Source organism: Clinocottus analis, unplaced genomic scaffold (assembly GCF_023055335.1).
Source record: "Clinocottus analis isolate CAN_PGR_092001 unplaced genomic scaffold, fCliAna1.0.p SCAF_9, whole genome shotgun sequence".
In the NCBI taxonomy this organism is placed as follows: domain Eukaryota; kingdom Metazoa; phylum Chordata; class Actinopteri; order Perciformes; family Cottidae; genus Clinocottus; species Clinocottus analis.
In genome coordinates this window covers 14686361-14756174 of record NW_027176251.1, presented here as the reverse complement: position 1 = coordinate 14756174, position 69814 = coordinate 14686361, and the positions used below count along the sequence as shown (strand labels likewise).

Below are 69814 nucleotides of genomic sequence, written 5' to 3'. Positions count from 1 at the left end.
TTTTTTTTCTTGTTTTTTTTTCTTCTATTTCACATCATTTAAACTGATGAAGAGAATACCAATAATCACAAAGTGTTTGTCATTCACTCCTTCTGCAATGAAATCCTCCACTTTGTGGATCGAGGGCGGCCCGGTGCTGCGTCCTACCTGCTGCGGTGGCGGGTATCCCATGCCCGGCTGGGGGTACCCCGGCTGTTGGTAGTCCTGGTAGGGCGGAGGGGGCGCATGGCCCATCGTGGACTTCTCACCGGCCCATTCCGGCGGAGGAGCGGTCGCAGACTTTGAGGGGTCCATGATGCAACAGCGTCGGCTGCCAAACTAAAACACGAATTTTCTTCCAAGTGCTGCAGCCACAAAGTGAATTGTTCAAGTTTCCGACTGCGATCAGGATTTATCCTTTGTGTCAAGAGACTCAGACAGACCAGGGCAAATCTGGTCAAGACTTTCAAAATAAAAGCTCAGTAGAACGTGGACTGTTTTTTGATTGGCCGAATAAAGTCAACGCGAAAACAAGATTGTGCTGACATTGTGTCATACGATGAGATGAACTCACGTGAAATAGGCCTTCTGTGTAATGTGAGCATGCACAATAAAGAGAATACAAGCAATCTAATACATTATGGGGAAATATTCAACAACACAATATGGACTTTTTCTAAAGCAATTAGCAATTAGCAATTAAGTATCACAGTTGTATATCTTAAAAGAGATGACCAAATATTCAAGATAATTTGGAATTACAGTCATTTGGTCTTAGATCCACCAGACATCACGCTTTAATGTGTAAGTTTACTTGTGGGATGGTCCAAACATGTTTTAGGTTTAGTCCCTTGTCTTTGGCTCTGGCCAGTGTCAGCACTCAACTTATATTTCTGTTTATGTCCAGTCCAAATATATGTATTTATGTTCATATTCACATCATCAACACTGTCATGCGACTTGTTATGAGGATAAACTCCCTGATTTATATATTAAGGAGGTCTTTGAAACACATCAACAGACAAAGGACACTTTTTTAATTAAAATAATAATACTAAGAAAAAAACTATTTTTCATCCTCAGCCTACCACATATATATACACACACTTAAACACACCTGCAATTATGGAGCAAACATAAAATACTGCGAGGAAGTTCACTTGAGAAACATTCAAAGTATAGCTTCAACACAGTCCATACACATGACCAATATTACGAAACATTTTAGGCTTTTATTTTTAATGCAGATTTGTCTGATTTCCGGTACAATTCTGGCCACCAGCGGCTGACGTGACAATGCCTCGCCCAAGTCATTAAATCAAGGAGGGGTCCTGGGAAAAAAATGTTGATGTGTGCGTGTGCGTGTGCATGTGTGTGTGTGTGTGTGTGTGTGTGTGTGTGTGTGTGTTTGTGTGTGTGTGTGTGTGTGTGTGTGTGTGTGCGTGCGCGCGCGTAAGCGCGTGCGTATGTCGAAACATAAATAATGCAGATGGTTGAAGAGCTAACTGAATTGTTTGATGAGTATAAATATGCCGGTGTCCACTAGAGGGAGACAAGCCATCTGCATGTAGTTTATATGCCATTTAACTGTATTCATATGTTATTTTATTGTTTTACTCTGCGGTGCTTTTACAAAGCGTTACGTGGTATATTTGATCTATTGCTTCATTTTATTTCTTTAATCCAGGCCATATTTTACTTGATATGAGAGAAGAACATGTATTTATCACATGAGGACGTATTATTTATAATTCATCCAGTTCAATTTGAAAACTGAATGTGAATACTTAAAAGATATTATGTAATTGAACTTTCTTTATTTGATTTGACAGTACAAAGGTGTTGGATGTGAGTAATAACAAGCTGGGAAACATAATGTACAAAGCATGGCCTGAGTCTGCAGCATCACACACTAGTTTACATGTGAGTAGAAACATAAATTATGCAGATGGTTGAAGAGCTAACTGAATGGTTGGATGAGGATAGTGGAATACTATAATTTATATAAATATACCAGTGTCCGCTAGAGGGAAACAGAGATCGTCTCAGACACAAACATCTCTGAAGTAGTCTGACATGTTTTGATAGAAAAACACAGGTGTAACCACCTTGAATGGTATTAATAACACCTGTGCTTTTAATGTTATACTACAAGGCATCTGCATGTAGTTTATTGTATTTATATGAACATATTAGTTTTTATTGCACTCAGGCTTACAAGCACATCCACACTGAATTATGTAATTGTGTTTATGCTTTAATGTTTTGACCAAAGATGTGTCAATTTAAGACTCTTTTTATGGAGAAATGTAATTGAATTAATTGAACTAATTTACTGTTGAAAAGATGAAAAAAGCTGCGAGTGAGATCATTGTCAAATGAATCTAAAATCACGGCATGTTTCTGCTTTTAAAAATATTTTACTTATGTAGAATAACTATTATAGCAGAGTTTAACTGACTGACTGCAATACATTTGAGTGCTTTACAGGAGCTGGAATTAAACTTAACTTGTTGACCTGTTGTCTTATATTGACATTTATTAACTGTGTATGACATCCCTGTTTGTGTACATTAAATATATATTTCAACATTTTGGGAAATAAGCTCATTTGATTTCTTGCCATGAGTTCGACAATTCTTCTTGATGACCCTTTCTTATTTGTGTTATGAATATGAAACTAGCATCAGCGGGCTAATTAAAAACAAGACTGTAGCAGATGAGCCTGGCTGGCTTTATCAGCGAGTGTTCAACGACCTGACCCAAACTCGACGTGTTTCTCTGCCTCTCACATTTAATAACAGGACAACTTTAAAGTCCCAGCAACTGCAGTTAGTCTGGGCAAGCTACTGCACAAAGCATGGCCTGTCTCCAGTCACACATTTGTTCATGTGACTGTTTTTGTTGAGCGCCATCTCATGGTGGGACCCTGCAAGTGAATAAATGGAGTTGTGCATTTTTGCTCCAGTTTAAATGACATAACTGTTCATTCAATGCTCGTTGGGCTTACACGTGGTACTTCATCATAGTATGGTACAATATCATAGTATTGTTGCACCATGGAAATACTGTGGTAATTTATGATACACCCTCGTATCTATTTATTTATTGCCAATTCTTCATCTTATGTCCATGTTTTTCATGGCTAAATAGACTGTTGGAAGAGAAACTAGACATCATTTATTTCTAAAAAAAGAATCACCTACATCATAGAAACAAACATCAACCTGTGCAGCTGACAACTTCTCACCCGTCACCAACACGCCTTTCTTTCTCTCTTCTGGCCCATGTACACCATCACCTTCCTCCTTTCTCCCCCAAGATGAGCATGCAAATGTCATGCACATGCTGACGTTTGAGAGCACGCGGATTCAGCTGACCAGTTCAGAAAATAAGGTTGCACCACTTTCGAAAAAGAAACCTTGCTACAAGCAAATATCAATTATTTTATTCATTATAACACATAATGAATCTACCCAATACAGAAGTCTGGGGTTTAAACCACCCCTCAGCAATGCCCTGAACCTACCATGACTTCTCACAAAGTTCCTGTTGCACACAATGCTTTAAGCCAAACACCTTTAAACCTCAGAGTTTAAGGTACTTATATCACTTATTTGGTCTGGTTAACAATCACCAATGTACATTTTTTCTGTAGATTTCTATATTTCTTACCGTCTATCTCCCCATCACTCTCGTCTGTCAGACCGACAGGGTATTTATTCCATCAGATATAAAATCCGTCAGTCTGACCGGCAGCATTATTTCAAACATGGACGCTTTATAACTGGGCTACTGTCAGAGTGGTGGTTGCTGGTAGCCCACTCTCATTTCTCTCTCTCACACACACACACACACACACACACACACACACACACACACAAATAAAATCCCAGAGTTCATAGTTGTTGGTTTCAACAGTTCTTTTATAGAAACATGACGCAGTCTTGCTGTAACTCTGAACAGTGCAATCCACTACTTTCCTCCATAAAGCTAAACATGGGAATTAACAGATTATCCTGAATTAACAACAGCACTCTAAACACTTGTGACTATGTGGATTTCATATATGTGACACGAAAGCATGGACAGTGGGTTAGGTTGGTCACAGTACGCGACTAATATCTACATCGATGTTTACCTAACACACACACACACAATACAGGCAATGAGACATTGACGGAAACTTGAGGAATTTTTTGGTAATACGTTTGTTAGCTGTTGCATGAGGTCACTTTCAGATCAATCAACCGTGAATGACGAAGCCTTACATTCTGAAAAGGCTTTATATTAAAGTTCTTTTGAAGACCAAACATGTTTCCAGTTGATTGAAATGAACGTGACAACTAGTGTATATAAGTGTGTGTGTGTGTGTGTGTGGGGGTGTGTGGGTGTGTGAGAAGGTGCAGGCTGCAGCTCAGTAGCTTAGTTAACAGGCAGAAAGCATCCCCCCTCACAGCCGGTTCACAAACTACTTTCTGTTGCTCTTAAACAATGTAAAAAAAAAAAACGATCTCCTTGGATGTATTAAATCCCGATGCTGCTCCTCCATTGTATCTGTAGGTCGCAGGTTCGGGAAGTCAGTGTGTGTTCTGGATGACATCTAGCATTCGCAGGAACGACCTGCAGACAAGCAGGCAGACAGAAAGGGGAGTTCCCAAATTCAGATGGTTAATTTGCTGCTTGAAAATGTGATCCGGACATGAGACACTGGGTGACACAAACAGAAGGACAATCAATAACATATTAGCAATACGTAAATTATTCACGAAAGGTGAGGCTAATATTTAACTGTGATTTGCAGTGATGATGTACACAACATAATTATCTGCACGTGAAGAGAGCAAGAGCGAGAAAGCAAGAGAGAGCGACATCTTGTATGTGGAAATTGCCAGTATGTCCCAGTGGGCCTCTGCTGAGGTGTTTATATACTGCCCCCTCCCCCATACAGTGTTTTTCCACATGGGCCACTTGTGTATTTTGTCTTAACAAGGTTAACAAAAAGCACGTCATCATGAGCACAATCATCTGGCTTGAGATCGGCTACACATTTAGGAATATCTGCATTTTCAAACTCAGGATCTTTTATGGCTGCGCCATAAACACAACACTAGAATAATCCACAGCTAACTCGTCAAGTTGGAGTTTACATCATGTCTGTTGAAAATGTCATGATTTCATTATTTTGTCCGATCCGACATTTGCGTGAAATTCTCATAATATGCACATTCATGCTTCAGAGATGACCAGAAACATGTTTTGTGAGGTCACAGTGACCTTGACCTTTGACCACAATTAGTTCATCCTTGAGTCCAAGTGGACGTCTGCGCCAAATTTGAAGAAATTCCTTCAAGCGCGGACGGACGCTCAACCAGAAAGCATAATGCCAAGACTGTCGCATTGTCATGAAGAGAGCATGGTTGCCTCACGCCACTCACTCCTCCCTTCTCTGCCAGCGAGACACCCAGAGTCCCACCACCTGTTGAACAGCGACGTCCATGGCATCCGAGTCCAGCACTACGGGACATTTCCATTCTGGGTTTGTATGTGCGTGTGACACAAGGCCGTTAACAGGGAAACAGATGGGCAGAGTAAATATAACTTTAGACCTGAGCAGGACGTCAACTGGGTGACGAAATCTTAGGAGGGATAACGACCTGTTATCTTGCTACACACGTCCTAATATGTATGCAGCATTGGTTGGTTCCTGAAGGGAGCGTGGCCAAAGCACATGTATTGCAGAAGTGGGACGACAGGTCTATCAACTTTAAAAATAATTGAATTGTGGTAATGTGAAAAGGAAAGACAATTGATTTGCTGGTTTTAGCGGTCGATGCTCTTGTCATGCGTCTGTGGTTACAAGTGATCATCCTCTGCGTTGACATTTACAGTGAGCCACAACTGAAAATTAAGTTTTATCAAAAGGATTGATGCACATTTTAGTGGAACTGAGTCGTATTAAAGAAGTAAAACATAGTCTTGGCTGCTGTTTTTCTTTTAGATTAAAAGGTACAGAGCTAAAGGGCTGGGAGGTGAACGCGCGTTACCTTGGTCGGAGAGCATCTGCTGAGCATTGCTTGCTGTCCTCCTCCTGCAAAGGGAAGAAAGGACAGAGATTAAGGGACGAGTAGACTTCTATGATCGTTGGAGCTTGTTTTTACAAGATGCATTAAATGTTAAGTGTTCCTGGTTTCCACACCGATTACACACATGTTTTAATGCTGAACTGTATGAAGGATTCACCTTTTGTCCTGGTTGAACTTGCACCTGCAGTGGCCACCTGGAGCAAGAGGAAAGAACAGTTGGCTTTCTTTACGTCTGTGCATTTGTGCGTTGTTGGAGACGGTTTACGACTGCGTCTGTGTGGATCAGGGTGTGTGCATGCTTTGCATCTTACTGAACAGGATGGTGATGCCAATGAGACAGAGGACAGCAGCGAGGATCAGGCCTCCAACACGCAGCCTGTGGTAGTCTGCAGAAAGAGGTCAGGGTTACCGTGTTGAGAAAAACTCATCCATCTGAGCTAACATACAAGCAATTTAAATAAGAAACATCTTTGTATACATGTTAAAAGTGATCTATCTACCCTTTATGTCAATCACACAGATCAGCTTGCAAAGGCCATGAACTTCTCAATGATAGTGAAAATATTACTTTAAAAAAAATAATAGATTACCAAAGGTAAAGGGGTCCTCCTCCACTGCAGAAACAGAAATAATTGGGGTCAGTTGAAAGTTGGTATGAGCAGCAGATGAAAGAGGTTATGCAGAAACATCCACATATCAGTGACGTAATAAAGTCAACAGTACAAAGATGATGAAACACATCAAATCAATACATTTCAACATAAAAGTGACTTTTTATTTCGATTTTACGACACCACATGGCACTTATGGTTACCCTATCTCGTTAGTGTAAAAATGTAGATCTGATATAATAATGTAATACAGATATATCATTTCTTGGATGAAACATATTACTCAAATATTGACAGTAGTTGGGAATGAACATCATATTAGTGTACTTACAGTTTTGTTCTTCGGCAACCACCAGGGACACGACTGCAAGTTCAGAAAGAGTCAAACTTTAATATCTCATTGTGTTGATGAGCGTGGAAATTGAGCTTCACTCATACTGATTTAGTGCAAAGGATATTGCAAAAACATTAGATTTTTGTATTCTATTTTTGTCTGCTTTTGAAGAAAGACTATTTGGACTCGTTGACAAATTAAACTGTCAGTATTGAATCAAACAGCTGTTAAAAAGCTCCTTAATCTTTCTGCATTTATTGAAAATCCAGGTCTGTTTAAAAACCTGACATAAGACTGCCTGTTTTATCTCTCTTCCTCCTTATCCAGCCCATCTTTTTATCTTCTACAACACCTGGAGGAGCGGTGGCTGTTTTCAGGACGGAAATTGTGCAGAACTTCATTTTCCATCTTTATAACAGTGTTAAGGATTTGTTTTATTTCTACACATAATCAAATCAGACGTCCGGACGGTTTAACATCTCAAGTGAAGGGTCAACCAGACAGCCAGTGACAAGATTATCTCTCTCACAACTCACCCCCTCTGTCAGACGTGTTATAGAGTGTCACTCAAATGTAAATACTTCAGCAATGTGCAGAGGAAGACTGACCTGTGTCAGAATTTCCTCCGTAAAAAGAAAATGGAACAAACAGATCCCCAGTTCAGTTTGATTTAGTCTTTTTTTCCCCTCCGTTGGTCAGTGCCAGCTTGTCTTAGCTCTTTGTGCTTAGCGGTCCAGCATCCTAGTTTCCTCGTGCACATCACTAGTGTTTAGACCTTGTTTCCTTCTCTCAGCCTTTTCCAGAGTGTTTTTGACACTTTTGGCTGTTTTGGAGAGGCAACATTAATGTGTTTGGTGACTAAAACTGAATGAATTTTTTTTTTTAAAGGACTGATTAAGTGCACAGACTTTAAAAAGACTTGTACTTACATGTCATCAACACCAAAGCACCGATCTTTGACATCTTTACGCTTGAGGTTGTTTACCTGCAGAGACGAACGCAAACACGGATCATCAACAATCAAGCAGGTAACTAGATTCATTCATACTAGTAATAGTTGTGTATACGGCTTTAAATTCTAAGTTAGTTACTGCAGCAAAAATCCTCAGTGATAAAATATGCCTTTCCTCCTGACTCATACGTGCACGTCGATGACACACATTAAATTCTAACTGTCGTGCATCGCCGGCCATTAGAGCAAGACTCCAGTCGTATCAACATGGGAGTAAACTCCATTATCTTCAGTCCCAGTGGCACAAATACTCAAATTCTAATGCGTGTGTGTGTGTGTGTGTGTGTGAGTGCATGTTAGAAAGTGGATTACAATACTCCAACCTGGCTGGAACTACTAGCCACAAGTCAACAGAGAGCTGAAGCAACATTTAGCCTGGCTGTGTTTTCTGAGGGGCACTAAAAAGGACTAAAACACACACGCAGCGCGTGCATCCGTTCCCTCCGAAGCGCACACAAAGAAATCTGATCAAATTTAGATACGGCACAAAGTGGTCGAGCCCGCTCTCTTTCACAGTCACACACACAGACAGACACTTGATCCGATGTTGATGCGCACAAAGTGCTTTAATGGAGCCTCAACAGGAGAACTAAATCACTCTGCATAATGCATGACACCGCCGCCACATTTCTCTTCTTCCCTCCTTCGAAGCTTTCCTTTGCTGAAGAACAAATCAATGAGAGTATTATTAAAGTGCACTCGCTCGAAGCTATTCTCGTCTGTAACGCTAGTTTAATTTTATCTCGAGCATTAGTGTGTCGATGGTTATCGTGGAGCGTCTTTTGGAGGTTCCACCACTCAAGGGGTCCTGCTAATTATTAAAAACTGACAAAAAGCGTCCTCCTCTTATAAACACTTCCAGTCAGAAATCTCTCTCAACAGTGAGGCAGGATGTTAAGTAATCACACTTTTATGATCCTTAATGAACAAGTACATTTACTAACAGCCGCAATGGCTTCCCACACAGCGCCTGAGGGACTCCGTGTCCGCGCTGTGAGCAGCAGCGGCGGTAACGTGTGCCGGCGGGAGACACACCTCGAGTAACGCGGCAGTGATTTTCCACTTATTGCCTTTTCCCATCCCACCTTCAAACTGCCGTTCGCACGCAGTCACGTGTGTTTAAGAAAACTTGCGCAAACGCATCCTGCCGAAGCTACTACTGAACCTGCAACAGTATGATCGGCTCAAATGGGAGCCGTATTCTTCATTACAATGGTTCTTGTAAACTTATTTTGTCTTGAACACACAAGAGACAATGGTGTTGTAGGATAAAAGACATTTTGACTTGTCGTGTAGGCTATTGAGTAGTTTCCTTGTTTTATTTCGGGGTGCCTGCTTGCTTGTTCGTGTCAATGGTTTCACACTATTTGACTGATCGACAGGTGGACCTCATGAGCCAAGATACACACTAATGTCGCAACAAAGGCAGCGAAGAAGAAGACTGCGCCATGTGTGCATGAATGCAGGATTCAAGCTTTTCAGTCTGCTGAATGCATTAAACACGTTTAGAGCCCAAGGATACGCACAATATGTTTTTTTTAATTAAAGACAACGTTTGCCCCATAAGGCCCATTCAAGCTCTATCGAAGAGACTGACAGTGTATCTGATGAGCTGAGACTACAAGATGCTACAGTTCAGGCTCCGATTTGTAGCTTAGTTTTTAAGAGTATCTTCAAGCCCACAACAACAACAACAACAGTAAAGGAGTATGTGAGTGAAACAATGTGTCTCCCTGCTGTGCTGTTGGTATTTGGAGTGTAGTAGAAAGGGAGAAAAGAGAAGAGCAGGACGAGTGCACCTCTCCTGGTGCCTCTCCACAGCAACCCTAGGCGAGGCAGGGGAATGTAGAGGATGGGAAACAGGCCAACAACCACTAGAGAAAGGTTTACCTCAGGAGAAAGCCACACAGAGAGTCGGGAGAGATGAGAGAGACAAAGACAGAAACAGGAGAGAGAAGGACAGGGACGAAGAAGACGACACGGGGGGCGAACCGAGTGAGACGGTTAGAAGGGGGAGGCAGAGGAGAGAAAGAGAAGAGTGGGAACGGGATAGTGTGAGCAACAGAGAGGCCAATATAAAACAAGTGGCGCCGCCCTGCTCCTATTTGAAGATCATATTCTAAAGCAAATGTTAGTGTAAGGCGGAGCCAGGAGGTGAGAGCTGGAGGTGTGCTTTCAAATCATTGGGGTTGAGGCCATTTAAGAAGCCAAGAGCACCCTGGTGGATAAGCATAGAGTATGTGACGTGTTCAAGTGCTCCTTCAACACTATATAAAATAATTTGAATGCCTGCGACTAACTATTTTTCATTCATCTGCAGACTAATTTTGTGATGACTGACAAACATTTTTCCCTAAAATGTGAAAAAGTAGTAAAAACGATATTTAGCGTACTAACATAAGACAAAGAAAAGCAGTTTCCACGCAGACTGGAGAGGCCGCAACCAACAGATTTGAGGCATTTTTGCTCGAAAGACAACTTAATAAATGAAAAGACTGTCAAAATAGTTGTTTCTGTCAATTGACTAACTCATTGTGTCATTTTTAATTTAGGTACAGTCTCAACTTTTACAAACCGAACTAGAATCCAATACAGTTGCAGCAACACATTTTATGAAAAGAAGGCTTCATGATCATAAAAATAGCCAAAGCATTTCTGAAGATATTATGTAAGAAGTAATCTATTTTCCATTTTGTACAACTTCCCTGTTTCCTCTTCACCAGCTCCTCCCGGTCCAGAGATAAAGAGATGTCTGTTCTGGCTCTGCTTCTCTTCAATTGGTTCTGTTTTTTTTGTTTTCAACTCCTGCTGCATCTCTTTCTCTTCCTCTCTTCGGGACTACTTTTCTACAGTTTGTCTCATGCTCTGCATCCTCTGCTTCTTTCCTCCTCCTTTACATTTCTGTGAAAAGCTGAACAAATGGCCTCTGTTTCACAGTGCTCTTCTGCTTTCTTTGCGCTGCTGTCTTCTTTCCCATCCTCTCCAGCCTCTTCAGGACTCTCCTCTACTACTTCCCGTCGCTGTCCCACCTCTTCATGACCGACTTCCCTCTCCTCTCCTCTTGTGGAGTCGTTTCCACTCATTAATCCCTTCCCTTACAAACTTCTTGGAGCACAGGCCTTCTAGGCGCTATGCCCGTCTCACACTCAGACACATCTTCTCTTCTACGCCCCACTCTTCTCTTCCCATCTGATCCAGCAGTCAGGTGGCACAATAAGCTGCAGAGGCCGCTAAAGAGTCCCAAGTCCTAAATGCAGCTACCTAGCAACATTTGATGAACTGACATTTTGCCCTTTAAACCTTCTGAAACAACCACATTTCAGCTATTGATTCTTAAAACTGCTTATCCTGTTCAGGGTCAGGGGGCGAAGGTCAAAGGCACCTGGAACATGAGGAGTATGAAACATAGATAACTCATTATGTTTTAAAAAAAATCTAAACATCTCAACCTAAGTGTGGACAAATTCATGACGCTGCTTTAACCCAGAAACCAGAAATAACAATTTGTGCTTCCTCTATTTTGTGTGCACGTGACTGCATGTGTGTTGTGATATGTGGTGTGCACAGCGTGTATGTGTGGCTTAGTCCCTGTTGCTGTTTCCACTCCCCCACGCAACCCTTTGAGAGCTGGACACCAGTGTGTTTGTGTGTTCCTGTACTGCACTACAAAGACAGCTGCCTTTTCTCACTGGCATTTTTTATTCTTAAATTAGCAGCACTGAATTCCAGTGTGCGGTATATCCTTTCATGACACACACACAGACAGACACACACACACACACACAAAAGGTCTCTGGTGTTGTCGACTAAACACAATGTGAACCTGCTTTGCAATCTGTGAGGAAATATCTGCATTTATCTGTTGAAAGTATCTTAAGTTGTTCCTCCCTTCACTTCACCAATGCACTCGCAAATGTATTATTATATGACTCAAGCGCATTATGTTTCTGTGGAATTGAATGTCTGGAAATGTGAGTGACAACCTGCATGATGTCAGAGGGGTGTCTGAATAATTAAAAGCAATACTTATTTATCTCTCGGGCTGCTGAGCTGAGTGATGACATCCAACATCTCCGGACCAAGATGGGCTTCGACAGATGGAAGTGTTTTTACTCGCGTATGTGTGAAGGGGAAAAGATACATGTGAGAGAGAAAGATAAAGACTGATGGGTGGTGCGGGGCGGTCAACTAATGAAGAAAGGGAACCAGAGACGGAGAAAATACAAACAAGATGAGTTGGGAACTAAAAGTGAGCAAGAGAGGGAGAGACAATGAGCAAGACGTATTCAAGCCTGCCTGGGGGAAGGAGAGAGGGAGGCAGGAAGACGAGGGAGAGTGCGGTCGGGGGAGCGAGGGAAGGAGGAGGGACACACAGAGACCGGCAGAGGGTACGAGGGAGTGGAGCATACTAAAGCCATGAGTCACACATGGCAACCGCAAGGCTCGCACACACACTTCACGAGGTCCGCTGGTTAGGACTCCAGGGTGAGGAGTTTCATCCTCCTTCCACAAAGCTAACATCAAACTAGCATGGGCTGGCGGCTTCTCTAACAAACTTTGTAAAGCCCTGAGTCATCCGTTGTGCTTTCAATATTGTAAAAACACTCAGAGACAGATGATTAAAGTCTTCAATTCGTGGTTATAACACAACTATGGAGGTGCAAATAACCAACATCTGGACAGGTTCTCCCAGTAGAAGTCTCTGCTGGGTTGTAAAGGAAAGGTGACACAGGGAACGCACTGAAGGTCACTGGCACAGTCACAAATCAATGTCATCTTGTTGAGGTGCTAGATTTGTGTTTGTGAGACACCGATGGGAAAGTAGAGGAAAGGTGAGGAGGAAGTATCTCGACTAAGCCTCTCTACTCAAACTGTGTCCCCCCCACAAACTCACTCCTTTTCTTTTTTTAGGAAATATGGTCACGTGCGGAGAGGTGAGGACAGCAGGCGAGATTTCTGTCCCCTGAGAGAGCAACGACAGCTCTGTCTGTCGCCACCTTCCCTCACCCTCCCTCCGTCTCCGTCTCTCAGGCCGTGACGTCTCTCATCTCTATCCGCCTCCGTTCCCTCGCTGAAGAATCGGGCTCCTCATACGAGGTGAACTAAAAAAGGTGCACGGACATCTGTCGAAAGCCAAATGCAGAAGACATTCTGCAGTTAGATAGGTGCGAGTTTATTGTGTGGATGCATCTTTGCCACCCTGTGCATTTGTTCACTGCAAACTTATTCTCACAGTATGTCGGAGTACTAAAATATCCCCAAAACACATTCGGTGCTGAAGTTCGTGTCTCATTTTTGGAAGAAACTCTGAAATCAAATCCGTTTGTTGCTTAGCAATCATATTCCTGCGATGCGTGGCAAACTATTGATTTGTATTGGCAGAAGTGTTCCTAATCCACATTTGAACACAAATGCCTCGACATAATTCATGGAGGCAAAGAAGACTAAGAGGCATCTCCTCTTGCACGGCTAAACATCAATCTTCGACATACGTATATATTAGTATTATTTATTTACTATGACGAGTCCAGTTACTGATGTGCAACATTTTAACTCCAACAAAACACCATAGAAAGCAGATCCACTTACACACACAGACAAAGTGTAGATAGCTTGACAAAAGGTATGTGAGCTTTGCAGAATGCAGAAGGTCATGGCAACAACCGCGTGCTCCAAACACAATAGATGTTACGTCAGCAGTCGTGCAGTATGGTCGCTCTACGCCTCTCGCACCACAGATTTCTCCCTGGCCACTAAAACCGGATGTTTACCCATGTACCCCGTGGTCACAGGTACACGTTCATATTGCAAAAACCACAACAACCCCCACAGCGGTTTCAACTGCGTATCTCTATCGTCTCATCATCAGTTCATTGCTCGTGGGATTCGGCCGCACGCTTTCATAAGCTGAGTCAAAAAGGATGTGGGAGCCAGCCTTGCGTTAGCGCTGAGATAGTGAGTCAAAACAAATTGATGGATGTCAGTTTGACTACGCATTAATCATTAACAGAGTTTAAGTAAATACACCACATTCTTGCAGGTTGCAGACCCTAAAACTGGGAGTGTGGTTGTTTCCATTGTACATGACTTGATTATTCCTACAAATGATAATTAGTATAGCAACATTTGACTGAATCCTGTATCTGTCCTCGTGTCACATAGTAGAAAACTGTTATCACCGGTGTTCTTATCAACTTGCCTATTCATTCATTCATTCACACACGCACACGCACACGCACACACACACACACACACACACACACACACACAGTATGTGGTCAATAAAGCATGTGGGAGTATGACAAGATTGAACAATTCCACCGCAGGAAGTCTTCATTTGTACTGTGCATTAGGAGTGAAATGCCACAAAAGTATTCAAACTGGCTTTTGAATAATGTATCTAATATTGTCTGTTTATTTGAAACGCATGAGAGCATTGATGGCTGGCATCAAGACTAAAAGACATCCAACATCTGTCTGTTTTTCTCGCATCCTGGTCGGTTAAACAAGAATTTAAGGTACCAACAGACAGGACACACTTTTTTTGTGTGTAAATAATGTCAATTGGAGCATTTAAAGCCTGCTGCGTACGCCCAAAAAATGTTGACGTGAGCATGTGCGACCAAAGCGCGTGAGGGAAGACGACCCTCGCCGTTACGCACGTTGGCGCGTGCGGTTCCATTGTCCTGGCACTGGTTGGTTCGAGTAAAAATGTCAGCCAGACAACATTACAGGCTTGTGACACATGTTGCATTGCGCATTCACATTTTTACTGAATGATAGTGCTTGTGTCTGTGAAAAAAAAGAAGAGGAAAAAAAAAAAACGTTTCTAAATGTAATTCTCGGCTCTTTGAGTTGTATGTGACTTAACAGGCCAGTTCCTAAGAAACACAGACAGAACAATGTCCATCGCAAACAAAGATGTGAAGAAGCGAGTTCAAACCTTTCTCTAAAATGAACGCTAAACTGAGACTCTTTTGGGCTGAAAGTATGCGTATACGCACATATTTGACAGTTTTACTTCATCAACATCCTCAGAAAGAAACCACTAAAGAGAACGGCGTTTAGTGAGATTTTAGTTAGTTTTTTTCTTCTTCTTTTACTTACCTCACACACGCTGTGTTGAGCAACGACACACAAAAAAACGAGGCAATTTCTCCCGAGAAGGCGGATATGTGACCCAGAACCAGAGACTTTTCTCCACTCAGTACGCCAACACCCTGCCCTCGGCTCTGTGACACTCAACAGGTTGGCTTGATTTGGGAAAAGGGGGCTGAGTTTGAAACGCTGGGAGTTTTGTCCGTTAATTCTGATCCCGGGTCGGTTTGTGTCTTCCGGCTGGCGGCTGGCTTGAGGACAAGCGGGGCGTGGAAGCTGATCCTGGGTCGGTACGACTGAGAGCCGGGAGGGAGGAGTGAAGCATTAATGTTTGCTTGTCGAGAACGAAGATGTCGAAGTTCGTCGAGTTAGTCTTAACGATAAAAACGTATTAGTTTATAACTAAAGATTACAGTACAATCATTTAGTCTTATATTTGATATAATAGTACGATAATATAATGGCTGGAAAATTCAAGATCAATAACTGCCTTTCTCGGTTTTTAAAAGTTAAAGTCATTAGAGGTCATATAGTACAAGAAGCTGACATGTATGTTATACCTGTGGACAAACAACACTGTAATATTGACAATTTGGTTCCACAAAGTGACATTTATTTTCCTTTTGGATGTGAGCACAAAAGGTTTCGAACCATCTTCCCCTCGAATCTTATCAATGTTGAAATGGATGACCACATGATTCATTTAGTCTTATCTAATCCAATCAAAGTTCATTAACAACAGGCCCTCACGGCACACGTTCCTAATAATGCACTAATAACAGCATACAACATGATGGTAGTGACTAAACTCATTTTTGAAACACTAAATATGTGGAGACGGTCATGTGTTTTCAGGGATGAACATCTTTGTGAACATAAATCCCCATATAATTTACACAGATTTCGGGCAAAATGGATACACACTTTCACACCTCGCATAAGTGGTTTGTCTTTGCACAGGTCTTTACAGATATAATCATCTGAGCAGGTGTGTTTCCTCCAACCTCCCCAAACACACACACACACACACCACGCCCAAATCTCTCCACCCCCATGCCTGTCAGCTCTTCTTCCTGGCCGGAACCGGTTTGTTAGGCACCATATCAGATTTCACTGTTGTCGTCCTCCACTTTTCTACAAGGTGCGAGACAAGGGAGGGGCGGCAGTTTGCATGGCAGTTTGGGAAAAAAGACAGAGGGACAGAGAGGAAGTAAGAGGCAAGGGCAACAAGTCAAATCGTGACAAAAACACACACATTTCAGTATATAAGAAGAATAAGAAAACATACTTGTTCTTCATGGAGCACTTGTTATCTGTGAAGGCAAAGCGGGATGTGTTACCATGCTTTATTACCACTTTGATTCTATTGTTAGCATATTTAAGATTTGAAAATCAATTGAAATGCTTTCATAGGTTCACCATACAGGCTCATTCATCTGTGCGGTTTCATAACTCACAAAGTAAAACGCTGAGTCCTCCAATAAACAACAAGCTGGCACAGATCAGGCCTCCGATTCGTAGCCTTTCATAGTCTGGCAGAAATTAAGAGGATTTATTGACAGAGCAAGAATCTAATTTCAAAACAAACATCCGATAATTAAATGCAGAATCGTCTACCATTTTAATCATGTCTTGTCTAATAGACAGATAGTTTTATTAAATATTGCTTTTTGACAATCAAATTTGCAATTTCCTCTTGTCGCCGGGCACATGTTATTTGCAATAATCAAAGTGAATACATGGAACTCTGTATTTATAATCCATATAAGGAATGAGATGCTGTTGTGCAGATTATAACAATTAGGAAATAAGAGTGTCTGTACTTACTGTAATTAAATGGATCTGCAGAGCAAACACAAGAGGAGGAACAAGAGAGGGGGGAAGAAACATCAGGGACAAGAGTCACTTTAACTCGCTTCAATGGAGGATTCAAGATGTCGAGATTTTACTCCAACAAACGATCACCATGTCTCTTTTTCTAGCATCCGTTTTGGGACGGTAACAGTAGAATTGTCCTGCATTAAGTTTAATTTCTTCCTTAACCAGTTTCTAAACAAGACGGGGTAAAAAGATAGTTTTGTCCTTACTTGCTTCAGTTTCCATGAAAAGGGTGAAGAGAACTGAAAGGAAGTCAGACAAATGAAATGTTAATTGCGTTGAGAGGGAGTCGACTTTAATGCAAACAGGCAGTTTTTAAGCCGTATGGTGTTGTTTTCTTTGTTAAGTGTTCAATTGTAACTGGGATTTGTGTCATGTGTGTCTGGGTCACGGGATGCTTTTTGAACAAGTGAGCTTTTGTATGTCCAAACATTTCCTTCAAAATAAGATATCTAGGCTACTTTTCTGTTTTACTTACCAGCCATAAAGGCCACAACAGTGAGATGTCCCATCTTCAACACAACTAGGGGTCAGATAGAAAGAGAATCTGATAAAGACAGACAGAGCAGGAGACAACATATGATTGTGAGAAAGACTAAAAAACAAAGTGGAACATTTTGTTTCCCATCACGTTGCCTTTTGTTTCTCACACATGCATGCGAGCAACAAAGCGCACACTTCTTCCTCTCTCCCCGGGAAGAAGGTCTTTGTTGTGTGAGAGGTCAGTGTCTCGCCAGCAGGGATGCATTCTGGGTGTTTGGAGAGTAAACAGCGGAGCATTTTTTGACTTGGGGTGAAACCCAGCTGCTTTCCAGACAACTTTCCTGCAATCTCTACTTTACTCCAGAAAAAAAAAATCATTGCTTTGGGCCAAACACAATGATGTGCTTTACAGAATCCAAAGATATTTGATGATTTTATTTCTCTTCATGTGAGCAGTTGGATTATTACTGACTGTATATAACATCAGTAATAACTTTGTAAAGTCAGTAATGTCAGTGAGTGTGTCTTGTTACATATGCATAGTCATAATATGACAAGTACAGTTGTTAAATGAACAAATGTACGGTCATTACAAAACAACAGTCTTCTTTAACCCTTTTTAAAAATAATTAAAATAACACTAACATAAAATGTCCCTCTCGTATCGTCCTCCATATGTTAGTAACTTTCTTCTGCAGACAATAAAGATGTACAATGACAGTAGGAGAGAAGTGGACATGCAACAGGACCTGTCAGCGACCTCACTGTGACCTCTTATTGATCTTGAGCACCCTTGGGCCTCCATAGAGGTTATATCACTGCTTTCAGTGTCCGTCCTCTCTTTTTTTTTGTTTTTTTTGGCTTTTTTTTTGGCTCTGGCTCAAACTAGTTCCTTAATCACACATGTCTACTTGTGCTTAAACCTTGCACAGCAAAATCACAGTGAACTTAGCAGTAGATAAACACTTTTCTTACTGTTTGCAAGTCTGACTTGATTCTGCATGTAATGTGAAATAGAAACAAAGACAACTCCTTATCATGTTTTTCTCACTTATCCTCAATCATGGCCTGTTATCCTCTGTTTAAAATGTAATTGCCGCTATCGTTAGCATGACATTAGCCAAGGTCAAACTCGGTCCAATGGCTTAAAATGTGTCCGCTATCTCAGATAACACAGCAGCAGCAGACGGAATAGACTTTATGCTTGGGTTTAATAGGATTTGACAAAATAATTAGGTTTCGCTCGCTAGAGTGGATGTTACAGTTCAGTGTCCTTCAGATTACTGATCTTCTGCCAACATCCTCATTCTTAGGTCTGCCTTCTTCACTGAGCCAAATCACTGCAGTGCTGGACTTCTACAATATTTAAAAATCCTGATCCAGTTTGGAAATTGTACTGTTGTATCATGTTAATTTAAGGACAGCAACATGTTGCTTTTGTTAAGTCAAGACGAGCCAGACATCGGCCCGTATGTTATTATAGACTCGTCATACATATCATATCTGATAAAAACAGAAGCTACACGTGCCGTAAACAAATAGACACATTTAACATGTGACACATTTTCAGCACAAGCCTGTTAACTTTTATATTTGTGGTCATTTTTCTCAAAATCTCCAAATCAATTAACAAGCTTCTCTTTCAGTAAAGTCTACCTACCACATGTCTATCTTCAATAATGAAAAACCCAAACGCTACAACCAATGGAAGGTTTCACAGAGAGGTGACCTTGACCTCTAACACTGATGGCATCCCACTATCTTGCTCCATACCTGTGCTTACCTGAGCTGATGGTTCAGAAGAGGAGGAGTGTGTGTGAATGTTCCAAGACACTGTCTGCTCAAAAGTGTGTATTTTCTATTTCACCTGAATAAGTAGCGCCTGCTCCTCCTCTTTGTTTTGGATGTCAACAAGTGAGCGTGTGACGTTTACGTATAGACGTAAAGTGGCATGTTATTCCATAAACATCAGCGTAGGTTCACGATGGAGTGAAAGTCATTTGTGATTTGCTTCACAGGGATAATTTTGAGAGCCATTTTGAGATTTGTTACACACTGTACACTTAGTTCACACTTCAACTTACACAAAGGTACAGATTCATAATGTTCATATTCGTATTATAATGTTAAATTTGCTGTACTGTGATTCACCAGCAAGACTGCTTTGACAGAACACTGACAGTCAATAAAGCTTTTACACTGTGTTTGAACAACATATCAGAGTAGCAAACCCAGATGGGGTGATGGAAAATATGTCGAGAGGAGAAACTGTGAGAGTTGAGTCAACTTCTCTCAACGCTGACACAACACAATTAACTTCAGTTCTTTAACAAATGCATATCAAAGCCCCAGAGTAGACACAGTCAGGAGGCGTGTGTGCATGTATTATTCAGGGTCTTTGTGTCCGTCTGTATCTCACTTCATTGTTGTGTCCCCCTCTGAGGCTCTGCCAGGTTTCCCAGGTATCCGCCAGAGCTCCCCTCCCAGTGGATTAGAGCTCTCTGTTGGTCTTATGGTTGACAGGCATTTCACCTTTTTTTTTAAATCTTTTTTTTTATTTTTTAGCTAAGCTTGGTTAGGAGGAAGACTTTTTTTTTTTTTATTGTAACTTATCCCAGGATCGATATAAACTCACAATCTTTCTTAAAAGGGAACTATGTATTTGTTTTATTTGGATGTTTAATCATTTTTATATCACTTAAATACCAAACTGTTGGACTTTGTTTCTGGCACATGCTGCATTGAACCTTGGTGGGTATCTCTGTTGGTGTTACCTTCGCACAATACATGAATGCAGAACTATGCAAGTGCATGCATGTGTCTCAGTGGTGATCAGTGACTATTAATATCTTTTCCTGTCACACGCTGACAAAGCCAAGGCACGCATCAGCCTCTCAACAAACGATAATACTGTGAGAGCAGAGGAGATAGAGAATGGCAGAGACACAGACAGTAGTTTAATATGTGTGTGTGTAAGTGATAATTCAACAATTTGACAGCAAATTAGAGCAGCAACTGGTGATGACAAAGCTGAGAGAGAAAGAACAGAGATAAGATTCACAGTGGCTTATTCACCCCCATCGCATTTTGAACATTCATTTGCATAGTTTTCTCAAACTGATTTGTATCCAGTTTAAAATTCCCATAACGCACAATAATGAGGGAGTGAAGAGCTCTGTGGCTGCACTGTATCTGTTGTTCCTGGTATCTGTCTGCGTGGAGCATTACATTGTTCACGTGAGGGTGAATAAAGGTCACTGTATTCCACATCAATACTCTGTCACTGATAGAATTAGAGAGCGGATACTCAGTGTGGGGTTTCTTTCCGTATGTTTAGGATCTGTTCGTGGTGATAACAAAGATAAAAATGTGTCATATGTGTCATATCTGTAAAAAGTAATAAAAGATGTACACTTATGAAATTAAATTAAATGTAGCCTAACAATACTAATTTGTATTTTGTTCTTTTTTAAATGAAAAAAAGAGCAAAGACAGCAGACCACGTGGTTGAAATAGAGGTTATCTGTAGGTCAGTGAAAAGGTTTCTGCAAGTTGTAAAGTCTATCTTTGCTCTACTGCTAATCTCACTCAATATGTTCAACTCGTCACTATTTAACTTGAATTGTAATAGTTTAACATTCCCTTCAACATTTCCTAAGACAATGAAAACTGTTGCAAGTTAAACCGATCCCTTTTCTGTTTGGGTCGTCTTGAGAACACACTGAACAATGTAGGTTATCAGTGAACACACACACGCGCACACACACACACACACACACACACACACACACACACACACACACACACACACACACACACACACACACACACACGTCTTTGTTATGGTATTTAGGATGTTTGTCCATAAACAATGAAACTAAAGGTCAAGCTTACATTGCAGTGAATCAGATCCAGTTAGTCAGCAGCTAAGAAAGCTGCACTTATGTCTGAACAGATCATCTGGAAATGTATTCAACCTGCAGCTAAAAGATAGTAATGCTTAATGTCACATTTGTAAACTCTATAAAACCTAGCGCTGTGGCGTATTTAGACACATTACATTGGTCAAAATTAAGAAATGACGAGCAAGAGGTGACCCGACTGACTCCTACTGTAAGTGCACACTATTGTCTCATCTGAACGCTTGCCACGCAAACACTAAGTAAGGCCACATCGTCCGTGTTGGAGAAAGTGAAGAAATCAGACCGAATATGACAGGAACGTATCATGAGTGAACCGAGGTGTAGCTTAGCAGCTGAGTCAACACGTTGCTCCATACTGCCCCTGTTGTATCAACGAAAAGACCAGGCTGAGTTGCTCTCCTGCTGATTGCTCTGTGTGTGTGGTGTGTGTATATGTGTGTGTGTGTGTGTGTGTGTGTGTGTGTGTGTGTGTGTGTGTGTGTGTGTGTCGTTGGCTTTCCATGCTGCTCTATCAGGTGTCACAACACACAGTCAGAGAATTTAAAGACCACAGTAAAAAGCAACCAAATACCAGTTGTCAAATAACATTGTCAAGCTTTCAATGAATTCTCTTGCAGTGTAAAGTTGAGATTGTTGCCATGTAATACAATCGCATTATTTCAGTGAAATTGATAACACATTTGGGGGTGTTTTATTTTATTTTATCATGGTTTAGAGTCACATGGACACGTTAGTGTCAGTGTTTCAGATCATCAGATCATTTTGAGGAAAAGGGTAATTTCCTCCATCTTATATATTAATTGCATCTTATAAAAACTTGCTAATAACTTATATTGTTTCAATTACTTTGGGACAAGTCAAGTTTGTGCTTTCCAATAGAGGTGTAAGGGTTAATATCTGCTTCAATACAAGCAAAAACCAACAAAAAAAAGTATAAAATATAATAAAAGGTTAGGAGGAATTGAAAAAAATTCAACAGTTAGTTAAAAACATGTAGGTGAACATTAGAAAGTTAAGAGGAGACTTTACAAACGCCATGAGGCCACCTCGGACTAAACCAAAATCAGCAAAGAAAGGTGGGTTTTTAAAATGAGTTTTAAAATGTAATTGTGGCACATTTGTGAAATTTGTGAAAGAGTGGGTCAAACGTTGAATTGTTGTAATCACGCAGGATGACTGTTACCATCGATGAGATGACAACAGCTTTCATTTACATTCCCAGCTCACAGCTGATGAAGACAGAAGGGTCGGCGGCGGCAGCAGCGCAAGACTGAGGTCTTGTTCCTGACATGTGAGGAGTTCACCCCCAGGGGGAAGCAAAAGACATAGCAAAGTTGTGATGATGTGTAAATCCCTGCTCATCAATGGTCGCTAGTCTACCGAACAAGCGCCCATGCAAAATAACAAGACGTTTATTATGACGTACAACCATTACGTTTCATCTAGCTGATGCTTTTATCCAATGTGACTTACAATGAGTGCATTCAACCGTGAGTACAAACTCAGAACAACAAGAATGAAGAGAGTATCATTTCTTCAACAAAGCCAAAGTACAAAGTGCTATCAGAAGTGCCATTGAAGTGCCACTAAAGGGCTACTTTCTTTATAAGGTATAGTCGGAAAAGATCATTTTTAGTTTGCGGCGGAAGATGTGGAGAAGATGTAGAGAACCGATGTAAAATCTTCATGCAGCAGCACAATGTTGGTGAAAATGAAGAGGACATCCAAGTTGTTAAGGTGTAAGGATGCAGAAATAAACATCTGTGTGCACAGTTTATAAATACATATTAGAAATGCCAACTACCAGACAACAAAGTGTGAGAACTATTTGGATGCTGCTGTGTGTAGCTTTCACTCCCCTGAAACATTCAAACAGGATAGTACAAAGAGGTTCACACAGCACATTGAAATGGAAAGTCAGCACATGAGAGGAACTTTAAATCCATACAGGTGACATCATTTTCGTAACTGTCAAAAAAATGATTCGCTACTTTTTGTTTTGACATCATGCAGCTTTTATTCGGCCACACACTTCACGCAGAGACAACGACTGCGTATCCACAAGAGCATCATGGTTGTTTCCTACAAACATATAAAAACAAATCAAGCAATTTATTCATCAGAGTTTTTATTGAATAATATAAAAGGGGAACATGTCTCTATAGTGGAACAATAACTGCGTGGCTTGTAACCTGAGCAGTGAGTGCTTCCCTCAAGTGGACAAACTGTGAAAGTGTAACTGTAGTGTAAGTGTAAACTGGTATAACAAGCACAGCGAGGACCCCACTAGTTAATATTTAACCTTCCATAGTTTGTTGTAATACAGCTGTGAAGCAGATGTGGAGGCACAAAGAGCAGCTTCTCGTCTATTCCTCATTTAAGCGCTGCCTGTCTGCAGTAAATCACTTGCTCAGGACTTTCATAAGGCCTTACAGCGATGCGGCCAGTAGCTCAACCTGCGGGGGACACTTCCATTGTTCCCTTTCCATAAGGAAAGAAAGACATTATCATTTACGAATCCCCTTAGGGGTAATTAATCTCTGCATTTAACCCATCCTAAGGAATTAAGAGCAGTATTCTGCGTGAGGGACCCGGGGGTTCAGTGTCTTGCTTCTCGACACGTGAACAATGAGGAGACTGGGCATTGAACCGGCCACCTTGTGGTTACAGGACGACCACGCTCCCCATGAGCTACAGCCACTCCCATCACATGATTTATCACACACGTGGCAATCTACATTACATACAGTCTGACTGCCGCTCGCTCTACACACACACACACACGTGCACACGCGCACACACACCCACGACAACACGTTTGACATATGATTTATAAAGTATCTAAAGTAAAGGCAGTGCATGTTGATATATGACCCTGAACCAAGTAGGGAACGATATCTGGCATGTGCTTTTGTTGGTGTTTTGTTTGAAGTGCTCATGCTATATTAATGTGTACGCTGTTTTTGTGTGTATAATGTGCGCAATGTCAAGTTATTGGGGACAGAAGAAGGACGTGAAGATATCCAGGATGGATTAAGCCTCAACAGACAATATAACCTACAGACCCGAAGACCTAAATACAGCTTTCCTTTCACTTAGAGCAAACAAGGTAAGAAGGTTATAAAGTTATATTGCCATTATCTGCTGGTTGGAAGGTACAGAGCGACAGTTTCCTTCTACTCCTTTGTTACCATTGTGCTCATATCATCGTGTGTTTCTCCCCCCCCTGAAAGCACAAAGATATCACAGATTACTTATCAGCTTCAGGTTGGGGTCAATGCGTTCACCACTGAATTGAGGCGCCGTACTTACAGAAGCACTTGTGGAGGGTCTTAGATCTCCTCAGAACGGTAAACGATAAACCGAACACCAGCAGCATGCCGAAGAAGCCCCCAATGGCGCAGCCAATGAGGATGGCCTTGCTGGTGCCGGTATCTAGGGTTGAGGACAACGGGACAGAGTGAGGGAGTCGCATTTACCACAGGTGTCAGTACTACTTGCTATTTTGTAGAATTATTTGAATCTGTATTAATGATATGGATGTTATGGCATGATATAGATGTTAAATTGAAAAAGAAGAGTCTTCACCATAAACGTATAGGACGGCAGAAGTTGCTTTTGGATTCCTTGGCTGCTGACATACGACTGTCGTGCCGTTGTCAGAGAAAGAAGTTCCCTTGAGGGTCCACACAGCTAATGACTCTCCGTTTTTTCTTTCACAACTTCCGTAGAGAGCCTGAGGAGAGAGACGGGGGGAAGAGAATGAAGAGGCGCTCAGAAGAGGAAGAATACAAGATTTAAAATACGTATGTTGTGAGCTGGGAAATGCTCATAGCTTGGTAGAAATGTTAAGCAACTATATAACATCTTATGAAATCTTATCACGAGTTAGAAAACAAAAGCAACTTTCAATTCGAGTCAGAGTTCATCTGCTCAGAGAGACGTTGCTGACTTCCTCAGCTTTGTGACTGGGATAACAAGACATTGTTACTGAGGAGAAGAAGATGAGGCGTCAGAGTAAATGTGGGGTTGGACAGCGACCACCTTACCTGGGGGATATCTTCCATGTGGCCCGAGGGGCATGTGAGGCTGTAGTTAGCGTGACTCCGGAGGAAGGTGAATATGACGTTTGGAGACGCTTCGGGAACTCCACAGCGAAACACAGCCGGTTCTCCAACAGCCACTGTGACGTCAGCTGGGCGTGTGCGGAAACCGAGAGCTGCAAGGGTGAGGGTGGTGAAGGTGGTGAGGGTGGTGGTGGAGGTGGTGGAGGTGGTGGAGGTGGTGGTGTTACTGGTCTGAGCTGAAAACAGGATAACGTTGTGAGTGGGAGAGAGATTAGGAAAGAGCACAATGGGATAAATAATTATTTAAATTAGATATTTCATTTATTTAGAGACGTTTAAAGGCATTTTCTTGATCTGGTAAAACTAATTTTACATTTCTTCAAATAAAAAAAAAGAAACAATCACATCAGGAAGCATTTGCAATACCATGTGTTCGGCGTACTATGGATACTTCTTCCAGGAAGTTTGGAGTGGCCAGAAATGTAGGAAACCAGTGAATGAACCAAACGCAGATAAACACACAGCAGCAGTGATCCAACAGACCAGACATCATGGAGTCTGACAGCAGACGGCACACATCAATACTCAGACAATTGTTGAGTTGAGTTGTTGTCCTATGCATCAACAAATATCTATCCTTGTAGTGTTTTGCTTACAGGAACTGGATGCTTCATTAAGCCCAAAGTCCTTCCACTTAAACATTTGAATATTCTGATTAATGTCTCGGAAGAGTGGAAAGATTTGTGAGACTGAAATCGTACAGGCTGCAAAACATTAACCAGAGTCAGGATAGTGACTACGCATGTTTTCAGTTTAATTGCAACGCGAGTAAGCATTTAAACTTAAATAAATCTTTAAAATCCCAGACGTGGAGAGTTACCTGAGGAGGGCGAGGTGATTTGAAGCAGAGCCAGCAGCTGCAAGCAGAGAAGAGAAACCTTCCTCTTCTTCCCTCTCACCTCCATTAGTTCTCCTCTCAGTCTCTTCAAGTTAATCTGGAACATTTAAACAATGTCCATCGACACTAGAGTAACACAATACACGTGCAGTAAAAGTACAAGACTGTTTTCCTTCAGATTAAATGTGATGTGAATGAATGTTGACGGCTGAAGGCATATAAACAGTCAAATGTTTTTTTGTTTTTTTTACACATTTAGATACACATTTAATGTGAAAAAGGTTGCCAGTATTTTAAATGTTTTGAGAAATAACTACCACTGACTTTTATTTAAGTCCATGATGATGATGAGTGTATTTGGCTTGAGCTGCGTGTTCGCCATTTAATAATCTGATTTAACGTTCATTAAGTATTTATGAAAATCTTTCTCCACTTTTAATAAACATCTGACCATCAGGCATATGGCTTATGAAAAGGTTAGGTTGTCTTATAGATAGACAGCTCAAATGTGTTTCATGTTTCAAAGCAATCATTTCATCACTTACATTCATCTACTGAGCTTCTGTCATCCTCTGCCGTTTTAAATGCTTTCTTTTCTTTTTCTAAATCAGTATTCTGTCACCCGTAATCTTGAAAAAAGAAAGAGATTATTGACACTAACCGATAAAGTGAGGTCAGCAGGCAGCTTCCTTATTTGAAGAATGTGACGCAGCTTCTTTGAAAAGAAATGTTGGCAAACTGAACTTCTCAGAAGAAAACTTCTGTATGAACTGTTCGTTTGAAATATATATATATATATATACTGCCTCAATAAACAATGAATAGACCGGCTCTCTCTGCACCTCTGTCCATGTCACTCCATCCTCCCGCTCCAACCAGGTGGGAAATTGAGATCAACAAAGGCATGTAGACGTGTTCCTGATTGAAGATGGATTCCTACGATTGAGAAACAAAAAACAGGTTGAGCAGGCCCGAGACAATAACAGCTGCTGGAGGAAATGTCAGAGCATACCTGGCAAAGCCTTTAGGTTTCCCTGTTTACTTTCTCTCTCTCTTTCTCTCTCACACTCACACTCTCTCTCTTTCACACTCACACACACTCTCTCTCTCTCTCTCTCTCTCTCTCTCTCTCTCTCTCTCTCTCTCTCTCTCACACACACACACACACACACTTCCCTGCCTCTAAGAGAATTAAATTGAACTACTCGGGTAACACAATTTTACTTTCAAATAAGTTCCTTCTCTGAAGGACGAGCAGGTCGATCTGCTGCCAGCGAAGAAGAGATTGCATCACTTTTCACCGCATACTTGCTTTTGTTCTTGTTTAATCGGCCTGTACTAATTACAGTAATTATTGTTACGTTGTTCATTGTGATACGTTGAGATGAAAGATTCTCTGAAGTTGAAAGAGGTGATTATATTTAGGCTCTGCTTCTTGCTTGATAGCAAGACTGGAGGGAACGGCATGGCGGCTCTGTGAGGCTGAACTGAGGCATGCTAACATGTTCCCACTGTAAATGCTAACATGCTGCTGTTTAGCAGGCTCCCCATATCAGTTACCCGGCTAACTTGCACATTGACACACAGTGCAACTATTGGTGATGGGATGTCTCTGAGTGTTGCAGGTGTTTTCCAGGATAGATGAAAAGTCAGGGGCTCAAAAAAAGTCTTTAGAAGTGATCCTCCAGGGCGCTCGAATGCATCCAACCGCTGTCCAGAGATGTTTGACTGCACATGAAGAGTCAGAGGATCACCAAATGTATCAGACTACATTGTGTAGGAATCATGTATGTCTGTACAAACTGTTGTGCCAGTTCAACAAGCTGATGTCTTTTTCACTGAATATCTCAAAACATTGACCTGTTGGTTAAACAACATTTCACGGCAATCTGTCCAGAATCTTTGGCCCAGAGACTGATGTTGCCAAAATACAAAATAATTGTAAAAAAATGAATAATTGTGAGATGTCACATATGGTGATAAACATCTCAGTGTTGATGTCGACTTTTGAGTAGGAGCTCAATGTTGAAACAGGTTTACTTTTAAAAGTATGTCTTGTGAAACACATTTGAGAGTGAAAGAAAGAACTCAGCCGGCGTTAAACAAACACATGCAAACGAAGTCTCAACCATAAGTTCCCCATTTTAAAATGGCTATTTTCGTTTATTTTTGTGCATCTGCTACTTTTTTTTTTCTGCTGTCGAAACATATTTCCAGTAAAATGCTTTCTGTGACTCATCCTACCCTCACTCTGGCTTCTACTATCGTCCTGATCCGTGCTGCTCGCATTGACGGCAATTTATGAGAGATCAATTCTCCAAATCTCACGTCCATCTCCAAATGTTGTGCTTTGCGTTGATGGGGAAAATGCTGGCAATGCTTCTGATCCTGAAGCCAGGTAAGGAGCGATTCTTTTAAAAAAGACCTTTTAACACAAAGTGCTAGGCTTACGTTTCTTTCCATAACTACTGTTTTTATTCATTGAATGGTGTATATATATATATATATATATATATATATATATATATATATATATATATATATATATATATATATATATATACCATTCAATGAATAAAAAAAATATATATATTATATATATATATATAAAATATATATATACATATATATGTTTTATAAATATATATATATACATATATATATATATATATGTATGTATATATATATATATATATATATATATATATATATATATATATATATATATATATAAAACATCATTTGTTTAGTGTTTCCTTTAGCTTAGTTGTAAGTGAAGAAAATAGCTGTCATGTCTGTTAAGTGTGTATGGATGTGCACTGGAAGTAGTGATCACAATGCATAAATGCTATTTCCATATTTTCATTTTCATAAGGGATGGGGGTGGCACAGTCTTTACTTATCCAAATTAAAATGTTTGCAACCCGACCAACTCTTTATTAAACACACGGTCTAGACTTTTCAGATAAATCGACTCCTTTCATTGCTCTCAAGTCTCATCTTAAAGTTAAAGAAATATGTCTTCTTTTAACTCTGCACCTACAGTGATATGACACAACTAACATGACATGATCTCTCTGCAGGAACTGTAAGTGCCAGTTTGTCTGTGATTTTTGAAAACCCAGACCCTTGTGCTTTAAATGGATCGTCGGTGGAGTTCAGCTGCTCTTACAACTACGCAGCTGAAGAAACTGTTTATAAGACTGCGTGGTACAAAGGGGAATTACAAAATGGCACCTGGAGACGTGTTGCGCTCTCAGACCTTCCTTCATATCAAAATCGTTTTGAATATCTTGGGGACCAGCAGCACGACTGTGGCCTGGCTATTCATGACCTGCAGGTTAATGACACCGGATATTACTACTTCAGGTTCGATACAGAGGTGTATGGAAGGCGGAGTAAACAGTCAGTGTATCTCACTGTCACAGGTAAAGGTTTTTATCAACTGTTTTTATCAGCAGAAAAGTGAACCAACTAACGAGGCGCGTGATACAAGTGAACCTAAAGGTCAGAAACACACAGGCATCTTAGCTTCAGCCACGGATGCCGCTTTTGGGTGTGTCGTCTTTTTAATGACATATCTTCACAGTCTCATAAGTCAACAGTATTACATCAAAATGCAACTTATTTGCAAAATGGTCATCTAAATTGACAAAGTGTGTAATGTGTAACTCATCACATTGACTTGGTAATTCTTTGACTGACCAATGCAGAGCTGAGTGCCAGCGTTTCCCCTGCCAGGGTGAGAGCCGGAGACAACGTGACCCTTAAATGTGAAACATCCTGCCAACTTCCTGGAACAGTTTGGTTTAAAGATGGACTTCCAGGAGCCAAATCACAGTTCCAGGCACAAGCAGAGGATGCTGGGAATTATTTTTGTGCTGTCAAAGGACAGGAGTCAGTTGTATCTGATCTGGTAGCTCTGGACGTTCAGTGTAAGTTAGTTTATTATGACATTGTTGCTTGAGAAACTCCTATTTTAGTGATGTATGCAAGGAATAGTTCAGCAAACGACATATAGTCCTGCTTGTTACTGAGTATTGACTTAGAAAAGCAGATGAGTGCCACTTTTATATCTCCCTGTTAATAAAAAGCTACTGCCAGCAGCAAAATTATGAATTATGTCTTAACATTTGACGATTAGTCTCATTAAGCCACGTGTTAGCATGCGCCTCTTTTAAGACTGGTAAAGCCTTCAAATTTCACAATAGGTTTATCTGTCAATGAAAAATAGGCTGTAAGACCAAGACGTTTAAAGCTTGTGTTAAGCAGAAGTTTTTTTTCAGACAAGAACGTATTCAGTAAAACCCATTGACTTTGAGACGAGGGAACTGAAAGTGCAGAAATGCAAACTGATTTACAGGTTTTCATTGTGATTCACTGGTATATTTGTTCCCTCTGTTAATCTCCTGTCTGCCAGATGCTCCCAGTAATGTCACGTTGTCAGTGGATCCATCAGCCATCAGAGGAAGTTGGGTGACTTTCACCTGTAGCAGTGATGCCAACCCACCTGTGACACAAAGTGGATACAGCCTCTATAAAGATGGACACTTTATAAGCTCAGGGCAGAATCACACCATCTCTGACCTCCAGCTCAGCCACAGTGGACTGTACTACTGTCAGGCCTGGAATAATATCAGCCTGAGAGGCGTCGACCTGATGAACTCTACTGAGGTTCACCTTGATGTCCAGTGTAAGTGTGTTGAAGTGGTTTTAAATGTACGTGTTTGAGTTTGTTCCAGAAACCTGTAAAAGTGCAATACAACAGTCAGTCAAGTGGCAGTTCAAAGCTCCAGTCTGTTGTCTGTTGTCAGGAAGTGTGAAAGGCTCAGAGACGGAGGAGTGCTCAAAAACTCAGTTATCACCTTTTGATAGGGGGAAATAATTTAAAGAGCTGTATTTGATTTGAAATACATATTTTATAAAATACTCCTATTCATTTGGCGATAATGTCTGAGAAACATTCTTGACTCTTTTTGTCACAGTGATGGTCATGAAGGGAAACAGGAATGCAGACAGCTAGCGGCATGTATCATTTATCATAAACGACATGCAGAAAGCACACATGATGAACAGTTGAGAGGACATGTGTTTGTGGAGTGTGGCTGACGAGGGAATGAGATGCAGGTGAGCGGGAGCGGTCAAGCAGAGCTGATTAGGGAAGTTAGAACAGGTGTGTGTCAGTCAGGTGATGAGGAAAGGAGGGAAAGCAGAGGACATCTGGACATGGTTTCATTTAGAGAACTAAACAACTGGGAGGAACTGAGATATAATTCAGTCCATCAGACTGAGATATGTTGACATGTGCATATAATCTAATGATTATTAGAGTCTAGCAAATGTGCTCTATTTCTTTGGTTGCTTATCTTTCAGGCCTGTGGCCTCCTAACATTAAGCATGTGTGACCCCTCACCCCTGTGACCCTCGCCTTAGTGTGATGTTAAGAGATCATGTTTTTTACCCTTGTTTTATTTGGATGAATCTTAATCTTAGAGGTGAACATTTCCAGTATTTCCAAGGAAATAAAATACATTAGAGGAAGGTACAGGTGGGGAAGCCAATGTATGTAAATTCCTCCTTCCATTATCATTGTAATGCCTTCAATCGTTGTGTGACCCCCCCTCACATTTATTCCCCAGGTTGAAAAACCACTGCTCCAGTAGGTTATCTTCATGTCTAGCATTGTGCAAGCCCTTTTGATTCCTCTCTCATTTTAGAATAAAAGTGTTTAGATGTGCTGTGTTTTTTTTGTACTTTTTTCAGACCGTCCAGAAAATGTTTCTATTTCAACGGACCCGCCACATGTTGTCGAGGGCGGCGGTGTGAATCTGACCTGCAGCTGCGCCGCTAACCCTGCAGCAGACCAGTACACCTGGTACAGACGTACTAGTTCCAGCTCCAGCTCCCAGCTGCAGGTGGGGTCAGGACCGGTGCTGTCTCTCCCCTCTGTGGAGGCGTCCCACGCTGGCCTCTACCTCTGCCAGGCCGGGAACCAACTGGGGGGAAGCAACTCAACTGAGGTGCTGCTACCAGTGGCCAAAACAGACAGTGAGTGTGCAGGAAAGATACGCAAGTGCAACCGGTTCAGGAATTGTATTGACGTGTGATCAAGTAGATCATCTGATGAGGAATGATAGTTGTTGTTGCAAACTAGTGTGATTTAATGGAGTTTTAGGGGGTTGAGGAAACACCAAAATTGTATTAATCTTGTATGCAACCATCAATCTAGAGTTAGAGTCAAAACTGTTTGTTAAAAAGATTGTAGTAAATACAGAAGACTTAACGTTGACAATGTTTTTGTTGAACATTTATAACTATCTTTGAAAGTTAGTTTAATTTCAAACCCTTTTTTCTCTCATCTCTGCTAACAGTAAACCGTGTCATCCTCTGTGTTGGTATTGGAGTCAAAGTCTTTATTGTCCTTTTGCTTCCACTAGTTATTATTTGGTAAGTTAAGTTATACCCATACTCTTGATTCTCTACCTGACATTTCATACTGTGACTGCATGAAATGAATAAGAGTTAAATGTTAACACTTTTCTTACTTGATTGTTAAAGGAGGCTGAGACGCAATTCTGCTGTGCGTGAAGAGGTAAGAGAAACCTACTGTTTCAGTAAAATTAACGTTAAACACAAAATGTCTAAAATTGTCCTGTTGCATTTCAGGGGAGCTGCCATTATGAAAACATCGTGCTTAAACAGGCCTAAAGAACAGCGTTACACAGATGGAAACGTGTAAAGCCTGCCTCGGCCTGACGACATCTCACCACACGAGGTATACAATTTGTACGAGACTGTTTGAGATGTGTCTGCTGCGCGGAGCTCTACAAAAAGACCTGCTGGAGTTAAAAGTTGAGCAGCAAGTTTGCCGACACTAAATGTGCAGCGACACCTCTCATTCGCCCCCGACTCCTTCTTTGTACACTCCTTCTCATGTCAGTGGAGACAATACCAAGAAAGCATTACTTTATTTTTTTTGGAGTTAAATAAAAAATCCTGAATTAATACTATTTCATCATGAGGATGTTTGCTGAACATTTGTTCAGTCGTGCACTACTGGTATTGTACAGCAGACTGTATCAGGAATCATTGTGATAAGATCAGGATCTGCTGCTCCCTTGAGTTTGACGTAGTCATGTACATTAAGTTCTGGTAAACTTAATAGCCTAAATATGTCCCATTTAGAGTAAATCTCAGACATACACTGTAGCTTAAAATGAGAAGCTCGGTATTTATAATGGAATCAGTGGCATTACAACATGTAGAGCCTCTCCTCATTGAATCATCAAATGTAAAAAACTTCCAGTAAATGCACCTGACCAGATCTCGAATTGACGTCCGCATACATTATGTGAAACTTTACTTTATTAGCATATGTGCACTTCTTTGCTCAGCTCAATTAAATATGATAAATCAGGCATAAGAAACACTCCAAAAATAGACTAATGAGATGAGGAGTTGATGTCCAAGAATTTTTAAATGGAAGTTCGAGTCACTGTCCTCCTGGTTGTCATGCAAAGGCTCTGGCTATTATCTTTTAGAGCCTTATCACACTGAAGAGTTTACTCAGAACCACACAGATGAGGCCCCGTCCTGCAAACTGCTTCTAATTGGATCCTTATGACTGTGTTTTCTGTCATCATCTTCATTCTCATCATCATCACCAACAGGCTTCCAGCAACAGCTGTTTCTTGACATTTCTTGTAGAGAACTGGGTGCACTCTGTGACGTGCTTTTGTAAATCTGTGGCAGCGGATGTCATCTACGGATGTCATATGATGAACCATGGAGGGTGTATTCACATTCACATCTGTTCCTGCAACAGTTTAACCGACTAGAGGACTTTGATGAGAACAGGGGACTTTCCGTTTATCATCTCCGAAACACTTTTCTTGAAGTTTGCTTGGTTAAATCCTGACAGCAGCGTTTAGTTTATCCCAACCACACTAAATAATGGAATAGATAATCAGACTAATTGTTTTAGTTCTCTTTTTAATTGAACCATTTAGTCTCTTAAAGCCTGAAGTGTTCATCCTCGTTGGGCTCAGTTCATTGAAATCCAGGAGTTAAGGGTTTCAGGATCTATTGCCTGATCTGTGGGTGGTCACAGTGTGTGAGTTGATGCCACTGCAATCACTATTGCAAGTTGTTTTTCTTCTGTGTGCACGATTTCAAGCAGCCCAAATGTACAGCAGTATGTGATGCAGTACTAGTTTGAAGGTGTCTGCGTATCATCAGGGTTTACTTGGAATTATGAGGTGTGAGATAAACACGCAAGTGTCTGAGGCTTTACAAAAAACAAGCTATGATAAGTTACTTTAATGAAAAAAGGTCTCTTCTGATGGTTGTGCTTTGTTTTGTACTTTGTGCTGAATGAGTCCTTAAGGTGCTGAAGCAGTTGTCTCAGTGAGGACATACGACTGGTGTCTGGATGACTTCTGTCTCCTGAAAGGACAAAGAATTGATCATAAAACACTGACATTTGCATTATTAACTTATTTTGATCTTGATCCATTTGTCTTAAAAAAAAAAAACAATTTATTAACACTGAAGATCTTTGGCTAATATTCAGACTATACTGTGGACATCACCTCAACCTTTTAGTGAAACATTATAGTAACGTCTTATGATTGAAATAATTCAAACAACAAACATGTGAATAATAAGAGTTATAAATGAAGCATCAGAAGGTTTCAGACACAGCATCACTTCTTGTAAATAATAAAATCCGAAGATTCCTGATGCTGAAACGCTGAAAAAATTAAATAAACTAAATAAAGACATACTGTATAATACCGATCAGCTGTAAGAGAAGCAAATAACTCACCTTGTCAATAAAAAGGCCACTAAGGCCACAATAGCCAGTAGAACGGCGACGGTCACTCCGATAATCACCAGTTTGCCTCCTGAAGATTCAGACGGGGTCGTCACTGTCGTGGACAGAAAAGGGATTAGAGCCTGAACAAACTATCTCAGGCAGTAGTCTTTAATACAATGTGAATGCATGTGAATGGATGTATTTCATAAAGCTGGGCTTCGTGACAGCAGGGGTAGTGTTTGTTTTTACTGAATTAAATGTAAAATATTTCAACTAAATACACACTGGACAGACTCAGTTGCATCTCAAAGCTAAGGAAGAAATAAGTAGGGTGTCAAACGTTAAAATAATGTTGGCATCACAGAACCTTAAAACGTGGCAGGTAAAGGATGGCGAAATAGCTCAGCCATTAATTACAGGATGGGTGGCTCAATCTCCTCCAACAAATCACAAATATCTCCCCATTTACACATACCAAGTGACTGTGTACCACTTTGTCTTTGTAATACATAACAACACACAAAACAGGTGTTACTAGGTCTCTTTTCTGCAGGGTTGAGGGGGCAAACATGGCCGCCACTGAAAACTGCAAAACTCTTGACGGTGTGAGTGACAGGATCGTCATCGACCTACCTTTGGTACCCTCGAGAGTTATGCTTTCAAACTGAGATCCGTGTCTGTTGCGTGCTACGCAGCAGTGCTGCCCATACCGCTCAGCGGTGAAGTCGGCACTGCTGAGCGTCGGGCCCCGTCCCGTGGGTGCAGCCGGGGTTTGCCTTGCTTGATGGAAGCTTCTGTCTGCTGTAGGGAGACACGCTGCACCCTGGTACCAGGTGTACGTGCGGACAGGCGGGTTAGCGTCACTGCTGCAGGTGAGCGTCACAGGAAGCCCCACCTGTGTCTGAGAGACTGACACCGCTGTGTTTCGCGGAGAATCTAAAACAGGAAGGAGATGCAAGGTCAGTGACGTGGTTATTCTGGTCAGAAGCACCTTGCTTAACTTTTGTAAAAGTTACGCAAAAACAGAATGGCTAAATCAAGAATGACTTCACTTACACTGCACGTCAATGTGCAGCTTCGTTGAGTTCTGCACTTGATCTCCTGTGTGTATCTGGCAGTAGTAGCTGCCGGAGTCATCAGATGTAACCTCGTTGATGTTCCACACCTGTCCAGCGTGTCTCAGGCCGGTGCTTGTGCTCTTGTACCATCTGAAACAAGCCTGTGGACTTGCTGCAGGGCTGCAGCAGGCCAGACGTAAGGCCCCGCCCTCCGTGATGTCACTGGAGGGACTTGAGGACACTGTGACGGCACTGGAGGAGTCTGGAGGAGGCAAGGGTTAGGAAAGAGGACAAGTGCATGTGTGGTTAGATTGCTTACTTTAGATATTCAGGTAGACGAACGTCATCATTTGACTGGATAGTCTGCATGTACTTCAGCAGGGCAGAAGCATTGTAGAAATACACACATTGAGTGTTTTTGCTTTCTTTTAATGATGTTTCTTCAGAACTGTTTCCAGAACTTTTTTAATTTCTGAAAATTTTTCACCCGCATACATATACACAGCTTTTGTTTGATAATAAATGTCTGTTCTGCTGTTCTCTACCATTTAAAAAAAATATTTACCCAAACTCTATGACCAGTGTGTGACTCCTCACAGACGTTTCTCACACATTTCTTCAAACTATCTTTGTGGTGGAACAAGACTACTATTTCTCAACACCGCACAATCTACACACCCAAAATGAGACTGCTTTTCAACAAGCTCTAATACCTTAAATTGTTCCAAATCCCCGTTTTAAAAAAAAAAACTTCAGCAAAGACTAGTTTACAGTTTGTCTCCACATGTTTGTCTTGACTCAGCCTTTGACATTGTTAAATGATTATACATAATATACAGTATGCAGTCAGTTTCAATTCCACTTCTCCTAAATAGCACAAAGTGTCAAACAGAGTTGCAGAAAGGAAGTGGTTCACTTCAAGCAGGAGTGACAAAACATCAGCACTTGTTATTGAAGTATTGAAGAACCTTAAAAGTACAAATATTCATATTGATTAAGGTCAATTGTACACAAAATATTCCCACCTGTCACCAGGAGCTGGACACCGCTCTGCGCTGGCATCTTCTGTGTAGGGTGGCTGGTGATGAGGTAAAACACATACGCTCCGCTGTCTGACTCTCTCACATCAGAGATCCTCAGGGAGCAGTTTTTTGTCCCTGGTTGTCCCAGGTACTCCACCCTGTTCTGGTAGGATGGATCTGGGAAGATACCGGCACTGTGGAAGACGTAGCTGAGACGGACAGAAAGACTTAGATACTTACTTTGTTTGTCTTAACCGTGTGCTACGAGGGCTTTGCCTTAATGAATCACAGATGTTTCAGTGCGTCTTCAACAATACCTTGATGTTATACAGCGACTGTCTTCAAGACACCACATCTCAGATAAAACTTTGTACTCTTGTCCTTCTTCTTCTCCGCCACCCTAATAGAGACACATTGACACATTTGCAAAAAAAGAAGAAGAAAATTAGGATCTTTTGTCCTGAAACACTGCAGATTAGCAGATGCTTATGCTAATGTTACCATGGCTCTAGATGTTCAAATCACTAATTGCAAGCTTAAATTTGTTTGAAGAGGTTAAATCAGCTGCACGTTCTTTCTGATTACAGATTCGAAACCATTCAGAGAAAGTCTTCTGGTTGAAGACACACTGCAAGATGTATTGCAACGGATAACAATGCCTTCTTTATTGAATCACCTGAGTAGAGGGCCGCCCCTCTTCCTTGGTTTCATTAGCACCTTGGGGGTAGTCATAGGAACAAGGGAGAACCACAGAGGAACCAATCACGGCACAGATAGGACTGGAGGGGAGACGAACTGACCAATCACCTGCAAGAACACCTGAGGGGCAGAGGGGGTGTGTTAAAATATATCATCAGCACCAAGTTATATAACAATGGTGTGTAATGAACTTAATTGGTTACAAGAAAACAACCAGAGTGTGACTCCTCACAGACGTTTCTCACACATTTCTTCAAACTATCTTTGTGGTGGAACAAGACTACTATTTCTCAACACCGCACAATCTACACACCCAAAATGAGACTGCTTTTCAACAGGCTCTAATACCTTAAATTGTTCCAAATCTCCGTTTTTTGTTTTAAAAACTTTAGCAAAGACTAGTTTACAGTTTGTTTCCACATGTTTGTCTGTGAGCAATGACTTAGCCTTTGACATTGTTAAATGATTATACATAATTTACAGTATGCAGTCAGTGGTCAGTTTCAATTCCACTTCTCCTAAATAGCACAAAGTGTAAAAAAGAGTTGCAGAAAGGAAGTGGTTCACTTCAGCAGCGGTGACAAAACATCAGCACTTGTTATTGAAGTATTGAAGAACTTGAAAAGTACAAATATTCATATTCATTAAGGTCAAGTGTACACAAAATATTCCCACCTGTCACCAGGAGCTGGACACCGCTCTGCGCTGGCATCTTCTGTGTAGGGTGGCTGGTGATGAGGTAAAACACATACGCTCCGCTGTCTGACTCTCTCACATCAGAGATCCTCAGGGAGCAGTTTTTTGTCCCTGGTTGTCCCAGGTACTCCACCCTGTTCTGGTAGGATGGATCTGGGAAGATACCGGCACTGTGGAAGACGTAGCTGAGACGGACAGAAAGACTTAGAAACTTACTTTGTTTGTCTTAACCGTGTGCTACGAGGGCTTTGCCTCAATGAATCACAGATGTTTCAGTGTGTCTTCAACAATACCTTGATGTTATACAGCGACTGTCTTCAAGACACCACATCTCAGATAAAACTTTGTACTCTTGTCCTTCTTCTTCTCCGCCACCCTAATAGAGACACATTGACACATTTGCAAAAAAAGAAGAAGAAAATTAGGATCTTTTGTCCTGAAACACTGCAGATTAGCAGATGCTTATGCCAATGTTACCATGGCTCTAGATGTTCAAATCACTAATTGCAAGCTTAAATTTGTTTGAAGAGGTTAAATCAGCTGCACGTTCTTTCTGATTACAGATTTGAAACCATTCAGAGAAAGTCTTCTGGTTGAAGACACACTGCAAGATGTATTGCAACGGATAACAATGCCTTCTTTATTGAATCACCTGAGTAGAGGGCCGCCCCTCTTCCTTGGTTTCATTAGCACCTTGGGGGTAGTCAAAGGAACAAGGGAGAACCACAGAGGAACCAATCACAGCATGGATAGGACTGGAGGGGAGACGAACTGACCAATCACCTGCAAGAACACCTGAGGGGCAGAGGGGGTGTGTTAAAATATATCATCAGCACCAAGTTATATAACAATGGTGTATAATGAACTTAATTAGTTAGATTACTTTACAGGTGAAAGATAAGGGAACATATTTTACATTAAATGACTTTATTCAACTGACACATTTGACTGCATTTCTATTATAACTGTCAATTGTTATTGTAACAATCTGCAACACTTTATTTCAGAACATTTAAAAATACTTAAACTGAAGTAGGAATCTGTCTATTCATGATATTAGTTTTTTTTTGATGCAATGTGAGAAAAGCAACAAGAATAGATACATTCACATCGTTCTGCTACTGTGGTACTTGTTTCCCCAGAATGTAACCTTTTTTTGTGTGTGGCGACTGCAACATAACATTTGGGGAAGGTGTTGCACAAATGGCGCTGACATAATCCTGCAGTCCCGTTGTGACCACACATCTGCTTTAAATGCCATATCAATGTCACTCTAAAAATGAGCTATCCAGCTAAACACTTCCAGTTATTTATATTCAATCAGTGTTGAAACTCCAGACACATGCAGAGTCATCTCATCCTCCCAGTGCTAAGTGGTGTCACCAAGGATGTTGCCGGTGTTCTCACCTTTCAGAGAGAGTGTGAACAGCAGCCAGCAGCACTGCGCCTCTCGTCCACCCATCTTCTTCTCTTCCTGCAGTGGCTGATGCTTGTTTTTGCTGCCCTTCTGACCTTCTTCCCTCAGTCACCTGCTCTCTTCCTTTTGGCTTCCTTTCTCCTTCTCGTCGACCTTTGTGACTCTGTGGACCAGTACACCTCCCTTTGTACTCTTTAGTTTTATCGGTGGCGTGCCTGCTTCTCTTTCCTTTTGGTTAGATTGACCAACTTCCCTTTTATTTTCTTAGCCAACGAGGAACTGTAAGGATGACTTAGTTCTCATGTCACCAAAGGGACGTGACTGTAAATAAATGTGTGGTTGGGAGACACTGTGTTTACCGGCCCAGTTAGAGACATGAAGCTTCATTTACATGAGCTGAGAGCAGCAATCTCTACACAAAATCAGCTGACATCCCTAAATCAGTTACCAATCGACTAAGTGTCTGTTAAATTATGTAATTTTCTTTGTAGGACAGTGTGTCCACCTGCAGCAGGTCTGCAGCTCGCGAGGTGTCTCGTGGCCCCGCGTGTCCACTCAGAAACGTTCCGCTGACGTCACTCGTGCCCCCCTCGTCTGCGCAGCAGAGCGCTCAAGGGACGACCACTTAAAACGGGAAAAGTTGGGATACACTTTCACTAACTTTGTCTCATTAGTCCACTAGTTTTCCAAATGTTGCTCTCTTTTTTATTAGAAGCGGGCGTTGGGGGGTTTTGGTTGACAGAAACGGTCGCTAAAACTGTGCTACTTTTCCCCTTTTTTCGAGGTCAGTAACCTGTGAAGAAAGCAAAAAAAAGAGAAGGATTTACTGCAAACTGGGATTTATCTGTGCTGGCGTTTAATCAGTAAGTTAGACTATGGTCGCCTGTTTTTGAGGCAGAACAGTCTTTTATTTTTTTATTTGTCAAAGGTTAAAAAAAGAAGATACTTTGTCACTAACGAAGGCCAGTACTACACCTGCTGCAAGAAAATACAGGTAAGTCACGTTTTGTTTCAGCTGTGTAGTTTGTGTATATAAACTTAGCTATTAGCTCGCTACTTAGTTGCCTGTTTCTGGTATCAACGACGTTAAATGCTTGTAGCTAACCTGGCTGTAGAGTATATCCTAAAAACTACTAGTTATTAGTTGATAGCTATTTCAAGTTAAACACGTTTTCAATCAAATCAAATAACTTATAATTTGTATAGTTTTCATTATGTCCACATTACAGTTTGTTGTGCTGAACGTTTATAATGTCCTTTGGTCCGTTTCACCAGTTTAACCATGTCTCTGCAGTCTAAAGTGATACAAATATAATTGAAAAATGTAATATATTTTCTCATTTTTTAACAGTGTTACCTGTACAATTTAGTAATTGGCGAAAATAATTTTCCAAATCGTTCTATTATTACATGTTAACTCCATATAATAATGCTTTGTAATCATTTGCTCCCAGTGGCCTGATATCACGTGTTTAACCTTTGGTTAATTAATAAAAACACCAGTCTTTTATATTAAGATGCTTGATCACGTGGACAGAAGGTACAGATTTGAGGAAAAGCTGTTTAACTTGGTCTAACTGTCTTTTGGACAAATGTTTATTTAAAAGATACAAGTGTTACATATGGTGTTTGACCCTCAATATTCTATTACCAGGCAAAAGTGACTGGCAAGGCCGTAGACCACCTTCACTCAGGATTCAAAGGGAGGAGGAAGAAAGGAAGGAAGGAAGAAAGGAGGGAAGGAAAGACGGACGGAAACAGATCATTGTGTACTGTTGCTCTCGGCTTCCTATTGTACATAGATGTATGCTGAGAAAGTTGTGACAGAGGGGAAGATGGGTGAGTGCACATAACACATACGCTGTTGGTCATTCCGTCATTTACACGCACACAGAGACACACACATTCACAAACACATAAACATGCACAGATTAAAATGCAGCGCGGGTCACACTGGAGCGCATGCTGCCTGTTTTCTGTATTTGGGACCAGACATCAGTCCACTTAACAGTTAACCATTAACTGGGTTGTTCAAAGCTGACTGACTGTCTCTCTGACATTCACTGGGTTTATTTTTCAAGTTTCTCTTTCAGCTTGAAAAGAAAAATCAACATAAACTTAGATTGGTTTTACAATTTCTTCATCAAATGCAATTTCTATAAGTCATTACTTAAATGTGATGTGTTGATATCTGGAGCCAGAAATAACCACTGTCATTGCCTCCAAATTACACTTAATTGTAGCATATTATATTCACAGCAATAACAAATCTCTCCTAGCAGTCATAAACAAACAACTCACTGTAGCTCTCAATGAAGCTCTCCTACCTGATCCCATCAAACACACTCCCAACACCATCAGTGAAGCACACATTTGAAGTTAAAACAGAGACTTCACATCTGTCCTGTTACGTGGCATTAGTGTTGGTCAGCTGTGCAGCTTTATGGCTTCTAATGAGTTTACTGCTAATTATATAATGCTGTTAAGGAAGTAAAGATAAGATTACACGCTTAATTTGACTGCAGCTAGAAGGAGCTTCTGTCAGTATGAACTGTGAAACCTTTATATGTTCGTACCCCACAGCCCTGTTTGACTAAAGTACACCTACCTTACATTGCAGAGACAAATCAAGTGCAATGAAGCCAGTAGTCTCCCATCAAGTGAAGTCTTTAGTTGAAAACTGGCATCTCCGAATCTTCTGCTGCTCTCCTCACCAGCTCTTCTGGTTGGGCTGTGACTTACTTTCTGTGTCTTCACATGGTCAGCTGTGGATTTGTAGTTTCTGTTGCCCGACTGAAGGGAGCCCAGCCAGATGCAATGATTCAGGCTGTGTCTTTGGTGTGTGTAATTACAAGAGAAACAAGGTCTAGTCAAGGAGTGGCCCACATGGTGCGGTTTATTTTGTTTTGAGTCTGCGCTTAGATTAGGTGGGACATGATCTACATTCAGAAACAAGCTGTGTTTACCTTCAACATGACATGCGTACAGTGTACATGTGTGAGCAAGTATGGACACACAAATATGCACATTCACACACATTCATATAGTAATCAAACTAGTACTGCACAGTATGATTGTGTTTATATTTACTTCTCTGTCATGGCAACTACTACGAATATGAGTCAAAGCTTCTGCTGTGTGTGTGTGTGAGAGGTTGTCTCCTGTTTCTGTGCTGTTATATCGGCTTCATACTGCGCTACCACACCACAGTTTACTTAAGTCTACTCAATAAGGACATATTCCTTAATATTACTTTTTAAAACCTTTTAAAAAGTCATTTTTGGAGTTAATGTATGTTCCATTTAGCTCAGCCTTGTTTTTGATGGACTAAATACACAATCTGTTCTCCCTGTTTTGACACTATTGGAATATGTTTCCTAAAATCTAATGTCAGTGGGCGGAGGATAACGCAGCAGCGGCTGACTATGCAGTGAGGTGTGGAGGGATCAAGAGACATAGTGAACATCAACCTCATATATAAAAGACGATGACATGGACTTTGAGTTTAGATTATTTTGTAAAACTAGTAGTTTCAAGGTTAACAATTAAATTTCAAAGCTAACTGTAAGATTGTTGTCACTCGCAAACTGTGATACATCAGGAAGCTTTGGAAAAACATAAAGATGATCTCCAGAGTGTTATCCAAAGAGAAAACTGAGTTCTGCCTCGTAGCTATGACTTCTGTTACCTCGCACGGCAACTTGATTCGTGCAAACACGTATTACACGAAAAAAATCCATCATTACAGGCTTCAAGTAATGTGATTGTGTCTAGGAAGCCGGTGCACGGTCCAATCAGCGTCCTCTGAGAAGCTGCTGGCAGCTATGGGCGGGGCTTAGAGGTTGTGTGTTTTATACAACAATTATAGAGCTCTACACAATTAAAGACTCTTAAAGAGCTTAGCGTAGATGCTGCAATAGTTGGGTAGACATTACTCAGTACTGTTTTTATATAGCAAATAGTTAATAAATGTTCTGAATGTTAAATGCAGCGTCTTGAAAGGAAAACAAATTATGTTGTGTCATTTCTTTTGTATCTTTAATTTCAGATTAACTACAGTACATCATAGTAGAAAACTTGGCTGATTAAGAAGACAAAAAGACACGCTTTTATCGTAATACAGAATGTGCTGTCTCTGTGAATTTTCATACTTTTCTCTCAGTTTTGGTGTGACGTGGGTATGAACAGCCACATATCTCATCTGGTACACAGCTGCTTCTTTTCACCCAACAGCATCGTGGTACAGTGGGAGGGCGTAATGAGTGCAAAATGAATGTTGTGACTCCCAGACACGCCTGTGAATGAGTAATAACACAGTGAACCTTTTCCACGCTTCTGCCTGGTCATGTGACTCATGGATGAGGATAGAAATAATAACCCAAAATAAAGTTGCATGCATGTGTTTTTGCGGAGATGGGCCACAAACAGTAGATGTTGACTCATTCTTACCTCTCGCACCAGCTTTATTTACCACAGCAGCAACAAACATGGCAACAAGTATCCAGTCCCGCTGTGGGGAAACCCTAAATATCTACTGCTTTGTGACATATTCCCTTTGTACCACTTGTTGATCTTTTTATTGAGCGAACATTTAGCTTGATAGCTTCAGCAAGTTCGTTGTTTACAAGCTTGAACAAAGTAGGAGATATATTCAGCAGTATCATAACACGGTGTCCTCAAGAAACTTTTGTTAGTAGATCACACATTTTGAAGTTTTTAAGTTGCTGTTTATTTCCTGAATAAAAAACTGTTATTTAACAGCAGTATCATAACACAGTGTCTTCAAGAAACTTTTGTGAGTAGATTTTGAATAACTCTGAATAATCTCGTGACTCGTCAAAGAAAAATCTTAGAAATTCTACGGAAGCATCACTCATGATTAGTAATTAGTAGAGTTGTCCATCCATCCATTTTCCGCCGCTTATCCGGGGTCGGGTCGCTGTGGCAGCACACCCAGCAGGCCGACCCAGGCTTCCCTCTCACCCGCAACATTTTCCAGCTCGTTCTGGGGGACCCCGAAACGTTCCCAGGCCAGCCGGGAGATATAATCCCTCCAGCGTGTCCTGGGTCTTCCCCGTGGCCTCTTCCCAGTTGGACGTGCCTGGGAAACCTCTATTGGGAGGCGTCCAGGAGGCATCCGGATTAGATGCCCGAACCACCTCAACTGACTCCTTTCGATACGAAGGAGTAGCGGCTCGACTCCAAGCTCCCTCCTGATGTCCGAGCTCCTTACCCTATCTCTAGTGGAATTGTGGATAAAGTTAATGTTGATATCCATCCATCGATTTTCATCTGCTTATCCGGGATGTTCATATCCCATTTACAATACAATACACCACCCGCAGCTTATAATCTGTTTTCAATTAACTATGCTATAAACTTAATATAGTTTTACAACTCTGTCTCGCTGTGGAGAACAAAACATTCTACTGTGTTCACACTATTACAAAATAAAAGGTATGCAACATGCCTACAATGGGTACTGCTACCATTTTTACCACCGCTGGGTACTCGCCGTCACATAATACCACAGTGGTTGCAGGTAAATCCCTGACTAATAACACACACATGCAGGCACAAACACACTCAGGAGAAGGCGGTCTCAGGTAGAAGTGGACACAATAGAGTGTTTGTTCTAGCCGGCGAGTTGATCGGGAAGAGCGCAGTGTTGGGGAAGAAGAGGATGATGAACGGGGGTGGGCAGCTCTGCCGCAGTTGGAGTTGAGGTGTGTGGAGAAAATGTTGGTGTATTTCCTGGAAAACACAATCTGAACAAAAAGAGTCGGGAATGTCCTTCTGATAATATGTCCAGTGGCCTTCATCAGATACTCATCATGTTCACTGCTTTTTGTTTCTCATCTTTACATTTTTCTACCTCGGTTTTCCTCATCTCTCTCTGACCTTTGTTAGTCAGAATGTAACAACCCGAGGAACAATACCACCATTATTATGCTGACTGTGAGTTTGGAGGAGCAGCCTGAGGAAGGGAGGAGGGGCGAGAGGACAGGTACAGAGGGAAAGGAGGGGCAGACAGGAGGCACAAAGAGGGGAGGAGAGGAAGGAGAGGGATGGGTACAGAGAGAGGCGAGGAAAGTAGAGACATTTAAGGGAAATGCAGTGAAGGACCAGATAGGGTTGGCCAGGGAGAGGCTGTAGTGTAGGGGGGCAGATGTGAGGAGATAGCTAGGAAGAAGGTTAAGGCCACTGCTATCGTGTTTCTCCATAACAATGTAGAAGTTATGCAACTGTGGGACCAAACAGTGAAAGTAGTCCATTGTTCCTTGTCACTCCTTGAGTGGTTTGCTGGCCCTTTAATGTCTAAAGAAGAAAATCCAAAAAAGCCTCCTCACTAACTGATTTGGGTAATATCCTGAAAAGTTGTGGAGCAGCACAAACAATTAGGCATTTGATAGGCCTAACTTTATAATTCCACCAAAGCATTTAAACTGGACTTGTTTTTTGTTTTGGTACTCGAGGCGTCACATGAGGACGACAGAGATGTGAGGGAGGAGGAAAATGTTGGAAGGAGAAAGAGGCAGGAAGGAAACCAGGCATGTCGAATGTTTTCTTTGATTCGGTAGGGAACATGTTCTTACAGTATCTTCGGTTGTTTCCTGGCACATTGATGGAAAGTATAACTATTACAGTCCAATGCCGTGTAATGAACAGAAAATCCACTCATGTACACAACAGCTAACTTTTTCCCTGCTTTTTTTCTATCAAGTAGTTACAGACACAGGCTGTGAGATTATTTCTAACTACTTGACTAAGGGTTACATTTGGCCCCTCAGAACGGACACCTCATTGTTATTCCTTCAGCTATCACCAAAGACAAACAGACACAAGTATCTATACATTTTATAGAAATGACCGATACTTGAGGTTTTGGTTCCCAGGTTTATCACGTTTTACTTCTGGAAACATACAGGCGTAATCAATCACACACTAAAGTCTGCATTAGGTTTACAAGGACCCGAGCTTTGCCATCGTCCATGTGTGTTCATTCTCATGGCTTGAATGTAGTGTGGCTGTCGTTAATGTTATTGCTAACACCTGTGTGCACAGGTGTAAATAAAACAACTAATGAGGTCTGAAATCCTTTGACTTGCTTCAGTGTTGTGCTTGCCGGCACACTGTCACCCTGTCGTGACCCACCGGGACATTTGATTGTAACGTCGCCTTCGTTAATGTCAATCGTAACACTTGTGCATTTCCTACTGTGACAATTCGTGCAAACACGTATTACACGAAAAAAATCCATTATTACAGGCTTCAAGTAATGTTTTGAAACATTCAAAACATTCAAGTTTTGAAATAGTCATCAATATAATCAGTCGGTTTATGCTGGTTAGAGCCTGCACCGCTCTAACTTTGATGATGATGATGATGACCACCATTGTTTTATGTAAATGGTTGTTACTGGAAAATAACTGAACTGTTTTTAATGATAAGGGAGGTGCATGGCAGGGTGACCGTTCACATAAAGAGACATGTTTGATACTATTTCCTCCCCCTCCACACTCGTTCTGCCTTACAATGACAGCTACAGGACAGGTGGAACTAATCAGATTAGTTTTGTTTCTCTAACATTACAAGTAATCTAGTAACCCTGGCAGTTAGCCAACATCCTTTGTCCCAGGACCCTGGACCTGACACAGCAGAATGGATTTATTCATGTTAATAATCAAACATGTGTTGTCCAATCTATTACATGTCTGTAATAAAGTAGAGAGGATAAGAGGGGCACAAAGGGGCACACTGAACAACACACATGTATACTGTACATGCACAAACTAGATCCGTTTAAAACTTTGTTCTTGCTTTGTAGAGAAATGACAGACTTTAGACTATTGATCCAATCAGCCTTTGCCAAAAACTGTGCAGCATGCCCCTTCACACTGGGACACAAGCTGATACCGGTCATTGTGCTGATGTTTGTTGTAGGGCGGCTGAAGCAGTAAAAAAAATGCCCAAATTACCAGCAACTAGCTTCAACCTTTGTCCTGTACTCATTAATTTGCCATAAGTATATTTGTCAAACAGAACAAGGATAACCTTAGTTCACTGTTTAGTTTTTATTTCATCACCCGAGTCTTCTTCAGCCACCTTTGTTTGTCTTGAGTGCTGCTGGGTATGTGCTTGATATTGAAAGTGTGCAAGTGACACATGACCTACGCTGTGTATACAAACATGTCAAAATTAGTGAAGCCCTGCAATGATTGATCGATTAGTTTTCAACTACTGATTTAATTACAACTATTTTGACAATCGATATATTAGCAAAAAAGCAAAAGTTCTCCAAGTTTAGCTTCTTAAATGTGAAATGTGGAATAAGTTTCTTTATTTCTCTAAGACCGTAAACTCAGTTTGTTTGAGTTGTGGACAAACCAAGACATTTAAGGACATTATCTGGGGCCTTAGAACACTGATTTTCACCATTTTATGACATTTCATACGAAACTACTCAATTGAACAAGAAAATAATTGACATATTAACTGACAATGAAAATACTCGTTAGTTGCAACTCTAAATAAGTGTATGTATACTTATTCCTATATATATATATATATATATATATATATATATATATATATATATATATATATATATATATATACTTATTTAGTGTGTGTTTGTGTGTGTGTGTGTGTGTGTGTGTGTGTGTGTGTGTGTGTGTGTGTGGTTGGTTATTTGTGTCTGCAGGGAACAAGGGCATCTCTCTGACCTTTGTGTTGACCCCCTGCCGTGTGATTGGGGTGTGCATGACACTGATGACCTTGGGAGCCATTGGAGCAGCCGTTTGGGCCGTAGGTTAGACCGCATGCTTTTATGCTTTCACACACACACACAGTGACACACATTTTTGTCAAACATATGATGACCAGTCTGTTAGTGTTTGCCACAATGTATTGCATTGACTTAAAATTTCCTTTCTGTAGTCACGTATTGCACAATGGATGAAGACACGGGATTGTATGATGGTGAGTAGAGGACAGGATTTCTGAGAAGAAGTTGTTTGTCTGTCTGTAACAGAAACAAAACACAAAATAAACTGCTGTTAATAGCTTCGTATACATTTATTTTAAAATGGGTATAATGAAATCAAATAACAAATGTAAAATAGGTTTTAAAAATGATAAGAACAGATGATTCAGAGGTTTAATGTACAAACAAGCAAAGACAGAGTTCTGTTTGTGGTCTCTTCTACGTGACATGTTGCTCAATAAGAGCTGGTCTCATAAAAATGACACTTATGATCATCACAGTGAGAAAAGAAAGACGTTAGCAGCAGTGTGTGCTATTGAACCAAATGTGTTTAAAGGTGACCCTGTGTCATTTCCTGCAGTCCAGGTAAATTCTGCTGACCAACGTCTCCGAGTCTTTGACTCTGCCCAGAGGAGGTGGCGTCAGGTGTGTTCCTCCTCAGCCGACGAGCTGCTCGCTAGCATCAGCTGTGAAGAAGTGGGCTTCATCAGGTGAGACGTTCATTTTCACAAGTCTATCTCCGTGTTTTCATGCAGCATCGCGGGACACAGGACTGAAGTGTGTGCGTTTGTTTCAGTGTGGTGAATCACTCCGTCACGTCAGTGCCAGAGGCTGGCGGAGATGTCGGGGAGTTCTTCTGCGTCAGACAGCAAGAGCTCAGCTATGGCAAGAAAATCAAAGACTCCTTGTTCCCATGGTAACACACACCTGATCTGGCACCTGTCTCACCGCAGGATAACCTTCAACCACACTGTCCTCTCTGTTGCTCCTGCTGCCTTGTCTTTCACTTGCCTGCTCAGTGGACAAAGAGAAAGCTGAACTGTTACTACGTGTGGCTGTTTCCTTTTTGTCTGTCAGGCTGTTGCTAAAGCTGTCTGTCTTTGTTTCAGTGACTGTGAGAGCAGGGAGGTCCTCACACTGTTGTGTCAAGGTAAGACGTGAGCTCAGGTGTGCTGGGCTTGTCATCCTGCAATACACCTCGATATACGTGCTTGTTCTTCTTACTTCCTTCCTGCTGCTGCTGTCAGGCTGCACAACCAACTGAGCTCACAGTAGATCACTAGACACTTAAAAATCACTTTTACCACTTCAACTGGTGCAATATAAATACATTTTTTATCTTTTCTGTATATAATACGGCTATTGTGGTTTCTTTACTGTTTTATTACTATTTTAATGTTTATTTATGATACTTTTTCTAAAATCTTATTTTACTCCGTGTCTCTTCTGTACACTTTATCTGTCTGCTGCTGTAATCCTGCAATTTCGCCACTGCAGGACTGATAAAGGATTATCTTATTTTATCTTATCTTCTTACTGTTTGGTGTTGTATTGTCTGTGACATTAAATGTTTAATGCTCTCACCTACAGTTTAGCCAGATGGTAAACACTCTCCTCTCTCTCCTGGCAGACTGTGGCAGGCGTAGTTTTGCAGCAGACCGTATAGTTGGCGGCGTGGTCGCCAGGCAGGGCAGTTGGCCTTGGCAGGTCAGTTTGGAGTACGATGGAGTTCATCAGTGTGGAGGAACCATCATCTCAAACCGCTGGATTGTCTCAGCAGCTCACTGCTTCAGAGAGTAAGTAATCTAGCCTGATTTTATACAGGAACCATATTTTATTGTCAAGCACATTGTGGACAAATTCAAATTGTGGACAAAATTGTTTTTATTTCATTCCAGCCGATATCGTTTCGTTAATCGCTGGCGTGTGCTGCTAGGCTCCATCTATAGTAAACCAGTCAACGCCAACGTGGTGGAGGTGAACACCATTGTTTACCACAGCAGCTACCTGCCCTTTGTTGATCCTAGCATTGATGACAACAGCAGGGACATCGCTGTCCTGGCCCTCACCCAGCCCCTCACTTTCAACGGTAGGCCACACGGAGGCATGCGCACCTATTCATGAGACACACACCTGACTCTTTCATTGCACGATGACAACGATTAGCAATGAGGAAGAACGACAAAGACCTGGAAAGAACCAGATAGACGAAGAGAGGCAGTCATTATAGTCATTTGTCTGCTTTATGTCTCCTGTTTCCCAGATTGGAGGCAGCAGGACAAAAGTTCTTTTATTCAACATAATTATATCAGCACCGAGCAGTAACTACCGGTTCCTCTCGGGTCTGAAGCTATCTTTGTAATCCCAGGACTCCTCTAGTTAAATATCCACACTTTGATAGGGAGAAAGGTAAATGGGTTTTCAAGACTCATCTTTCTGTGTGTGTGGTTTGCTCTGGCTTTATAGGTCTGAGAGAGACAGAGGCAGGCTTTGTGTGACGGTGTATGTCACCGCTCTGCACATATTTAACAGACGAGCAACTATGTTAAACTTCAGTCAACATACTTAATGGATTTTGAGGAAATGACAAATATATAAATGCAAATATACAATATAAACAGTATCTGCACCAACAAAGAGACCCATGCTGAGATATGGATATCCAGCACAGGAACAAAGCAGTGGCTCATGTTTATGAAATGTAAATGAAACTTGATTTACAGACAAATTGTAGAAGAAAAGTGTGGTTGATTCCACCAGTTTTCACATAAGTGTCATTGATGTTGATATAAAACATGACCCACCTTGAAGAACAGGAAACTTGAAGTGGAAACGATTGAAGCAATGTATAAGTAGGTCACCTCTGACATCTAGTGTTCATCTTTCAGAATTACAACCACAACATGGCACTGAAGGATAATAAAGTGAATGAGTCAGTGCTGTTGATAAACCAGTCGAAAAACATGTGGTTTAAAGCTTTATAAAGCAAAGATGTCGCATATTGTACATTTAAAGTGAGAGCAAGCTGACACATGTTTTTAAATAACAAAGATCTTTGAACTCAAATCATTAATATTGTATTTAATTTCGTAAGAATGATGGTTCTTTCCCACTGATTCACAATGACTGACTGTATTTCACCACTTCTTGTCTCCTGACACGTGTTGCAGTGGTTTGGATGATTGCGCGTGTGTTTGACGGTGAAGTATTATTACATGTGTTTATTTGCATCCTAATACATATGTGTGTGTGTAGAATACATCCAGCCTATTTGCCTGCCAGCCTACGGTCAGAGGCTGATAGATGGACAGATGGGAACAGTAACGGGCTGGGGAAATGTAGATTACCATGGTGAGTCGTCGCATTTCACTCCAGCCGCACTGTAATACACTGCAGGACATTTAATGTTGGGTGACATTGTTTGCGTGCGCTATTATAACACACGGCACCAGTGTATATGCTTTGATTTACATAAATACATAGAAAGGCAGTGAAGTCTTGATAATGAGATTTATAGCAATTAATACTTATGTTTTAAATGGATATATATATATATATATATATATATATATATATATATATATATATATATATATATATATATATATATATATATATATATATATATATATATATATATTGTTTTAATTTGTTTATGCTTTCTCATGTGCAGGTATTCAAGCAGATATTCTCCAGGAAGTGAACGTCCCCATCATCAGTGACGCTGTCTGCAACGCTCCTGACTACTATGACAATCAGATCACCACCAGTATGTTTTGTGCTGGTTACGAGAAAGGAGGCACTGATTCCTGTCAGGTCAGAGCGGGAATGTGTTTTTTTGGTGGATAAATACTTTGGGTTTCTAATTGGGGCGCTGCATGCTTTGTTATGTGCTTTCTTAAATATGCTTGTTTCTGACTATAATCTGAAGGTTTGTGTGTGCCTCATGTAACACCTGGTTGTTTTGATTTTCTTAATCAATGCTCTGTTATATTGTCTGTGAAGTGCTATGATCCTCTGTGGTTTCAGGGAGACAGCGGCGGCCCTTTTGTGGCAGAAGACTGCTTGTCTAAGTCCAGGCGGTATCGTCTGCTGGGTGTGGTGAGCTGGGGAATAGGCTGTGCTATGGCCAAGAAACCTGGCGTCTACACCAGAATTTCCCGATTTCTGCCCTGGATATCTACAGCCATGAGGGTGAGAGCCTGTGCTCCTTTTTTTATTATATATTGTGTTATTGCAAAGAAATAGCTGAGCCTCCACCAGAGAGTGAATTGACGACCCCTAACTACAGAAACAGAACAGTAACTTCTGGTTAGGTTATATTTAAATCACTCACTCAAATTTCTCTTCACACACAAAACATGTAGTCCTTCAACCACATTAAGGAATCAAAATGTCTGAATGAAGGACTGTGAAACACAACATACACACACGTTTATGTTACATGCTTGCTTCAGGATCTACAACCTTTAGTTTCTTCTCGTGACATTACAGCATGTTGAACAGTTTCTTCTCTCATCTCTCCCCTCCAGAACTATCACAACTCACCTGGGCTTCACAAAATGGCTCGGACATGAAATTCCTGCTCCCATGTCTCCACTTTTCCTACTCTTGGATGACAATATCAGAAGACCTGGAAGATGTCAACAGGGGGCAGTTGGACAGAGGGATGAACGTCTTCAGGGTTTCACATTGTCCTGCTTACCCAAAGTTTTTATTAAGGATTTAACTTGTTCCTGAACGTTCCCACATTGTTATATGCCAAGCAAGACCATTCTCCTTAAGATATACCCGGGATTTAATACACAGACAAAGCTCTAAAAGAAACATGACGTTTTAAACAGATCAGCAAAGAGTTATTGAAGTTGATTAACATTCTTGTTATGAAGTGCAGTGTTGATAAAAGTGCGAAAGAGAGATAATACATTTCCTATACTGGATTTAAGATACCAGTTTTGTAAAATATGAGATTCAGTCATGTTAGAAATAACCACTATAACTCGTGAGCTAAACAGCAATATGTTGAATTGAGACTTAAAGAGGCTCAGGTTCACCTTGAGAATGTTTGATGAAATTACAGGGATTCACACAATAAGACACTCAACTCCTTTTGTAGAGATTTTATTATGTTCCAATGAGTCATTTTCCTCAGTGCCAGACTTCCTCATGCCAGCGTGCACAGCAAGCCCCAAAGAGTGCAGACAGCACTGTTGGTGTGTAGTTCAGATATTGTGCAAACCCAACGCTTTCAGCACTTTTACATTGTGCAACACTAAGACGCGGGCAGACACACACACAACCTAAAATGTCAGTAATTTATGAGCTAAAATATTTCCTTGTAGGCTTTCTTTTGTAAAATCCCAGCACACATCAAGCTTTTCAGATCGTAAGAATCTCATTTTATAAGTGACTTTTCTTTGTTTGATCTTTTTATATGCAGTAGCCTGACCTTTGTGTGAAAAATAATTATTCATTCAAGGTCTGTCTTTATCAAATCTCCACATGGACTGGTGAAAATAATGCTTGTATTGAAATCAGTATTTTTGTTATCGCCTTGTAAATATTAGTCAATGTCTTGTTTGTGTAGCTGTTACAGATGTCTTACAGATTTAAAACCTAAATCATGTTCTCCGAAAATATTTCTTTCATCCCACCACGTATTGATTAGCGGATTTCAAATTCTGATGTTTCATCATATTAACGGTTTGTACTCATCCATGACCAATAAATAGTATTATATACTAAAACTCCCTCAGCATAAATCACCACAAAGTAGGTTTTCAATTAGACAGATTGGATTTCTTGTGTAGTTTAGATTCCAGTGGCACTTAGACAAGTATTTCTTTGACTAGACGTTCTCCTTACATATTGAGACAAAAACAAGAGAAAAAATATTTTTTGAAAAAAAGGTCAAATGCAAAGTATCCACCCTCTGGATTAAATCTCTGAAGATTTTACTGGACTATAAATACAAAGAGTTTCAACCCAATCTGTGGTCAACATGAGAAAACTCAGTGATTAAAATCCAACCGTCAAGATACAAAATCAAAACTATAATGTACTATTGTACTACTGTAGTCACTGCACCTGGCATAAAGAAAGGAACATGAACACAGATGTAAAATCCTTTCCTTTTTCAGCTCAAAAGAATGTGATTTATTTTGCATTGATGAAATCTCAAACTACTCACCACCAGTTCCCCTTCTGAAATACAGTTAACGCATTAACATGTATGGCATTTATGATGTGAGAGAAATAAATATTGTAAAAGTAAATTGTTGCATCGGCTATTTTATTGAAACGATAACAATTTGCCCGTAGTCATTGTGTAATGATATCACAGTTTACTTCTAAATCATTAATACCAAATGTACAGACTACAGTCAATCACAATCATACCGGAATAAACAGTATACTACACACAACAAGAAGAAATAAAAACTGAAATCTGAGTATCGGTGTTCAGTGTGTAGGACTGTAAAAACTAAAGTACAACAAGAAAGATGCTCTAAAATCTCTCTGAACCACATAACACAGGTTTTTTGATGATGATTTAGTCAGACTCAGCCAGGGAAGTGTAGATCACAGAGTCGTCATTCTCTCCATCTTTGGACCTAAAAGAAGAAATCATATGAAGTCAATGCAAAGATGTGAGAAACACAAATTTGTGCTCATCTGGGATGCTAATTGGGACAAATTAAAACTGAGAATAAAATGTGGACTAATCCCAAATTATTTCACTGAAAGGGTTAGGGTTAGTTTTACATTTCTTTGGCCAGTTAGCTAATAGTCATCAATATGGGAAATTTTCATTTTTTTCTGTGAAGGTCAAAGGTGTTGAAGTGTTTTTTTTATAACAGTTGTATATAAAACTGTACAGTAACAGCTGAATAAACGCTACACTTATGAACTTGACCGTCAGTGAGTAATAAGGTGCGCTGTGATCAATCAATGTTTTGACAGTAAACCTACCGGGAGTCGTCAATGTGAAGGGAACTGGGGTTTCCGGGTGCAGTGGTCCCTGTGGAGTAGGCAACCTTATCCTCATAAAGAGCCTGCGTGGAGAGGAGACGAGTCACAACAAAAGTCTTCTGCTGACTGATCGCTTTACTTCTCGTTATTTTAGCACCGTTGACGCCCATTGGGAACTTTGGTTCAAAAGTTCCGGTTTGAAAGAAAATGTAATTTAATGGCAACACCCCATGGAAAACTGAGATCTCTCACTTCTTCAAATAATTGTCTCTTGCTGAAGCGCAGAACATTTTTAAATATCCGCATTGAAAGGTTTCCTTCGTTTGCGTTACTGGCTGTGAGTTTACTCAGAATAATTTAATGAGTAGTATTGCATTGTTGCTGTTGAACCAGGTGAGTCATTAGGTCAAATTCTTATTTACGTATGCATAATAGTGGCCAGAAAAATATATTAGATGTACTCACTTCTTTCTTTGCACGGGTCCTCTCTTTTAGCCTACCAAGACAACAAAAAATAAAAATCCTTGATAGGACCACTGAGAACAGAACATCCTTAAATGTTTTTTAATCTTTGATGTGACAAGAGTATGTAATAAACAAATAGCTTTTTAAGGCATTTATTAATCTATCAGACAGAAACTCATGATAATATGTATCTTTGCAAATACAGTCACAACAGAATATATAGAATGACGTATATAATATTTCATGATTAGACACTAATGATATTTAAAGTTTACTAAAGATCACTAATATATCTGTACACAAAGTGTGTGTTTAAAAGTAGCAGCAGAGTGGAAATGTCACACAGAACATCACATGTAACTACAACATTGAATTTAGATAAAACACATTAAAAAAAGTTACATAACAGAAAAAAAAGACTAAGAATACAAATGAAATGAGTCACAGAGTCACACTCAAACATTCAGTGACTCACCAGAACAAAAATAGAGCCGCCACAAAAACCAAGACTCCGACTCCAGCTAAGATTTTGAGGGACTGGCGACCTGCGGAGAAACACGCTCTCTGGTGAGACGACCGTTGGCGGATTAGAAAACTAAGCACTGCTGCCACTATGCAAAATGAAGCTGACGTTTTCCAGAAGAACAAAGCAGCCGTAGAAGAGGAATAATACAAACCACGGTGCTTTTCCTTCACGGTGAGCAGCACCTCAGTTGAGTTGCTTCCCCCCAGTTGGTTCCCGGCCTGGCAGAGGTAGAGGCCAGCGTGGGACGCCTCCACAGAGGCGAGAGACAGCACCGGTCCTGACCCCACCTGCAGCTGGGAGCTGGAACCAGTACGTCTGTACCAGGTGTACTGGTCTGCTGCAGGGTTAGCGGCGCTGCTGCAGGTCAGATTCACACCGCCGCCCTCGACAACATGTGGCGGGTCCGTTGAAATAGAAACATTTTCTGGACGGTCTGAAAAAAGTACAAACAAACACAGCACATCTAAACACTTTTATTCTAAAGTGAGAGAGGAATCAAAAGGGCTTGCACAATGCTAGACATGAAGATAACCTACTGGAGCACAACTTGGCTATACCTTTTTCTATTTTTATTTGATTGGAAATACTGGAAATGTTCACCTCTAAGATTAAGATTCATCCAAATAAAAGGGGGAAAAACATGATCTCTTAACATCACACTAAGGCGAGGGTCACAGGGGTGAGGGGTCACACATGCTTAATGTTAGGAGGCCACAGACCTGAAAGATAAGCAACCAAAGAAATAGAGCACATTTGCTAGACTCTAATAATCATTAGATTATATGCACATGTCAACATATCTCAGTCTGATGGACTGAATTATATCTCAGTTCCTCCTAGTTGTTTAGTTCTCTAAATGAAACCATGTCCAGATGTCCTCTGCTTTCCCTCCTTTCCTCATCACCTGACTGACACACACCTGTTCTAACTTCCCTAATCAGCTCTGCTTGACCGTTCCCGCTCACCTGCATCTCATTCCCTCGTCAGCCACACTCCACAAACACATGTCCTCTCAACTGTTCATCATGTGTGCTTTCTGCATGTCGTTTATGATAAATGATACATGCCGCTAGCTGTCTGCATTCCTGTTTCCCTTCATGACCATCACTGTGACAAAAAGAGTCAAGAATGTTTCTCAGACATTATCGCCAAATGAATAGGAGTATTTTATAAAATATGTATTTCAAATCAAATACAGCTCTTTAAATTATTTCCCCCTATAAAAAGGTGATAACTGGGTTTTTGAGCACTCCTCCGTCTCTGAGCCTTTCACACTTCCTGACAGCAGACAACAGACTGGAGCTTTGAACTGACTGTTGTATTGCACTTTTACATGTTTTTGTGTCTAAATGGAAAGCATCTATCCACAACAACACAGGTTTCTGTAACAAACTCAAACACGTACATTTGAAACAAGACACCTCAACACACTTACACTGGACATCAAGGTGAACCTCAGTAGAGTTCATCAGGTCGACGCCTCTCAGGCTGATATTATTCCAGGCCTGACAGTAGTACAGTCCACTGTGGCTGAGCTGGAGGTCAGAGATGGTGTGATTCTGCCCTGAGCTTATAAAGTGTCCATCTTTATAGAGGCTGTATCCACTTTGTGTCACAGGTGGGTTGGCATCACTGCTACAGGTGAAAGTCACCCAACTTCCTTTGATGGCTGATGGATCCACTGACAACGTGACATTGCTGGGAGCATCTGGCAGACAGGAGATAAACAGAGGGAACAAATATACCAGTGAATCACAATGAAAAGTGGATTTGTGAGTTTGTCACTGCATGGAGCAAACATACAAATCTATATTCTTATTTTTTTCTTCCTTTTAAGTGGAGGTTAATGTTTAGGAGGTGCCAAAAGCACTTTTGTTTGTTTTGTCATCTTTCATCTCCACCAGGCGGCCAAATGATCAAATTATTTCGTCTGACTTTTAGGCTTCCACTTGAGATCATTGCATAACAATGTCACTTGGCCGACTGTTGTATTGTACTTTTATGTATATATATTTTTGACACTTCTTGAACGCAGCATGATAACTAACCTGTGTGTCTAAATGGCAAGCGTCATCCACAACAACACAGGTTTCTGTAACAAGTGTGTTCTGTACATTTGAAACCACCTCAACACACTTACACTGGACATCAAGGTGAACCTCAGTAGAGTTAACCAGGTCGACGCCTCTCAGGCTGATGTTATTCCAGGCCTGACAGTAGTACAGTCCACTGTGGCTGAGCTGGAGGTCAGAGATGGTGTGATTCTGCCCTGCGCTTATAAAGTGTCCATCTTTATAGAGGCTGTATCCACTTTGTGTCACAGGTGGGTTGGCATCACTGCTACAGGTGAAAGTCACCCAACTTCCTCTGATGGCTGATGGATCCACTGACAACGTGACATTACTGGGAGCATCTGGCAGACAGGAGATTAACAGAGTCCACAAATATACCAGTGAATCACAATGAAAATGGGTTTGTGAGTATGTCACTGTGACGGCCCTCTTGCTTTAGGAAGGGGCTACTGTGTGTTGTTACTCTGGCTCGTCTGTGTGTCTTGCAGGTCTCTAGTAGGCGAAGCTTATCGGTGCAACTGGGAGCACCTCGCCAGTGTCCCAGGAGTATTGAAGACCTGTCTGCTCCTGTGCTCGGTGGCTGCTTCTCCTTCCTCCAGCACCATGTTTTGTTTGCGCAACATCATACTTTAACTTGTTGCGTGTTTACTAATAAAAGTACCTTTCCCGTTTAAAAAACATGTGTGTCTCGTCTTTGTCGTGGCTTCAGAGCCGGGTCGTTAAAGTGACTGCATGGAGCAAAAATGCTAATCTATATTCTCGTAATTTCCTCTTTTTAATTGGAGGTTAATGTTTAGGAGGTGCCAAAAGCACTTTTGTTTGTTTTGTCATCTTTCATCTCCACCAGGCAGTCAAATCCTCACATTATTTAGTCTGACTTTTAGGCTACGACACGAGATCGATGCATAACAATGTCACTTGACTGACAGTTGTATTGTACGTTTGAAAAAAAAATGTTGACATCTTGAACGCAGCATGATAACTCACCTGTGTGTCTAAATGGCAAACATTTATCCACAACAACACAGGTTTCTGGAACAAACTCAAACACGTACATTTGAAACAAGACACCTCAACACGCTTACACTGGACATCAAGGTGAACCTCAGTAGAGTTAATCAGGTCGACGCCTCTCAGGCTGATATTATTCCAGGCCTGACAGTAGTACAGTCCACTGTGGCTGAGCTGGAGGTCAGAGATGGTGTGATTCTGCCCTGAGCTTATAAAGTGTCCATCTTTATAGAGGCTGTATCCACTTTGTGTCACAGGTGGGTTGGCATCACTGCTACAGGTGAAAGTCACCCAACTTCCTCTGATGGCTGATGGATCCACTGACAACGTGACATTACTGGGAGCATCTGGCAGACAGGAGATTAACAGAGGGAACAAATATACCAGTGAATCACAATGAAAAGTGGGTTTGTGAGTTTGTCACTGCATGGAGCAAACATACAAATCTATATTCTCTTATTTTTTTCCTTTTAAGTGTAGGTTAATGTTTAAGAGGTGCCGAAAGCACTTTTGTTTGTTTTGTCATCTTTCATCTCCACCAGGCGGCCAAATGATCAAATTATTTCGTCTGACTTTTAGGCTTCCACTTGAGATCATTGCATAACAATGTCACTTGGCCGACTGTTGTATTGTACTTATATATATATATATATATATATATATATATATATATATATATATATATATATATATATATATATATATATATACATATATATATATTTTTTTCGACACCTCTTGAACGCAGCATGATAACTAACCTGTGTGTCCAAATGGCAAGCGTCATCCACAACAACACAGGTTTCTGTAACAAATGTGTTCTGTACATTTAAAACCACCTCAACACACTTACACTGGACATCAAGGTGAACCTCAGTAGAGTTCATCAGGTCGACGCCTCTCAGGCTGATATTATTCCAGGCCTGACAGTAGTACAGTCCACTGTGGCTGAGCTGGAGGTCAGAGATGGTGTGATTCTGCCCTGAGCTTATAAAGTGTCCATCTTTATAGAGGCTGTATCCACTTTGTGTCACAGGTGGGTTGGCATCACTGCTACAGGTGAGAGTCACCCAACTTCCTTTGATGGCTGATGGATCCACTGACAATGTGACATCACTGGGAGCATCTGGCAGACAGGAGATTAACAGAGGGATCAAATATACCAGTGAATCACAATGAAAAGGGTATATGAGCATGTCACTGCATGGAGCAAACACGCAGATCTATATTCTCGTAATTTCTTTTTTATATGGAGGTTGATGGTTAGGAGGTGATTTTACATCTCCACCAACAGCCAAATCAAAGTATTTAGCCTTGACTTTTAGACTTTGACACAGGATCATCCCATCACAACTTGAGCTTTGAAACTTTTGGTTCGAGCGTTATTATTATGATGTACTTACATTGAACATTCAGAGCCACGGAGGCAGATCTTGCCCTCTGTTGTTCCAGGACGGCGCAGTAGTACCTCCCAGCATCCTCTCTCTTGGCCTGGAAGACTGGATTTGGTGCTCGTTGTCCATCTCTGAACCAGACAATGTTTATCGGTGTAAGGCAACCAGACACACAGGTCAGGTTGACGTTGTCTCCCTCTGTCACAGTGCTCGGCTGTACAACAGCGGTCAACTCTGAATCGGAAACAGAAGCGGATTCATTTTATTACAACAAATTAAATTCATGAGGAAGTCTCCTTATTCCAGCCTTGAGATCTCACCTCTCACGGACAAATGAGCCCGTGTTTTACTTTTCCATCTGTTGAGTGTTGTCACAAAACTGAAAAAGTATTCTCCTTCATCGGTGTGTTGAACATCGTTGAACTTCACACGACAGTCCCCCCTGTAGTCGCCCACATATGTAAAGTGGTTTGGAGGTGAAGTGAGATCAGAAAGGAGAATGTTCTTCCACTCGCCAGCTACATACTGGGCTTTAGACCAGCTGACCGAAGTGACAATATGACCCCAAGGATAGTCATACGTGCACTTAATAACCACTGATGTCCCTTTCAAAGCACACTGATTTTCGACGATCACCCCCCAGTTTCCACTCAAGACACCTTTGAAAAAAAATTAAAAAAAATGTACAGTTGATTAAATGTATCTATGCATTTGGCAATATATTGAATAAAATACATAAATTAGCTTATATGAAGGGTATTGATTTGTTTGAAAAGCTCAAAGCATTTCTCTGCAGTTACCATCTTTTCAATACATTCATTTCAAATTAAAATAAACAATGTGTGGTCCTTACCTGGTATTACCACCACCACAATAATCACAATCAAAGGCTGCATTGTTGACATCGCCTACAACCTCAAGACACAAGACACAGATTAAGATGCAGTCTTTACAGCAGAGAACATCTGTGCATATCAAAGTTCATCGTGAAAAGCAGAAGCAGGGTGTCCCCTCCCTTCTTTCTAATATCATATAGTCATCACATTTGGATTCCTCATAATAGAAACTTAAAAATTACCTTGCGCAATATGATATATCGGAGTCTGAAAACACACAGACACACAGGATGCGTATAGGGGCATTGGTTATACACCACGCTTTTGAGACACAACAGGTACCCCTGTGTCCAGCAGTAGCACCTGCAGCCTCTCTCACCATGTGTCTCCAAATGTGCCTGAGGTTCTTCGTAGGAAGTCATTTCAAATCTGGCAAACAGGAAACAGAGGTCACCGCAGTACAACAGAGCTTTCTCTGTCTGGCCGACATGTTATAAACAGCTGGTCTCCGATCGCCATCGTGATCTATTCTTCTTGTCCACATGGTGGTGTCACCGGGCCGTGCACCCATGTCGGCGATGCAAGTCACTGCTGGGTTACGATAACAAACTGGTGAGTAAACACACGTGTGCCGGATTTACAAACACCACAAACAGATGGAGTCTTCTAGATTTCACATCTTTCTCGGGATGTTTTCATGTGGTGACCTATGATGGCCCTCAGGTAATTACTTTTAATATTTTTGATTTGATCATGGCACACTAAGATCTCTGTTTGAACAAGACATCACATTTATAATTATTGGGAGCTATCAGTAAGATGTGCAGATCTTTTTCCATTGTTATGACATCATACTGACACATTTATTGCACCAAACATGGCCGAGCTTTAGTAACCGATAGTGATGTTGAGCGATTTTTATTGCAATAAAAAGTTGAAGTTTGAAGTACATTGTGTTTTTTTCTTATTGTCAGGTGTAACCAGCAGGATTGAAGCGCTGAAGCCAGAACTTCATTTCAAAATCAGCTAAATGTGACAGTAAGCAGCAACTCCCGCTGGAGCCGATCAGTGGTAAAGTAATACAATAAATAAGTAGACATAATCTTATTGAAGGGATTTTCTCCAAATGTGTCTCACTTCTCAGTCCCACCTCTCCAGACACTCTTCCAGCTCCACAAATCAAACCATTACCATTTTCCATCCGTCCACCAGATGTCCTCATACTTCCCAAACGGGTCCCAATCACCTGCCTGCCACACCCATCTACACACCTGTTGCCACTTCCCTAATCAGCTCGGCCCGGGCCTTCCCCGCTCACCTGTGGCTCATTACCTCGTCAGCTGCACGCCACAACACACGTCTCACTATTGCTAGTATAAAAAACAGCAGAGGAAAGGCAAAAGATGGAGATGGCGATAGAGTTCCAGTTCTTTTATTTATTTAAGATGCAATTTAGTAATGTGGTGTGGATTGAGTACAGAATAAAAAGAGTGTGCATGCTGATGTTCTTGATAAAATATCTTTTGTTGCCATCATATGTTCTGTTGTTGTTTGCAACGCTTGCTATACAATCAAACCAGGCTCATAATCAGAACTCCATGTCTCATTTGACATCTTACAGCATACCAAAACGGACAACTTTTACTGAAATGAAAAGCTTTTGAGTGCACAAAAGTGTGGTTGATTTGAATGTCTGTATGATGCCAAGAGACTGAAACACTCTTTGCTTTGTGAGAGAAAAAACTAAATCAGATTTTCAATCAAATGAAATATAAGTAATGTAATTATACTGCTGGCTATACCCACTCATTCTCAACCCTTTTACTTATTCAGTCTCGCTGTTCATTGATAGTGATCTGCAAAGATTGCAACATACATTCAATCTCCAAAATGTGATCGTTGTATTTTTATTCAGTGTAACAAACCATAGCATGTCATTTTTGCATTATTGCTGGCTTTGCTTACCCTACATAAGAATGGAGAGACTGATTTAATGGAAGCAAGCAAAATTAACTGATTAAATGTTGCAGCATCAGCAACAAAATAAACGTTTTTAACAATTTAGCACATTGTTGTGTGTCAAATATTGCAAATTCTTTCTAGATAGCATCATTTGTATTGAAGACAATCATTTTTTTTATTACAAATGTTATCACTTTTCATGATGAGAGGATGCAAATGATGCTGTTGCATCTACTCACACTGTGTATTTCAGTGTCAGCTATCAACTAGAGAGCAGCAGTAGATTTAGCCTGCACTGTGGATATGGATGCAAGCAAGATGGCCAACACGGTGTTATTTCAGGCAGCACACAGTTGTACGATGCATGGAATAAAAAAAAAGAGGGAAAGACATGCAACACAGTTTAGTCGCCACATGTTGTCCTTGTGTTCGGGTGGAGAATCCATAACGACGTGTCCGACCCAGAGCAGCATGAGGCATCGTCAGAGTTCACTAGGAGCCGCTTCCTGTCCTACAATGTGAACGGAAGTAAAGCGATTGGTTCACATGAGCATCATTGTTGTTCAGCTGAGGAAGAAACTTGTGTTATTTTTTTGTGATATTTTTTTAATCTTATATTCAAGTGCACATTTTTCCCAAAACATTGTAAAACCTGCAGCGTCCTACAGATGTGAGTTGATCGTAGTTGTGACACATGTATGTAATCTATAAAGTGAGGACCATTTCAAGTAAAGAAAATACACAAAACTGAAAAAGAAAACTGCACCTCAGTGTACCTCTGAGGTTTGTAAAGTGCTATACCTGATTTGCCTTCTTGTCTCCGGGTCAGTGGCGAGGCTGGTGCAGTAAAGTGTAAACAACTTTGGAGGAATCCTTTTTATCACCACCTGGTGGCAGGTTGTGGACCTGCACCTGGTCCCCACTGAACCGACAGTAACAACAAACAGCAACCATGTGAGTCTATCTGGACATCTGAACTTGATTTAAAAAAAAAAAAACGAAAAAAAAACAGGTCTTCATTTTACTCCAGAACCATTAAAATGTTTTTTAATGTCCAAAACTGGGATGAGAAATTTATTGTCTTCTCATAAACGGGCGGAAGGTGTTGGATATCACAGAGGAAAGAGAGGAAAGACAGAGGGAAGCGAAAGGAGACGAGAGAGAGAGAAGGCGATGACAGGAAGATGAAGAAGAAAGCAAGACGGCCAACGTGGTTGTAAAATATAATGCGGGTCTTGAAATAGTAGATTGTTGCTGTGGTGGTCAACAGCTCAGACAGATGGTGTGAGAGAGAGAGAGAGAGAGAGAGAGAGAGAGAGAGAGAGAGAGAGGGAGAGGGAGAGAGAGGGAGAGAGGGAGAAAGAATTAAGGAAGATGGTGTGTACCTGGACAACTTGGAGTATTGGACAGTGAAGTAGTTGGTGACGGGACTGTGCCTTTCCACTTCTGTGATTGGTGGAGCATCCATCAGAGGAACAATGGCAGGGTGGGCACTGTCACTCAAGTCCTCTGGCTCCTCCTGCATGCACAAACACATGCAAACACACTCACACACACATCAAAAAGTTCATATCATTTTGTTTTATATTGTCATTCTTTGCCTTAAGTTCTCAAGTTGTGTTCTGTCATTAAGTCGCGCACCGGTATGTCGGACATCTTGCCCCTTTTCATTGGAAAGGTCTGTTGGGTTGTCTCATAGAATATTGTGTCATCTACCACTGATGGACGCTGGGGTGACACACACACACACACACACACACACACACACACACACACACACACACACGCACACACACACGCACACAGAGAGAGTAAAACAGAGAATTGTTTTTAATTAACAGAGGGAAATGACAATGGCGCGTCATTAAAACTATCCTGAGGTTTTCATTTCATAAGTACTGACTGTTTTTAAACTGTCAGCTACAAGTTAAACCCAAACTGAAGATGCTAAGTAATTGTAGGACAAGTTAAAAATAACAATAAGTACTGCACCTTGTTTGCTACTTCTCCCGACTCCGTGTCTACTCTGTGCATGTTCTTACTGTGAAGACACAGGGACAATATTATCGAACCATACACAACGGACGGAAGTAATCCAAGTAAACCAAGAAACTGGTTCTTCGTCATTTTTTACCATTCATGTGTAAGAGTACAGCAATGGGCAATGGGTAAAAAGCAGTGTACTTCCTGTCACCTGATCATTATGGCCACTGTGAGAGTGATGAGTCCAGCAGACACCCCTACTGCTGACGCCAAGGCAATGACCTTCAGACGACCTGCCAACGGGAAGAGAGTTAATCAACATGACCAGAAACAAGAAGTAAGTGCAATAGATATCAAAATAGAAGCAGAGAAAGTGAAGAATGGGGAAAGAGCTGTGCATCATCTTGCGGGCGTCTAGACTTGAGACTTGTGTTTCCAGCTCTGATTTCCAAACCCAACTCCACTTCTTCAGCTGTCTAGACTCAAATAGTAGTTTTCCACAACACCTCATCACCCCTCCTCTCTCCTCATAGTGAGAGCGCTATACATGACTCACCATGACTCATAGAAAAAACAGTCCGAAACCGTACACAATGAAGACTGCAGCCCAGAAGACCTCATGCTGCGATAGTGACAGCGAGGTTTCATCACTCATCTTTTCAAGCACAGAAACATTTCCAAACATCGCTCAGAGAAACCTACTTTTTTTCTGGGTCATTGTCGGAGATGATCAGAAACAATAGATGTGAAAACAAGACAGGAGTGATTCAGTAAGCTTATCAATGACACCTCATCTCTTCCAATACACTTCTTAAAGTGACAACGACGTTGCGCCATGACTCAGAACACACACGACCAGGATGAGCCACGAGAAGCTTTCACAGTGTGACCCCACGACACATTGAAAGTCACCACATAAAAAAAAAAATGTCATTGTGAGTCCATAGAAATCCATGCAACCGCAAACCTCATGGTGGCGCTAGAAGGAAAGTCAGTGGAGACGTCGTCTTCTGGTAAACGTGAATGAGACGACAAGGTATCAAGAACATCCACCTGACATTAACAGAGATATTTCTCCTTTGTGTTTCGCTAAAACACTGACGGACAAGCCAAAGACAAAGGAGTGTTTGAGCATGAATCACGTGTGTACCTCTGACGCGTACGGTGAGGACAGGAGAGCTGTGGGCTCCAATTCGATTGCGGGCCTCGCAGTAGTACTGTCCGCTCTCTCCAGGGCCGACCTCCGAGAAGGTGAAGACGGGACCGGACTTGCTGCCCCACGCTGCATGGAGCACAGGAAGAGAGACGATCCTCTTACTGTTTCAGATAGAGTTGCAGGGTCCAAACCAACAGAGGCAAACAGAGCGTGACACCTTACTGACGTTTGGAGTTAGGTATTGATGATTTCGTAATGTTAACCTTGAGTGGAACCACATTTTTACGATGCTAACATTGTACAGAGGCCCCGTCCAAAGCTAAGCGGTGCCACGTGAAGTTGTCCACCGCCGGGTTGGCCTGACTGCTGCAGGTCAAGGTCAAAGGTCGGCCGGCATCCACCACACTGGAGGGTCGAGCTAGAACTGACGTGTTCTTGGGAGGGTCTGGAGGGAGAAGAACAGACAGATAGATGACGGATGCAGAGGGTAAGGGAAGCTTTTTGTCTCGTAAAGGATGTTGTCCAAAGAGACAGAGGAGAGGAGGCTGGACAGATGGATATGTTGAGAGGGAGAGAAACTTTATGACTTTCAGAAATTGAGGTGTCAAGGCAAGGAGAGGAGAGATATCAGAGCATCTGACACATTCACACTGTCGCAGAGCAGCATCTCCTCAGATCAATGTTTATAATAAGAAGGATGATCTCAATCAAGAAAACTCCCAAACATGTCTCGCACACACACACACACACACACACACACACACACACACACACACACACACACACACACACACACACACACTATACTTACAAAGTATAGTGAGTGTCGCAGCAGGGGAGGTGTGGTATCCGAACCGGTTCCACGCTTTGCAGTAGTACTGACCAGCGTGGTGAGCTCGCACTGAGGGGAACGTCAGGTTCTGCAGGGTTCCTTTAGCCAGCACCTGGTCACCAAGGATACGATACCAAGCATACCTGCAAGAGGGAGGATGGAGAAGATGAGGAGGATGATGGTGATGAAGCATTTTGCAATAATAATATTTGGACCTCCCTGTCCTTTCCTTGTTTTAAAAACTTTGGATTTTACACAAGTGAGTATTTATTCTTATTGAAAAGGGTTGTGCACATATTACCCAGTGTTTTTTTTTTACAACACCTTGAAGAAAAGTGAAAGTTAAAATATGACAATGACAAATGCAAAAATTATGATCACGATGACAGAAACATAAAAAAAACACCCAAACAACAACTTCCCCATCATGTATTAATGAAGCATAAAAACCTGGATAAGTGTTCGTCATACCTGCTGGCAGGAGGGTGGGCGTGGCTGACGCAGCTCATGTTCACACAGGTGCCTTCCCTGATGTCAGCTTGAGGACTCAGCAGCACACGCGTGTTCTTCGGTGAGTCTAAACAGGCGAAGAGAAAAACAGCAGCGCCGCGTGATCGTGATCCTGTTTTTATTTGACGCCAATGGTCCCTTTAAGAGACAGCAGCTGCTCAGAGAAGAATGTGGACTGAAACGTTTTAGTTTCAGGGATGAAGGAAAATAGGAGTGAAAAATGTACTCCAACATTATTGCAGATTAAACTTCCATCCACTGACGAATCGATTGATTGATGGATCCCTTTGGCTCTACTGCATGGGAATGAGTCCAACACCCTCCCACCCCCTGCGGGACACCCTGGCAGCTGCACAGCTCCTCCAGCCACCGGCTGATTCATCCCCGGTGTGTGAAGGAGAGGGACCGCAAGTCCTTCCTTCCTGCTGCTGTCAGATTGCACAACCAACTGAGCTCGCAGTCGACCACAAAAACACTTCATAACACTTAATAACACTTCAATCACTTTGGTCACTTTAATCACTTTAACTGGTGCAATATAAATACATTTTAAATATGTTTTATTCCGTCTGTAACATTGCTATTGTGGATATTTTTCTTCTTTACTGTTTTTATTACTGTTTTTACTGTTTATTTATATTACTTGTTATTTATTTTACTATGTGTGTCTTGTGTGCACTTTACCTGTCTGCTGCTGTAATCCTGTGATTTCCCCACTGCGGGACTAATAAAGGATTAATTTATCTTATCTTATCATTCAAAAAAAGTCAAAGTATGAAACATCAACAATTTGAGTTTGTATCACTTCCTTCTGAATCAATATGATAGAAGATTTCCATTAGAGTAAAATAGCTCCTAATTAGTTTAACTCAGTTTAACCTCTGATACACACACACACACACACACACACACACACACACACACACACACACACACACACACACACACACACACACACACACACACACACACACACTCAGACCTAACATGGATTAACAAAGGTCTTTTACTCTCAAAATGTAATTCTAATCCATGTATGTATAGTTTTTACATGAGCAACAGTTTGAAATGGATCAAAGATGGCGTGCCGGTGTTTACAATGCAAACACCCTGGAAAACTTACATGTGACATTGAGTAGAAGTGGTTTGGAGCGGTCTGTTCCCAGTGCGTTGCGTGCTACACAGAAGTACTCTCCTCTGTCGGTGTATTTGAGGTGGGACAGGCGCAGCTGAGGCCTAAAACTGTCTG

General features: G+C 41.2%; 7 protein-coding genes across 14 annotated transcripts in view; 2 read left to right on the top strand and 5 right to left on the bottom strand.

Moving 5' to 3' along the window:
• si:dkey-33i11.9 (synapse differentiation-inducing gene protein 1-like) overlaps nucleotides 1-431 on the bottom strand; it is a 13435-nt gene extending 13004 nt beyond the window's left edge. For all 4 annotated transcript variants that reach the window (XR_011077165.1, XR_011077166.1, XM_068568924.1 and 1 more), the window contains exon 1: nucleotides 148-431. Coding sequence is in view for 2 of the 4 variants with exons in the window: in XM_068568924.1 (XP_068425025.1) it covers nucleotides 148-294 (147 nt within the window). In the remaining 2 variants the exon portion in view is untranslated. The remainder of the gene's footprint in view (nucleotides 1-147) is intronic.
• A 3453-nt stretch (nucleotides 432-3884) lies between these two features.
• Nucleotides 3885-15292, bottom strand: LOC137781754 (phospholemman-like). The gene is made up of 8 exons (XM_068570702.1): nucleotides 15130-15292; nucleotides 7940-7995; nucleotides 7008-7040; nucleotides 6656-6679; nucleotides 6377-6451; nucleotides 6223-6259; nucleotides 6027-6070; nucleotides 3885-4602 (listed from the first exon to the last, which is right to left on the bottom strand). Exons 2-8 carry the CDS (start codon nucleotides 7971-7973, stop codon nucleotides 4583-4585), a joined length of 267 nt encoding a protein of 88 aa, XP_068426803.1. The 5' UTR covers nucleotides 7974-7995; nucleotides 15130-15292; the 3' UTR covers nucleotides 3885-4582.
• An 8230-nt stretch (nucleotides 15293-23522) lies between these two features.
• On the bottom strand, nucleotides 23523-27107 carry LOC137781684 (uncharacterized). The gene is made up of 6 exons (XM_068570595.1): nucleotides 27031-27107; nucleotides 26352-26466; nucleotides 25454-25707; nucleotides 24993-25140; nucleotides 24717-24839; nucleotides 23523-24630 (listed from the first exon to the last, which is right to left on the bottom strand). The coding sequence occupies exons 2-6, from the start codon at nucleotides 26434-26436 to the stop codon at nucleotides 24581-24583; spliced, it is 660 nt and encodes a 219-aa protein (XP_068426696.1). The 5' UTR covers nucleotides 26437-26466; nucleotides 27031-27107; the 3' UTR covers nucleotides 23523-24580.
• Nucleotides 27108-28632: 1525 nt separating this feature from the next.
• On the top strand, nucleotides 28633-37916 carry LOC137781557 (B-cell receptor CD22-like). Of its 3 annotated transcripts, none has more exons than XR_011077214.1 (9): nucleotides 28633-28767; nucleotides 29453-29797; nucleotides 30083-30304; nucleotides 30790-31062; nucleotides 32133-32417; nucleotides 32741-32816; nucleotides 32928-32961; nucleotides 33036-33144; nucleotides 37855-37916. XR_011077214.1 is itself a non-coding variant. In XM_068570395.1 (8 exons), exons 1-8 carry the CDS (start codon nucleotides 28671-28673, stop codon nucleotides 33075-33077), a joined length of 1374 nt encoding a protein of 457 aa, XP_068426496.1. In that variant the 5' UTR covers nucleotides 28633-28670; the 3' UTR covers nucleotides 33078-33164. The 3 variants fall into 3 exon arrangements, 1 of the variants encoding a protein (XP_068426496.1); XR_011077215.1 differs by lacking the exon at nucleotides 37855-37916 and adding an exon at nucleotides 35995-36121; XM_068570395.1 differs by lacking the exon at nucleotides 37855-37916 and having other exon boundaries at nucleotides 33036-33164.
• On the bottom strand, nucleotides 33765-39356 carry LOC137781558 (limbic system-associated membrane protein). The gene is made up of 10 exons (XM_068570397.1): nucleotides 39315-39356; nucleotides 38956-39038; nucleotides 38642-38847; nucleotides 37944-38086; nucleotides 37585-37667; nucleotides 37271-37476; nucleotides 36244-36507; nucleotides 35821-36123; nucleotides 35197-35299; nucleotides 33765-34814 (listed from the first exon to the last, which is right to left on the bottom strand). The coding sequence occupies exons 2-10, from the start codon at nucleotides 38991-38993 to the stop codon at nucleotides 34751-34753; spliced, it is 1410 nt and encodes a 469-aa protein (XP_068426498.1). The 5' UTR covers nucleotides 38994-39038; nucleotides 39315-39356; the 3' UTR covers nucleotides 33765-34750.
• Nucleotides 39357-40946: 1590 nt separating this feature from the next.
• Nucleotides 40947-55091, top strand: hpn (hepsin). The gene is made up of 13 exons (XM_068570326.1): nucleotides 40947-41073; nucleotides 41734-41918; nucleotides 48784-48891; nucleotides 49020-49061; nucleotides 49427-49556; nucleotides 49643-49762; nucleotides 49956-49996; nucleotides 50477-50642; nucleotides 50745-50935; nucleotides 52102-52197; nucleotides 52520-52662; nucleotides 52876-53040; nucleotides 53379-55091. Exons 2-13 carry the CDS (start codon nucleotides 41882-41884, stop codon nucleotides 53421-53423), a joined length of 1284 nt encoding a protein of 427 aa, XP_068426427.1. The 5' UTR covers nucleotides 40947-41073; nucleotides 41734-41881; the 3' UTR covers nucleotides 53424-55091.
• An 8459-nt stretch (nucleotides 55092-63550) lies between these two features.
• Nucleotides 63551-69814, bottom strand: part of LOC137781399 (B-cell receptor CD22-like) — a 9200-nt gene continuing 2936 nt past the window's right edge. For all 3 annotated transcript variants that reach the window (XM_068570134.1, XM_068570135.1, XM_068570136.1), the window contains 11 exons: nucleotides 69689-69814; nucleotides 68527-68632; nucleotides 68035-68198; nucleotides 67519-67668; nucleotides 67218-67349; nucleotides 66279-66360; nucleotides 66077-66125; nucleotides 65726-65812; nucleotides 65470-65603; nucleotides 64886-65006; nucleotides 63551-64595 (listed from right to left, as the gene is read on the bottom strand). The exon at nucleotides 69689-69814 is cut by the window's right edge and continues 21 nt beyond it. In XM_068570134.1, the coding sequence (XP_068426235.1) occupies nucleotides 64910-65006; nucleotides 65470-65603; nucleotides 65726-65812; nucleotides 66077-66125; nucleotides 66279-66360; nucleotides 67218-67349; nucleotides 67519-67668; nucleotides 68035-68198; nucleotides 68527-68632; nucleotides 69689-69814 (1127 nt within the window). In that variant the 3' untranslated portion in view covers nucleotides 63551-64595; nucleotides 64886-64909. The remainder of the gene's footprint in view (nucleotides 64596-64885; nucleotides 65007-65469; nucleotides 65604-65725; nucleotides 65813-66076; nucleotides 66126-66278; nucleotides 66361-67217; nucleotides 67350-67518; nucleotides 67669-68034; nucleotides 68199-68526; nucleotides 68633-69688) is intronic.

Excerpts from the sequence above, each read along its gene's own strand:
- LOC137781754 (XM_068570702.1), bottom strand. The coding sequence starts at position 7,973 with ATGTCAAAGATCGGTGCTTTGGTGTTGATGACAT. Across the intron at positions 7,041-7,939 it reads TGCTTTGGTGTTGATGACAT|TCGTGTCCCTGGTGGTTGCC; the intron begins GTAAGTACAAGT and ends CTGAACTTGCAG. Across the intron at positions 6,452-6,655 it reads GGAGGACCCCTTTACCTTTG|ACTACCACAGGCTGCGTGTT; the intron begins GTAATCTATTAT and ends CTCTTTCTGCAG.
- LOC137781684 (XM_068570595.1), bottom strand. The coding sequence starts at position 26,436 with ATGGAGGTGAGAGGGAAGAAGAGGAAGGTTTCTCTTCTCTGCTTGCAG. Across the intron at positions 25,141-25,453 it reads ACATGGAAGATATCCCCCAG|GCTCTCTACGGAAGTTGTGA; the intron begins GTAAGGTGGTCG and ends CTCTCTCCTCAG. Across the intron at positions 24,631-24,716 it reads GACCCTCCACAAGTGCTTCT|GGGGGGGAGAAACACACGAT; the intron begins GTAAGTACGGCG and ends TTGTGCTTTCAG.
- LOC137781557 (XM_068570395.1), top strand. The coding sequence starts at position 28,671 with ATGAGAGATCAATTCTCCAAATCTCACGTCCATCTCCAAATGTTGTGC. Across the intron at positions 29,798-30,082 it reads AGTGTATCTCACTGTCACAG|AGCTGAGTGCCAGCGTTTCC; the intron begins GTAAAGGTTTTT and ends TGACCAATGCAG. Across the intron at positions 32,817-32,927 it reads CTTCCACTAGTTATTATTTG|GAGGCTGAGACGCAATTCTG; the intron begins GTAAGTTAAGTT and ends TGATTGTTAAAG.
- LOC137781558 (XM_068570397.1), bottom strand. The coding sequence starts at position 38,993 with ATGTGGTGTCTTGAAGACAGTCGCTGTATAACATCAAG. Across the intron at positions 36,124-36,243 it reads GCTGCACATTGACGTGCAGT|ATTCTCCGCGAAACACAGCG; the intron begins GTAAGTGAAGTC and ends TTCCTGTTTTAG. Across the intron at positions 34,815-35,196 it reads GTGGCCTTTTTATTGACAAG|GAGACAGAAGTCATCCAGAC; the intron begins GTGAGTTATTTG and ends TTGTCCTTTCAG.
- hpn (XM_068570326.1), top strand. The coding sequence starts at position 41,882 with ATGTATGCTGAGAAAGTTGTGACAGAGGGGAAGATGG. Across the intron at positions 50,936-52,101 it reads CCAGCCCCTCACTTTCAACG|AATACATCCAGCCTATTTGC; the intron begins GTAGGCCACACG and ends GTGTGTGTGTAG. Across the intron at positions 52,198-52,519 it reads GGGAAATGTAGATTACCATG|GTATTCAAGCAGATATTCTC; the intron begins GTGAGTCGTCGC and ends TCTCATGTGCAG.